Below are 71,600 nucleotides of genomic sequence, written 5' to 3'. Positions count from 1 at the left end.
AAGTGCTACCAAGATCCCTAGAGAGTGCTTAATGAACATCTGATTTGTGAAATAACTTTTTTCTTTCAGAAACCATGAAAAAACACATGAAAGCACAGAAGTAGCTGCTAAGTTTTGCTTTACTAATTCTTAGCCTGTGCAAAATTAATTCCTTTTTCTCTTCCCAAATAACAGACCAGAAAACCCAATTCCTCTTCTCACTTTTTACTTCTGCTTACAATTTCCATTTTACTTACAAACTATTAAAAAGAAACCCATTCCTCCTTCAGCTGTACAAAGAAATAATCACTTTTCTAAACTACCCATAGCTAAAATATGAACTCAGGATGACAAAGAGGAGCCAGAACTAAGATGCAAAGAGAAGAAAGAGTGTGTCCATCAAGATACCTGTGAGAATAAAGCCCAGATGGCCTGCCCCCTCTACGAGGGCTTTGCAAGGGAACAGCAAGCCCACACATAAATCACTCTTAAGCCATTGCCATGGCTGACAGGGAGTCCTGTCCTGTCCCACCCCTGACAGGAGGGGCTGCAGTGGGGTTGCTGCAGAGGGGATGTAAGGGCAGCAATGGAAAATAAGAGCAAGTACGGCTAAAGTTGAGCAAGCACAAAGAGGGGGTCCCATCCCCACGTTGAGGGCTTGTTTATTTTTCGGATGAGAGACAGAGAGGTAGAGAACAGGTAAAAGAGATTACTAAGAATGCATTTACAGAAGCATGAAAAGGATTCAACACTAATATATACACTTTGGCCAACATGATAATTTAGCAGAAACTGTGGTAGCAAGAAAATTACAAAAACTAGAGGCAATTTTTTTCCAGTATAAGTTGCCTCATAATTCATTCAACGTAACTTTTGCATTATAACATTGAAAACCAACCAGCTTAAAGATCCTTGAGTAAAGAAATAAAAAACAGTACACTGATTCTGAAACCTGCTTTGAAAAATACCCAGCTTGTAAGCAAACATCTTTCTCATAACATGTCCAAACAGCTGGTTCCATGCAAGGGTCTCTTACAAAACAGAATCTGTTTAAAAAACAAAAGGGTATCTGGCTAGCAAGGTAAATTACATTAAAAGCCTCTGGCTGATGCATCAGCTTGCCTTCAGTCAGGGTGACGCAGACCTCTTCCACAACAGTGAAACCATTTATACTTCAAGACAACAAAAAAGGAAAAAGAAACAGAAGCAAAGAGAACTGCTAGCCTGGTTTTCTTACCAAAATTTTTTTTTTTTTTTTTTTTTTTGGGAGGAACTTAAAACTTAGAGTAGCTCTTCCCCTTTAATGAGCCACTTCACCAACTTATCGTCTGTTTTTTGACCTCCCAAGACACAGAAGTATTTTGGGAAAAGCAATTAACTATACAATAACCATACTATGGAGAGCTGCAGACATGGGTTTACAAAGACTTCCACAAAAGACCACTGACAGAACATTGCAGGTTCCTAAGAAGGTGCAAGTTTCTTCAAGCAGAAAGAATATTTTTAGGCTAAAATTCACATGCAAATATCTGGTGTAATATGCACACTTTTAACACATATGGAGATGAAGACAGGAGAAGTGGAAAGACACTTTTCTACTGAAATTACACATTTCTCCTCAATGAATCTAAATGCGTTAGCTGGAAGCTGGATTTCAGATAGAGGCAACATCATCTATATTTTTCAGAAGTAAATTTATAAAACATATCTGGAAAACTCACTAGAAATCCCATGCTTTACATGGTAGTTTCTATTTCACTGAAACATCTAGTTTCATGCATGAATGAAACTTGAATTTCTCCTTGAAAAATGTCTTTCTTCTTGAATGAAGAAAACTGGATACCTTCAAGTAAAACAAGCCTGTTTTACTTTCAATTTGTATCACATCTATTTGTATCAAATATACATGCTATGGATACAATACAAGAAATAAATTGAAGCATAAAAATTAGCAAGAAACAATTTCAAATTCTACAACAGGTAGATACTGTCTCTCCTTTACAGAGGTCAACCTGTAACCAGATAGAACACAAACAGGACATCATGCACTATGAATTTGCTGAGCATTTCTTCACACACAAACAAACAAAAATATTAATCAAGGCTATTTCTATAAGGATCAGGTTCTCAAATGAACTATCAAAAGTGCACTACTCCTCATCTTTGAAGATATGGTTTCTTCCCCCACATAAAGATAAAAGACCCCATTACAATTTATCTTGTAACTAATAACTAATCTAGAAAAAGGAACATGTTTACAGTAAGTTAACTTTACACCAACTTCTACTAAACATTCCATATCTTTCAAACTAAAGAATGAAGGCTCCTTTCCTGAATCACTGTTAATCATCCACATGGGATTTCTGAAATAGTTTTAAACTTTCAAGACATGGGGCAGAGGGTGAGTAAAGCTGAACTCAAACTAGAAACTCAAACTGAAAAACTATCTGTTATTTCCATCTTTTATGACAATATTCAAGAGGCAGTCCAAGACACCCTCTACATATAGCAAAATTATTTCTACCTACCTCCACCATGTATTAAAGGCCTTGAAGGGAAATTTTTTGAGAACTACTCAAAAATGAGGTGGCCACTGGGCTGCAAGGCAGAGGGACTTGGACTGATCACTTAGGAGTCTGGGACTAATAAATTAATAAACCCCTCTAAAAAACCCCAAAAAAACCACCACCAACAACAACAAAAAAAAAACAAAAACAAAAAGACCCCCCCACCAAACCAAAAAGGGAAAAGGCCAAAGCTGCCACTGCTATTTTTTTTTTCTTTTTGGGGGAGGGATGGGGGGTGTAGAGGGAAGAGGGAGGGAAAGAAGGAAAGAAAAAAAATGAGATTTTAATCTAAGTGACAAGGACACCTGCGGTGTCACAACACTCAGCATTGTTATCCTTTCAGTTCTACTTATTTTTTAATTAAGACATCTAGTTACCACTGCCAGGATCTTTTGATTAACATGAACTCATCTATCCATTACAAACTGGGGAATAAAAGCCAATGCAGTTCAAAGAAGCAATTTCATGCAGTACCTGCAATTGGTCAGTAAGAAATTCTGATGTCACTTTTAAAATCTGGGGAGCAGCGGGTCAGATGCATAGAAGCAGCTGTTCCCACACAGCCCTGAACTTCCCAAATCAAGCATTTATACCCTCTCTACCACAATCAAAGGGGTGACAGAGAAGACACAGTCCAGCCTGCATCTGCAGCATCCTGGGGAACTCCTTTAGTCACTGTACAAACAGACTGCTGCAGAAGCTTGAAGCAGAGAGAAAACTGTCCTTCCACTTCTCCTAAGTCTACTTTGAAATAATAATAATAATAATAATAATAATAATAATTGAGATTTCCATTGTACCTGAGACCAGCTCAGCTGCACAATGTGCAGCAATGCCTGATTTAAGAGTATCTGCCAAATCTAGCCCTTCCAAGAAAACAGGCACAGGACCACCACCACACAAGGACTCAAACCAGATTGCCAAGATGCTCACTGACTCCAAAGCTGAGGTTTTTCTCGGCTGCAGGCACCTGGCACTTGCAAAGTCAAGAAACTTATGGCACCACATGGTGTCTAGGGACTGCAGCAGCTGATCTGCAGGGACATGGAGAAGAGTACTTGGTGGCTACACTCATTTGTATCACGCTAAAGTCATGTTTTAAAGTACTCATACCCTCTTTTTTTCAGTCAGACTAGGTTATTTTTGTAACACAAAACCACCAAATTGGGGTATTTACAATTACAGCCACAGACCAGCATTGCTCCAGTGCAAAACCATGAAGTGAAAAGCTTCAGTGAAATTCATGCTTGGGAACTTACTGCTGGTTGCTACATCTGCTCCACCAGAGAAAGCTGGAGGCAGAAAGAAAAATGAGCCCAGTTGTCTGAAAAAAGCTGTACTTTTACTGGAAAGGAGAAAGCTCTTCCAGGAAGTGGAAGAAGCTAACAGTACAGTTTGCTTCCCAATGGCTGCAGTTTTATAAGGAGAGTTAATAGCTGCAAGAATCACTCTAAGCTGTTTAGGCATGTGAATTGGGAGAAAAGAACAAATCAAACAATTCAGATGATCATAAAAATAAAGGTGGGGTTTTTTTAAGGACAGTGAAATTGAACCAACAGCTTCAATAAAGCAGAATTAATCTTGGCTCTTTGAGGCAGTGAAGCACTTCATATTCGGAATCCTAATTACACTTCTCCACATAGCTTCCTCCATCCCACAATGATTTGCAAACAATTAGAGTCTCAGAAGAACCAAGGTGGGCAGCAATTAGCCATGCCAGAGGAGGCAAGCAAACTGGCTGAAGGAACAGCCCACCACCAGGCAGAACACAGGGAGGGACATGTGGATGTACCCACTCCCTACCCCCTGCTCTCCAGCTGGAACAGAAAAATGCTTTTCACACCAACCAGGATAAGCTCAGCCTGACAAAAGGGCACTCCTGGGAGAGCACCAAATAGCACAAATCACTTGCCTGGCTCTGCAAGGCATCTCAGAAACTCACCCTAGGACCAATGTCCTTGCTGAGAGAGGGATGGGGAGACGATGAAGCTGATTCTCATCAGGCCTCAGCCACCCCACCACACAGGAGCCCTGACTTGTGACCACAACCCCATGGGTGGCCCAAGGCAAGACCCAGGGCTGAGATGCAATGAGGACCACTGCAGCCTCTATCCTCATCTCTTACAGCCCACCTAGAGAGTGCCAGGCTCTGGGCATTACAGGCTAAGGTGGAAGCTTTTGAGCTGCACCAAGGTAGAATACAGCCCATGGCAGTGGCCATGAAGCTACTGTTGGCCAGTGGTGGCCCCCAGCATAAATGTTTGGGGACACCTCTACATCTTTCAGATCTTCTTGATTTGATTTCTCTAAAATTTCAAAACTCAGATGTTTAGCAGCTTGTTGATTTCACCCAGGCCACCCTAAAATCCATGTTTCTGATGGATAATAACACTATAAGTTATGCAAAGCTGCTAATAACAATGGATTAATACAACCACACTGTCTTTGTTGAATTTTTGCAAAAATATATAAGGAGGTTCTGATAATACAGTACCCATTCGAAAGTATTGATTACACTTCTACCATCAGAAAAAAAAGAGCTGCAGAACTTTTTAGGGTAAGTACATAAGAAAAAGGATGCAGGGGGACTCCTCCAACGGCTGTAGGAAGGCTCTGTTTCCTTTGAAACGATAAGGGCTCACCACACTGAAAGATAAGCACAGACAACATTAGATTTCAGCACAAAGACCTAATGCTCCAAGTATTTATTCACCCAGGAAAATACCCAACATCCAAGTCCTTACATTACTTGTAGCACAGACCTTGCCAGATCAAACACTGCCACTGGGTAAATCTGTTTCTGTTGAATTGGGACTTTTTTTTCAATCTGGTATGTAGAAACAAATCGTTAACAAATTACTTAATCATTATGCCTAGGTCCCAGTGCTCTGGGGGGAAGGTAGGACAGGAGAAATGTGAGGAGTTCAGGCATTTTCCTGTGGGGGTTGCTGTCCCATGGTCCCCATGACTCCTATATCCCTGGATGTGATTCTGAGTGCTTGTGCCAGACCACCACATGCAGATGGAGACACCACACAGGAGGAAGAAGTGAGATGAATTATGTGCTGTCTCTCCTGGAGTGGTGGAAATAGCATCCCCACACTGGAGCACCGATTATTTCTCCCCAGCACTGCTTCCCTATGGCTGTTTCCCCAGGTGGGCATGCTGCCATGGCAAAGCACTCACAGCTGCTTATCTCAGTCCTCTGCCATCAGTCCAGTTCAAGCCAAGCCTATTTTTATAGCCCTGAAGGCCACAGAGCCAAATGCTTTGGTTCTCGTGTTACAAGTAAAAATACCTGAAACTGTTTTCCACCTGAAAATGGACAATAAGATGGGATATACAAGTTGCTGCTGCAGCCCTCTAAATTACTCAGACATGCACCATTACTTGGGGGAATATAAAAAAGTCTCTCTCTTTTTTTTTGCTGGGTGCTGTAAATAATGCTGAATAGACCAAACTAGTGCTATATTAACTCTGACACCACTGACATGCCCAATTATTTTATAGGGAAGATATTTTTTCCTATGAGGGTGGTGAGACACTGAAATTGTGGATGCCTCATGCTGGAAGCGTTGAAGGCCAGGCTGGATGGGGCTCTGAGCAACCTATTGGGAGCAGTCCCTGCCCATGGCAGGGGGGTTGGAACTTGATGGTCATTAAGGTCCTTCCAGCCCAAATCATTGTAGGATTTTCCTGCCTTATTCTGTGTCATTTGGCCTCCACAGCATGAAAATAAAAAGCCACTGTAGGTGTTTAGGATTAGTCTTGCACAAGGTCAGTCCCTATGCAGACACAACCCAACCCTTCTTTTCCAAGCACAGGTACTTCCTCACCTTTAATATTAACATTTCAACACAACCTGCATTTCACCTTAGCCATCTCAGCACTACAGCAGTGCTCAGGAGCAGGAAACTTACCCCAGAAATGCAGGCAGAGGGGGCCAGAGTGGCACACACAGCTCAGGGGGCTCAGAGGTCAGGAACTGGGGTTTGCAGCTTTGCAGGTAGTAGCCTGGCACCCTGCTCCCCCTGTCCTTCCTGCCAGCTCATGCCTTGGCCAAACACTCTAGCAGAGAAGCCATCCTCTTTGGAAAGCACTTGTAAGTATGCATTCTCCTTAAAAAAAATGTTACAGTAAAATAAAGAGAGAAAAAAGGAGAAAAAAAACCTGCTGATCTGAATTCCAGTTGTGGGCAAGGCTAGATAATGTTTTGACAAGAGTCCAAGCTTTCAATAAAGTATGCATATTTCTCCTTCTCCTGTGCAAGGCTTCAGAGAGATGTTTCTTAAGGAAACAAAACCATGAATACCGACAGTAACCTTTACCAATATCCTTTATTAACATCAGTATTGTGGCATCTTCTTCTCCTCAAACTGCTTAATTTAAAATGAAAGTGTTCTGTTGGATTTGAGGTTTTTTTCATTAGCACTCAGATTGAGCCTAACTTATTTTGGTATCCTGAAAATATCTTACAACAAAAAGGAATGCTTTTTTGAAAATTGTATTGGCATAGACCTTTTAATATGATTCTCTGAATATGCTACTCATTTTGCCTTTTGCCCTTCCAGGAAGTAAAAAATACTATGGGGATTCTCATTTGCATTTCCTAGTAAAAAATCTGAGTCTTCATGTATTTTGGACTCTCTTCTGCTACAATGTAATAAACAGGGGCAATCCAGATAAATTCTCCATGTGAGTTGCTGGAATCTTCATCCACTATGGTCATCTTGCTGCCTTTCCCAGAAATAGACTCCATTATGAAATTATTTACTTCAGACCTTGGGAGATGTGCAGGGCCACTAAAAGCTGTGGTATTGACAATGATTACAGGACTGCTCGGATAGTGGAGTATCAAAGAGCAGCAAAAGATCTTTTAATTTTTAATTTCCAGGAAAAATTTCCAGAGCTTATCAATAGCCATTTGTCTGTATGCCTTAAAAAAACTGACACCCAAGCAAAGGGAAAATAAGGAAGAAATGTCTTATCACACAAACTAGTCAGTTCTCCACTCACAACCAAGAGGTACTTGGAAAATGAGTTCAAAAGCTATAGTCCTGCAAGAATTTTATTTAAAGGAAAAAAATAAATCCTAAGATGGAACTTGGAAATGTATTCACCATGCCTACCATGTTTATTTTTATTAAAGCAATAATAAGGGCTTAGATTCATATATAGAAGACGCTTTTTTTCTGCCAGTCTATTATATTTAAAGTTGTGAACCATAAAGTTTTGTAAGAGCTGAAAAATAAATTAATTTCCTTTTAAAATGTTTGTCCTCTTCAAGTTTCAAATAATGCAAAACTATATCCAGCTTGGAAAGTACCCTAAGCTGAAAACGGAGGCTGGAAGAAAGGTAGGGAAAAACACCATAGCTAAATTAAAAACATGGGTAAAATGGGAACAAAACATAATCTTTTATTGATCTACTTCAAGCAAGAATTTAAAGAAGCGCTGTATCTCAACCAGACAAAAAAGCTGCTTGAAACAAGAGTTCATTTTAAGGTCTTATTTAACCTTATTTATAAAAGGAAAGATTCACAAGTGTTGCTAAGTGGGTTTTTATAAAGAGTGTATAATGTGAAGTACTGTATCAACAAAAACTGCAACACTAGCTGCTTGGGAAGAGTGAAAGACTACTCTCAGTCCAGCACTCATGATGAAATCTTTCCCAACACATCCCAGAGCAAGCAGTTTTGCTGTCAAAATGTAGAAAACAAAATCAAAGAGGAAGGTGCATGAAGGTTTCAACATTCTGTCCTAGAAATTAAAGTAGTGATTCACTTAAAGACTAAACCATCTTGCAGTCTTTACCACAAGGCATTTGACAGTGTTTTTTACTACTGTCATATCAAGCTTATTATTAATATGTAACCTCAGAACCAAAGACATCAGCAAGTATTAAATCCAACTAACTTTGATCTGCTAATCATGGCTACATCACAAGCCTTTTCTGTAGGGATCACAACAGCGCTCTCCAATTAGGCAAAGAAAACGCCAGAATCAACAGACGTTGATGAACTAAATATTTTTTTAAATCGCTAACTTTAGTTCTAATTAAGAAATTATAATTCAGATTTTTAAGGTATTTCTAAACATTTTCAATTTCCTTATTAAGTCTCTGATCCAGCAGAGCTGTCAAGTAGAGATCCAGGTAAAGTGGCAAGTTAAGCACTTACTTGAAAAAGCATACCCCTAAGAAAGACAGAAACCAGAATGAGACTGGTCAAGTAATGAAGAGTAAAATGCAACCCCCATCACTCTTTGTACCCTCTGCTTGCAAGCCCAGTGTGCATTTGGAAACTGCCCTAGGACACAAATTAAGTAACAGTAAGAAATGGAGTCTCTTACTTACAAACATCTGCTCAGCATCTGACAAAAACAAAGTACACAAAGAAACACAGATATGGGGGAAAAAAAGTGCTTTTGTGCAAGAGACCATCTTTAGTGCATTCTTCCTCAGGAATTAAATCCACATAAAATACACCCTCCAGCTGTTCTAACTTACTATTACCTAATAGTTAAAATGCCCTAGTAGGAACAAAGAAGTGTCCTAGAAGAAAGACAGGCAAATATGATAACTGGGGCATAAAACAGATGTCCTCATGCAGGTTCAGTGCAAATACCATTTGGGGCAACATGCACAAGGGCAACTCAAGCATTGCACACTTCTACCCTGCTGAAAGCAAATTACGTCACAGATGGTCAGCTGCCCCATCTACACTTGTATGAAATCTAGTATTTTGAGAGTTTTGTTCTGCTGATCCTACATGGGTTTAACACAGCCTCAGGATATGCAGCCTCCTCCTCCCCACAGGAGCTATGAGATTCTCTTCTACTGTGGCACCTGCTCTCATGTACAGAAATCTTCATGTCTTTGAAACTTCTTCCTTTTCATAAAATGTAACTGCAATTGGCCAGGGAACAAGGTATTAAAGGGGAAACATATCTGGATATTGTTCTCACTACTTAAGCTTTGCTTCCCCAGTAAAGTAAACAAAAACTTCTAACTTTTGGCTTTACCACTTGGTTGATCATACTCTGAAATATGGAAGAGCTTTAGTGCCCTTCTGCCAGTTTGGAAAAGACAGGTACTAAATAAGTGTCTCTATAGTCATGTACAGCAAGAATCAGAAAATAAGTTTTGCACTGAAAGCAAACACTTACCAGCAAAGCCTTGCTGTTTCTCAGTACCCATCTCCATTTCCTTCATTGCAAGTAAAAACTGCAAAAAAAATTACACTATCTAACCCCAGCTATATCTAATGCTCTGTAACTCTTGCATGTTGGTTTTAGGACTCAAATTTCTAAGCCCCTTCAAATACAAACGTTTACAAATGGTTTAATGAACTGTCAGAATTTACAGCTCCCTTGGAAAATGTGCAAGGCAGCAATGGCTTTCCTTTGCCAGCCAAAAGAGATCTGAGCAAGCCTGTGCACTGTAGATTCAGCAAAATGATTCACATGAAACTTAACCAGAGAGAAAAGCAGTTTGTTTGCTTTAAGCTTGTAAATTTCTGTAGTGAAAAGCTCAGGCGTAAGGCATTAACATTTGTGAAACTGAACCTCATGATTGTCCTGGACCTAAATCAAGCAGCTGTAAACGGCTATTTTTAACTCTGAAAATTAATCCACATCGTCTTTACTGTCACAAAAGAGTGGCCTGACTGCCACCCAGGCGAGCAGAACAAAATAGGAGGCTGAGCGTTTTAACTTGCTGGCAAAACTTCCATTTCATTAGTAATACATTGATAGCATGCAATCTACTAAGCCACAGTTCAGTTCTGTACATTTTATGGACAAGTAGGATAAGCTCTGATTTTACAAAAAACAAAAAATTAAAAAATAAAAGCAACAGTGCAGAAAGCAGTATTATCAAATGGAGTTCAGGAAAGAAAGCTTTAATAAGATAAATACCAAAAAAGTGGTAATGCAGCTTCTTAAACTCCATAGAAAATAGTGATTTTGAAAATACCTCACAATTCTTTCAAACATATAAGCTACCATTAAAAATCCTCACTTTATAATATTCAAAACAGCCTCTTTCGCTTTTAAGTAAGAACGACACGGTTAAACTATATTAATTCTCCAAAGCATTGTTTATTTGAACTCAGTTGCTGCTGTCTTTGAACGAAAAGTTTGGCCCAAATTCCCTACGCTACAATGTCAGCGCAGCCTAACACATCATTCTCGCTGGAGTTACTCACGGATCTACACTGCTGCGAGGGTACAGCGTGATCCTTCTCCGTGTTTATCCTTCACTACGCGAATCTGGAGTGCCACATGGATATAACGTGCCGGATCGACAGCCACCAGAACCCGTAGCGTAATTAACGCAAAAAATAAGACAGAACGCACTTTGCCACAACACTCAATTATCAACCCCCGCCCCGTAATGTCACGTATCGTGCAAAAGCCAGGAGTTCTATATGTACTTATATAGCTCTCGTTGTAGAAAGGGGAGGCGAGCCGTAGGTCGCGGACGGTACCGGGGGCTACAGGCAGCACATCCCACTGTGTGCCCCCGGCATCTGTGCACCTCTCACCGCCGGCCGCAGGGACCTCCGCCGGCTCCGGCGGGCTGCAGCCCCCGGGGGCTCTCCGCAGCTGCATCCTCCGGCCACGGGCAGCGGCTCCGCACCGCCTGAGGGGCTGCGCGCCCGCGCTTAGCCACGCTGAGAAACCCATCGGGAGGGGAGCGCGGGGAACTAACAATACAAGTGGCCTCAGCGCTGCTCGAGGCTACAGAAAAGCGAAGCTGCTCCCCAGGCAACTCGCGGGGAGCCGGGGCGGCCCGCACCGCCCGGCCGACGGCTGCCCCCGCACCGCCCGCGGCGGGGGACCCGCGGTGCCCGCGCTATCGCCGAGCCGGGCCACCCGTGCACGGCCCGAACAAAGAGGCCGCTCCCGCTCTCCGCAGTCCGACCTGCCGGCGGGTGCCCCGGCGCGGCCAAGTTCCCCTGGGGTAGACGCAGGGGGGATCTGCCCCCCGGCCCGGCCCGGCCCGGCTCGGCCTGGCCCGGCCCGCCGAACCCCCGCGCCACCAGGTACCCGTGAAGCGGCCGCCGCCGTCTCCGTGGCCCCGACGCCGCTGCAGGATGAAGTAGCCGCTGCTCTTCTGCGTGACCCACAGCTTGAGGGCGTTCTTCAGCAGCACCTCCTCGGGCTTCAGCCACATCTTCCCCCGGCTCGAAGTCCCGCTCTCTCCCCGTTCGGAGCCCGCCTGCCCCGCACGGCACCGCACCCCGGCCGCCCGGGTCACATCGCCCCCCGCGGGCTGCGCGGCGCCGGCTCCGGCTCCCTCGGTGCGGGCCCGGCCGCCGGGGAGGAGCCGAGGGAGGAGCCCCGGCACGGGCCGCCCTTCCCGCGGCGCCGGGGGCTCGGAGCGGCGGGGCCGTGCTGCTCCGCGCCCTCGGAGGGGACGGCGGGGAGCTCCGGCCGGAGGGAGGGGGAGCAGGGGGGGAGTTCTGGTTCTCCCTTTCGGGGGTTCATGGCGCCCCGAACCGCACACAGAGGCCCACTGGGGCTCCCGCGGTGCCCCGGGGTCCAGGAGGATGGGTCTGGGTCAGGTCCCCGCACCCCCGGCATGTGCCCCGCTGGTGCCCGCCGCACAGGAGTGCGGGAAGGAAAGGGTGTCCTGGGCTTGGAGAGAGGTTGGGGGGCGGGGGTGTCTCTGCTTTCCTGTTTCCTTCTAGATCTAAGCCTAAAGCGTGAACCCGCAGCTGCTTTGGTATTTAAAGGCCGGTGCTTGAAACGTTGTATCTCAAGGGAAAAGTCAGAATCTTAATTTTACAGTTCGGTTTGTTTTTTTTCATTTTAAAAAATAATCTGTCACTGCTTGCGGCTGAGCTGTTGGCAGGATCGTTTGCGAACCTGCACAAATGGTTACTGCTGCAGCACGTTATGCTGGTAATCCTGTGACACTGTATCTTACATTTTTATTAACACAGATTGTACTTAATGAGGGTGGTGAGACGCTAGAACAGGTTGCCCAGAGTAGCTGCAGATGCCTCATCCCTGTAAGTGTTCAAGGCAAGGTTGGATGGAGCTCTGATCTAATAGATGTCCCTGCCCATAGGAGGGGGGTTGGAACAAGATCATTAAGGTCCCTCGAAACACAACCCTATTATTCTGTGATAAAAACATGACCAGTGTACTTTCTTTCCATCACATTCCTTTTCCAGTTAACTGCAAATATTAAATAATTACAACAACTGAATTAGCAGGCTGCTAAACCTCACACTTCTAGATTAAAGACCTCAGTCACTGTGGTCTTTATCACACCTAAATTTAAGCAAAGATCCCTCTAAGTAATGAATTTTGATTAGGGATAAAGATCTGAGCTTCACTTTCCCAACTTCTGCCTATTGTTAAATGGGTTGTGTAGCAGCTCTTTGAAAGGTACCACTGCTGCAGTGCTACTTATCACAGCCAGCAGTAATTATTAGCTGGGAATTGGAAGGTGCCCATGTGGACTGCTTTCGAGTTCCAGTGGGATCATTTAATAGTCAAAATTCTGTACTCAGCTGCAATCTGGTAAACACTGTGTGATCTGTGTTCTTTACAATTTCTAGGTGAAGCAAAGATTCCATTTCCATACATAGAATAGCAAGCAAGCACTTTGAGCATATTATTTGTCTGACAAAAATAAAAGCTGTCAAAAGGAGAAGATGGACATCCACATAATAATGTATTAAAAATTAATGAGAACGTAAGGAGAAATTACTTTAAATGCTCTTGCAGGATAAGAATAGCTCAGAGACTTCCCCTGCCTCCAAAACTATCCTGAAGACATGTAAGTATTGAAAGTTTAAATGCTTGGTGAAGTGAGATGGTGAATATTTCTTCCCTTTGCAGATACTTGAATATTAATTTCAGGTTTTGTTTGGGGGTTTTGTTTGTTTTTTAAAGCAGCTTTTCCAACACATAGAACTGGTGGAAGATAATTAACAAAGAATCTCTGAGAAATGGCTTCAGAGAAGCAATAGGGGAATGGATGAGATTAGAGAAAACTTATTCAGGATGACAGAGGAAAACAAAGCACTTTGTAATATATTTTATAATAAAATAAATGCATCTACTGAAAGCAGGAGCACCCTTCTTTCCCAATATGGCATTGCACATGGCAGTCCCTGACATCCTGAGGCACACCTTCTACCTGACAACTAGACAGTCTTTGGCAACAGCTAAGAATAAGTTTATTTCATGAAGAAGGTCCTACAGTAATGTATTAACTATTTTCACATCTAGTATTTAAACAGGATTTGGATGATCTGAAGATCTTCTGAAGTTTCCTGTGAAGCAACAGTTTTAAAACTGGTCTCTAGAGAGGTACATAAAACCAGGGAGGATGGGAATCTAATAGATTATGAGACAAAATCCATTTCTAAAAAAAAAAATAAATCTTTTATTCTAAAATAAAAAAAAATATATTCTAAATAAAAAGCAGAGTGCTTTTTATTTATTCTCTGATAAAGTCCAGAAAAGATAGGGATATATTACTCAATTGCTTGAAGGTACTTAAGGTTACTAGACTAAAGAAAAATAGCTTTACAAAATAAAGATATATTTGAAAGGAAAGAACATAAAGAAAATGAGGTTTCTGGCCTTATACCACCCTTAGCACACACTATGAAATGACTGTGTTTATATTATTTATGATGCTATGTATCTTTCTTAAATTTCAGTACTAGTAGCACAAGGCAGGGAGTCTACCATTCAGATTATGTTGGAGCATCAGTCATAGCCAGAATAAACTGCAGAGATTCTGAGCATTCATGAAATAGAGTACAGACAGCATAGGGGAGCATCACAGGGAAAACTTTGATTTTCCTTCTTGCCTTTGTCACTGACTGCCTTCCCAGCACTAGTCATTCCCTTTAGCTTCCCACGGCTTCATATTTTTCATCCATTAAACAAATACATAATTTTTAATCTGGGTGTCACTGAGGTGCTCAAGGAAGGTGAATTCCTTCTGTGCACAAAGTGAATGATGGCAGGAAAGAGGCAGCCATGGTGCTCTGGGCCTCCTGCCTGGCAGGCCCTCTGCAGAGGGTACCAAACCCTCAGAGGGGACTGGCAACACGAACAAACTTGAGAGACTGCGTGTGCAGTACTCTAGGATAGGTTCCAGGGCTTGCAGGTACATGATTGCAGCTGATGCACATAAGGGCTGCCACAAAAACAGGCTGTCCATGCTCCCTCTCTGACCCCTGTCAGACTTTCTTTAGTGAATGGCTGTAACTAGCTAAACTAGTTGAAAACTTTCATTTATTAAAGTGGTTTTGTCACTTAGGTTAGTTCCTTAGTCATGTTGTGACTGCAGGAAAACTAGGGTAAAAGTGCATGTCCTGGACTGAGGGAAAGAAACAGGCTGATCTTTCAGGAAGGAGACTGTAGGGAGATTCAGTTGCATTTATCATGAAATGGGAGCCCAAAGTTGGAGTTTAATTTATTTATATTTTAAAAAGAAAAAAAATAAGGGCTGGAATTTAGCTATCATTCTGCAGGTGCACAGTCCGATCATTTCCGTGTTTCCAGTTTTGATTCTTTAACTTGTACCTTTATTAGTGTCTGAAAAACCCTGATCAGCAAGCTGATTCAATTCCCAAGACAGAGTTTCTGAAACTGTCCAATGATCCTGAGTTTGGACTTATTGGAGAAAGCAGTGAATGCAGAGAAAAAATGTTTAGGGTGCTAGAGAAATAATACACATTAGTGAATATGGGAAATTCAAACTGTTGGTTAATACATCTAGGAGAAAATAATTAAAACATACTTATTTAAGGGGCGAAAAAAAAAAAAGAAAAAAAAGAAAAAAAAGCACCTCACAGAGATTAATTAATAGCTGCTGTTTTCAACCCTTTATTTTCTGCAGCCCCTGAAATATTCCACTGCAGCTTCAACCTCCTGTAGACCAGTTGACAGCAGGCATCAGTACATTTGTTTTTCTTTGTGGCATCTCCCCTTGAAGCCATCTGCCAGTGCAGAGATTCACAGCCCCTGGGCTGAAAACCACTGAGCACTCTGAGAGCAGCGAAGGGATTTTGCTGAGGAAATGAAGCCACAAATCTTCAGATTCCCCATATTGATATGTGGCTGGATTTTGAGAAGACTTTTATCTCCCACCTACACCGAACCAAGGAGAGATGCAATGACACATTGGGTCAGTGCCCAGTGGCAGCCTTAAGCCCTCAGCACACTGCTCCAGGCACTGGTTCACTCTTAAATGAATGCTCAAAATCCATAATACCCCACTGCTCAGGCTGGCAGGCTTTCCATACCACGTTGGATTATATTTCCTGTGTTGTGTAGACCAGGTAGATAACAGTCCTCCTCTACAAAAGTCTGATGGGACCATTTTTGATATATCATATTAATTTCACACTACTTCAGTATTTGAAAAATGTATATCTTGTGGAGGCACATTAAGAAAAGAACAACAGGAATTATGAAGGGTTTAAATCTGACTTGTGAGTTCACACTGCAGTGGTGTGATATATGTGTAGCTCAGCTGAAACTGACAACTGAAGTGAAGCACAAAATAACTGCGTACAACAGCCTGCGTGTTAAATACAAAGATGATGATATATTTATTGCATTAAAAAAATGCATTAAAAATCAATAAACGCAGCATTAGAGGTTTGTTCGTTTGCTTTTTTTAAAAAATGGAATATTAGATTAAGTACTTAGCTTCTAAGCAAATCAGATTGATATGAAAGTTTTTTACTGTGATAGCACACTAAGAACCAGACTAGAGGCATTTTAGAAATAGTATAAGATAAATAATTTCATATATGATGGAGTTACTCTGTGATGTTAACTTTGTGATCAGAAAGATTAGGCAACCAAGCAAGATACCCTCTGCCTTTTAAACACAGGTAATGACTTTTTTCTTCACAAGAAATCCCCTACAAGAGGGGATTTTTTTAAAGATGCTTTGAAAGACTCTTCTGCAAGGTTTTTTCCTGTCAGACACCCTCCCAGATATTGTGCTGTTGGAATAGAGCCATGTTTGCTTCTCACTCACAGAAAGTCCACTTCGAGTTTGGCAGAAACAAGAGGGCCCAAAGGGAAATCACGGTAGCTCACACGCAGATCCCAAATTCTGGCAGCATGCCTCCATTGAAACAGGACTGCAAAGACCCCTCCTGCCAGACAGATCAGATCCTGGGAATCTGTAAAAGCAGTTCTTAAGCTCAGATCTTTTGAATAGATTCAAGCAGAACGTGCATTTTGGTTTGAAAGGGTCACAGAAATGTAGTAGTCAAGGTCTTCCACACAGAGAACTGCTGAGCTTCAGAAACACTGAAAACTGCCTGAGCATTCTCAGCTACATCTCCAAGTAATTTAATCTTTGTTGTCTTTCTCCTGTAATGGCAAAAGCCAGTTAATGTTTATGGGACCATATGTTTTTGTCTTCCTGCCTGTTCTAGCAAAGAACGAAACTGTTAAAACCTGTAATTAATTCCAGAGGTTTCATTTATTATCTCTGATTAAATTAATGCCTGTGCAATAAAGAAGATATAAGAAGATAAAATATACTGTCAGGAGCAAGTGTAATTAAGTTATAAGCAACACTGTAAAAACACATTAGAAGTCTTGACTCAGTTTTATGCAATAATATTTCCTGGCTTTTTCCCTGTCAATAACATTATGATGTGCATTTTTATATTTCAAGTACCAGCAATAGAACAGCAATATGCAAAATGATTATGTGGCTGATTCCACTTCTTATTTTACTTCCAACATCACTTCCTCACTTCCAGTTGCAAAACCCACTTCTGCAATTTAGCACTGTCAAAGCTCTTCTGGGAACCACACAGTTACTGTGACACTGGAAAGGTCATCACATTTCAAGGTGTTTAACAAACATTTCCTAAGAAAACAGCCTGTCTCAGGACATGGGATTAAAATAATACATACATGTGGTTTAGGGCAGTAAACACTTCACCACAGTATCATTAAACTTCCAGTTCTCCAAAACACTGGATGAAAAAAATCAATGCCTTAGCCCTTTTCTCATATATAGCAGATCCCTGCAGAGCACACAGGTGATAAAGAGGAATCCGAGGCACAGGCTTCATGGCCACCGTTTCTCCAAAGGACAGCAGGGGAGTGAAACCTTGTCTTGCCCTGTTCACTACTTGACACCCTCTCCACCAGTGCTTTATAATGTGCCTGCACCCTGCCAGAGCCGAGTCACACCTGCTTTCCTCCCCACCTTCAGTAGGTGCAGAGGACCTCTGTTCAGCACAGAGGTAATGACCCCAGGAAGCTGGGAGATGATGTAGATTACTTCCATTATGATGGAAAGAAGCAGGTATTTCTCAAGTTACTGCCCAGGATGCCCTCCCTTCCCATTCTCATTTTCATTCTCAAGACATAGCTATGGGTAGATCCCATACTCTCAGGATTTTTATATTCTACCCACTTTGACATTGAGATAAGACACTAAAATTATTCTGGTACAAAAGAAGAGGAATGGACAGCCCTATATAAGAAATTATATTCCAAGAATACAATTTATTTCTGGCTTGGCGTAAGTCACTGCAGTGTAGTGGGAATGGAAGGGCTGGCCTCCTAAAATGCATTTCTGCTCTTCTTTAGGGAGAATGAATCAAACAGATAGTGATTTTTCTACCTTTTGGTAGATACAAGACCTTGAACAATAAAGCGAATTAGCAGAGCCAGGAATGAAGGAGGCAGAATCAAAAGTAAAGGTGCAAAGGCTCCATAACTTGACAAGATGAAAAGCCCAGAGCAGAGAGGACAAAACTTCCTGAATGGAGGTTGCAACCTGCCCCTTTTCTGATTGCAGTTTTCTGTAGAGCGGTGGTGTTTCAGCAGCAATAGCAAATGACCTTGATAGGAAAAACGTATTGTTGCCGTAACATGCTACCAAAAATGTAGTTGCTGGCATTCACTTGTGCCCGACAGTCTCAAAGGAAGCCTGAGGTGGAATGGCCAGTGTTAGCTTCTGTTAGCAGCAGCTTCCTCTGGCGCTGTTTCCTGATCCAAAATTCCCATACTAATTCATCTTCCAAGATAAAAAGTCTGCAGAGTTCAGCAATACTTCAATGATTTGGAAAATAAAAAATCCCAAACCTAAACCACCTCCAGCAGTGGTTTATCTACCATAGCTGTCTTTTGCTGGATCTGGATACAATTTGACTTAGTTATGAGTATGGCTTAGGAAAAATTCCCATTTTTCTTTGCTGTGCTTGGAACCAGAGGTTCTTGTTGCTATAAAAATTTCCTTTAGGTGCTTACCCTGTTCTTCCTTTGATCCCCTAGAATATCAACTTGTGTGGACAGTAAGGCCTTTTAAAATCATTAATTAAATGTGTCTTTTTCTCAGTCAGAGATGCCTCACAAGAGTTGCATAACAGAAACACATGAAAGCATATTATGTCCCTTGAACTCATGATGGTCTCCATCCTTCCTATATGCCACAAGGTCTGACACCATACGTGTGTTCCATGGGATTTGTCATAACCCTGTGCACACAGGGACCCTAAAACCAGTTTGAAGCTACATAAAGCTCTACAGTTTTCCATTTTTTGTGAATCCTGCCCTCCTGTCTGGTGGCTGCAGACAGCTGGCACCTTCCACCACTGGGCTCAGCACCACATTATCACCCAAGCGGTGTCAGGGTGAGTGTGCTGGGACTGCCACTGCTACCGGTGCTGCCAGTGCTGGGCAAGGTGGCGCTGCAGAAGGTGTAGGGAGGAACCACCACTTCTGCTCATCTTCTGAGGATTTCAAAATACCTGTGGAGAGATTCAGCTGCAGGAGTGGCAAAATCCTGTCACAGCACAAGCCTGGTTGTTGCAGAAGTGTCAGCATTTTGAAACAAGTTTTAAAACGTGTATGTGAGTGTCTTTGAGGCATCCTTTAACATATTTTTTCAGGCAATCTTTTCCTCTTTTTTATGCACTGGGGATCTCCAGTAGAGCATTTCTGTTGTAATTCTTATGTCTTCCCACTGATCTGCTATGACACTCAAAGCTATGCTGAGCTGAGCTTGGTACATCACTTATATTTCTGGGTAGGAATCGTGCTGCACATGCCTAGGACTGGGTTTAAACTTGCTGTCTTTGATCAGCACACCATTTCTGCTCCTACCTGACTGCTATATTCTGCATAAAAGCTCTGTGATCTCCTTTTGTTTTGGCAGCTGGCTAATTTAAATATGACACCTACCATTCTAACATAATTTGGAGGCTTTTTCACCACTTATGTATTGTAGGTAGGCTAACAAGAAGTTAGTCTTTGCACGGCCACAGAACAATTAAAATTGGGAATGCAGGATTCCAAAGAAAATAACTATGACTCTCTTCCCCTCTTTTTATTACACTGCTTCCCCCTTCACCCCCTGCCCCCTTTTCTAGACTACCAAATCTGGTTTCTAATGAAGTCCTGTTGTTTCTTCACTCAGTGAAGCTGGTGACTACATACACATTCATGTTTTCTATTCCTTTCGGGGATAAAATATTCATCACATACTTACAGAAATGCACCCAAACCATCTGCCTAGTCTTTATGGGAGATGTGGAAAGATTTGAAAACATGCTCTGCTTCCTTTCCCATTTGCACAGAGGAATGGATCTCCTTGAACTCTTTTTTTAAAAAAATCTTTGTTTTACTTTGTCCTTTCTCTAAGTGTCTTAGGCCAGCAAAGTCTTTGTTTCCATTCTTGTCATGGTGCAACAGGAAAAAAATTAATGTTTTTGCATATCTATTTCTCTCACAAACCAGTTTCTCCTTACATACCTTTGGAGAATCCAAGAGGCCTACAGAGCCTGAATTTTCAAAAGATATTGCTTCCTTTTAGTGTGCATGTTTAGACCTGGCTTTGAAGAAGTGAAGAGCATATAATTGACATTGATGACAACTGTAAAATCAATCCCTTCGGAGGTTTGGTGCTGAGCATAAAGGAGGGCTCTTAAAAGTAGTTTCTGCTTTTGAAAACTTTGGACTTGAGCCAGAGCTTTCATCTCCTTATCTGCAAAAATGGAATACGGCTTAAATACCTGTCCAACAGCTCATGAAGGTTCATTAATGTTTATAAACCCCTTGGAATTGAAGAGCACTGATTATTACTGTTTATTTATTAATTCCTGTTTTCTCGCACCTTCACATTTCTTTCATGTGTCAAAGACGAGGATTTGGCAGCCAGCAAAACCAACAAAACCTGTAACAGCCTCTGCTCTCCTGCCCCTCCCTTACTGTAATAGTCTCCTGTACCCTCTCTCCATGTCCCCATGTTGCCTTTACAACTTCAGTCCCCTCTTCCTACAATGCTTCCTGTTTCCCTTCCTCACAGTGTGGTTCAGACACTCTCCCAAGCCTCCCTGCTGGGGCCAGCTGGTCTGACGCAGCTGCAAAATGGCCAAGAAGTGAGAGTAGGAAAATTGGTTAGAGTTGAGAAAGCAGGCAGCAAAAATGGGGGCAGACTCAATAGCAGAGCCCTTCCCCTCCACCAGGTCTCCAGCTGATGGAGATTTACAGCTCCATCTCTTCCAGGCCTCTATCCCTCTCTCTCCTATGGCTGAAAATAGCTACAGGTTTAAGAGTTACTGGGAAAGGGGAGGTTGGTACAAGACTGTGTAAATACAGAGTGGTTTCTTCTTTTGTTGATCAAATAGACATTTGAAATGCTCTTGATATTCAGATCATAAATAAACCATACTTAGCAAACTCAGTTTTTCCAGTTGAAATCATTTATGTAAGCACACTATTGACATTTCTCTGTGTTCTTTTTCACAAGGTTGTACTCACCTTGGTAGGTGTATGAGAGTTGCTCCATTCATGGTACAGATTAAGTCTTCTGAAGGACACAGTGGCTTGTCTGAGGTGTCTATGTTGTCCAGCAACAAGACTCAGGACCTCAACAAAACAGTGTTTTCTGAAGTATTGCCCTGCTATCAGACTATCTTAAAGTAGCTCTCAGCTCACCTGCCTTGTGCCAATGGGACATAGACTTTACTCTGACTTGGCATGACCGGTGGAAGCTGCAGCAACTGCTTCTGGCCAGATGTTGTAAACTGAGGAGCCTGCTAGGGCATATCATCTTCTAAAGATGAAAAGCATACATACAAAAATACAGGAATGTGTACATCCATACAGGTACTTTGTATACCTACAAGGCAAAACCAGTGAGCTAATGGAGAAACAAATCAAGGTAGCAGTGTTTTTGCTTTGCCCTTTTCTCACTGCAAAGCAGCCCTGGGACTTGGGAAACTTGGTGCTTTGCTTTCAGTTCTGCCACACATTTGCAGCTCTGCCAAGTTATACTTCTGCTCATTTCTTGCTGTAAGATTTGCCCTGGCTTATACATGTGGGTGTGGATATGCAGGCAAACCAAACTTGCCCAAAAGCACATATTTGATTCACAGTTCTAGGTGTAAGTCCACACGAGGAGTTCTGGGAGGGGGCTAGGAATTCAAAAGTATCACCAGCATGAAGTACTTAAGGAAATGTTTCCCTATGTTCTGTGGAAATATGTGTTTGTTTTTCTTCAGCTCCAGCTCACAGACGTTCCTGGGCCACTATTAAAGGACTAAAAATAAAATACTTCTGATTCAGCTTTTTCTCTCCTGTCCTCTCCAGCTGCTGCCCAGACATGGATCCTGCACCATTGAAAGAGCTGTTCCTGTTTTGGACTGTGATGTTATTTCAGAAGGATGCACAAGGCTCTGACCATGAAGGGCATTTTAGCAGTGGTCTTTTTTAACCCTTGCTTGACAGTGATGAGTCCTGGCAAAGAAATGATGCTGCTTACATTGCTGAATGTTGACAGCTGTTGTTTACCTCAGCCATTGCCAGCTGAGACCTCTGGTGCTGCAAGGTTGTGAAATTGCATCAAGATCTAGAGTAGGGGTGATAAGCAGCAGCTACAGAGTTATTGCATAGGGAACTCTGCCCACTTGGAGCCCTCTGAAGACCTTGCTTTAACCCAAAATGCTGTAATAAACCAGGGACAAGACACAGTGCTGGGTCACCACTGCTGACCAGGAGGTGGCTGTGCCAGGCTTAGGTAGCCATTTTTGTGTTGAGTAGACAACTTCTAATGCTGTGATAGGAAGAAGTTTGTGCTGATGCCAAACCACAGGCTCCGGTAGCTAATACATGTGAAACAGTAGCTGGCTGAGGGAGAGTGCACTTTCCCAACTACACTGACTGCATGACTGTCCTTGGTGTGATCTCTGCAAGAAATGCAGGAACAGCTGGCATTCAGGGACACAGATCTGCAGATGATGGCTGATCACAGGAAAACATTTATGGACACAAGCATGGGATGCATAGAAGATGAAACAAGGATCCTGAAGAAATCTAGGGTTTCCCCTTTAGAGAAGGGACTCATGTTTTTTCTGACAGTATATTTACAAATAGAAACCTTCTACCTGTTATTACTTTATCTGACTCATCTCATCATCTTCTTCTGTCCTGACATATAAAGTTATATGCTGAGGACAGATCACCTGATAGAAAAAGAAGGTTTAATTATATATTAAATATTTGCAAAATGGTTTCAGTTGCTGAAGGCAAAATTGCTCAGCCTTCAAACTTGTTTGGATGCCTGTGTACTCTGAGCCATTTGTGTTAACAGCACTCTGCACCCTCACACCTTCTGTGAGGGCATGAATTAAGAATGTCAGTCTTTGGAGATAGGGAGGCACAGCAAGAGAAATCAGGGATAATACAAAGATGTCACACCTCTGTATTCCCACACCTGAAATACTGCCAAGTACCTTTACCTCTGCACTGCAAGTGGCATGTTTGTGTCCACCACACACTTTGTAAATGTGAGAGAAAGATGTTCACGCTGTCGGTAGTTCTTGACTCTTCTCTTTCCCATGCATTCCAAGTCCAACTGTATATTAAAAAATTTGGACTTGTATGCTGAATCAATGAGCACCTGAAGGAGAACAGGAACCTTTAGCCTTTCTCTTTCCCTCATCTCTCTCTCCCTTCTCCAACAGATTCTTGCTTTGTCATCTTATCTAAGAAGACTAGTTTTTGGTTTTGTTTCGTGTTTTTTTTTCCTTTTTCTTTTTTCTTCTTTTGTGAAGTGGAAAGGGGAGAAGAGAATGTTCTTACTTACTTTGCTCATCAGAACAGAGTCACTGCTTTTTTAACTTCAGCTCATCTATATCCACTAACCTATCCTGAATCCCTTGCAAGACAGTAGTCTCCAGACTCAGGTACTTCAGATTTAAGCTTGAAAGAATTTTGCAAACTAGTTGCTGGGGTTTTGTGAGGAAAGTAGGACAACTGAAGTAAAGGCACGTCACTAATACTGTTTTAAATGTATTTTTAGAGTACTGACTTGCTGGAATTCCCTAACAGAAAAAGCTACTTCCCAGACCTATGACAAGAGACCTTATCTCTTTGTTTAAATGTTATCTGCTGACCAGCATGTAGTGAATAGGGAGGAACTTATGGAAGCTTAGTCTCTAAAATGATCTTACCAATTTCTCCATTAAAAAAAAAAAAATCTCAAACATCACAGTAAAGATGTTAGGAAGGTATTAGCAGATGCCTACTAAGTTAGAGAAGCTGTCTGAAAACCAAACCTGCTTTTCATGTCCCCTTCTCTAGCACCGGCTTTGCATTTCTTTTCCACCATGTTCCTTTAGCCACCACTGAGAAGCTCCCCAGAATATGACCTTAACATTCAGTCCCTTTGGAGTATAAAGAAAACCCTAAAGTGTGCTCTGCCCTCTGCATCCCACAAGTCCTACAACCCCCTTTCTTCCCTTGCCTTCTCCTTTGCCACCATATCTCTCTCTCCACCCCTGAAATATTGCTAAGTATCCAGGAGAGCCTCTCCAGAAGTACCTCTGAACTCACACCCCAGTGACTCCTTGATGGTTCTTACACCATCAAGGGACAACAGGCATCATGTGGTGGTGTTACAGCTATGCCTAAGGGGACAGCCCTTTGCTGCCCACCCACTGAATTCAGCCAGAACCGACTCCTCCCATGAGGGAACTGATAAGATCTCTCCTCTGGCCCACCCACTGATTTTCATAAAACTTATATGCATTTAACACTTTTGAAAGAATTTTTCCTGTCTTTCAGATCTGGCTGGGAGAAATTAATGGTGAGAAATTGATGGGGGGAGGAAAGGGGGGAAGGGGGACAATTTGATAGACAGACAAATAGACAATGTGATTGCATCAGCCTCATTTCCTTAGGAAACTGGGCTAAAAATAAAAGGTTTTATTTGCCCCTGGGAATAAAGAAGAATGTCTCTTACATCTTTACAAAACATTTGTTTCTATGTATACTTATAAATAGTCAGGATGAGAGAGGAAGTTTGCACTGGATTTTGAGCAAAGAATTAAAAGGAAGAGCAGGGAAGGAATTGCACAATCTGGGATCCTTTTAGGCATATGAGAGCGGAGCAATGAATGCAGGGCTTTGTACACCAATGCCACCTTACTCAAGAGTACACATCTCTGCAAACCAGCTACCCATTGGGCAATTTTTCAGAGCCCCACAGAATGAATGCAGTTTTACTGCATCAGTGATAGATGATGTACTTCAGATCAAACCCTCGGTGCACTTTATGGTCAGCAGATTCTGTCAGGTGTAAGTGAGCAACACGGAAATTGCTATATTTGTTCAGATTTATGGTCTAGAAATTCCTGTCTGATAGTGACCAAGACAAGTTACAACAGAGAAAATAATCCCCAAAAAGGTCTCACTCATCATTAAGAGATTGTGTAAGATGAAGAAGCATTTATGTGCCTTCTAAATTTCTCCTTTCCTGAATTTACTCTCGAAATTTTGTTATCTTGGACAATGTCATAGGCCTCCTTACAACCATGGCCTGCCTCTGTGACAGTCTGCAGTAGTGAATTCTTTATATGCATGCTGTATACAAAATGCTTTTTGTTTATAAGATTTGAATTTACTACCTTTCAGTTTCACTGAACTAGCAGCACTGGGGACTTGGGCTTTTATAGTCATGCTTAAGAGACAGGGAACAAAGTAGTTCCACAACCTCCAGAAACTTCTGATTCTTGCAAGTGCCAAGAAGCAGGAGCCACAGGGGACTTCCCCCAGGGCAGGTGGGCAGAAAGAAGCCGTTGCATTGTACAACCCCTTTGGTTTTGCACTACCCATTAGTTTTTGCCTCAACTGCCTCTGCACGGAAGCCCCTTCTTCCTGAGACATGCTAGAATTTCCACTACAGGGATACTGCACAGTCCCAGAAATCGCCGTACTGAAGACTGTCACTAGAGGCAGTCCTCATCCTGCAGAATTTAAGTTTAAAATATGAAAGACCAGCACAATCCGGGGAAAAGGGATGCAATACACCATTAAAAGATCAGAAAAGGCGCAAGTATCTTGCCTGCAGGTATGACTGGGGCTCTGACCAGGAGTTAAACCTTAACTTGGTGTCAAATTTGATCTTGCTTCTGCAGGAGATGGGATTGATCTCCTAACTTAGAGGTCAAAAATGAGATGTCTGAGGTCCTAATTCTACAATCCCTTCACCATCAGCCAAGAGAATTAGTTTCTTCTGGAGACTGTTCATGTGACCTATCTTAAATAAAAGGTAAGAGTAATTTCTTCTATTTTCAACTATATGCATAAGAGATTTCTTCTCTGACTGGTTTAATATCCATGCCCCACTCTACTGCTTTAGCAGAGTTACTTACTAATATCACCACCTATTCAAGGTACACTAAGATTGCTCATTTCTTTTTCTAGTTAGAAGAGTCTCTGGTATGGGCAGAAAAAGAGCTTAACTTACATTTTAACAACAAAACATGCATATGCCTGTCTTAGGTACCTTTTTTGATAAACAGTTTTGAATTTTAAGGTAACCTCTGAAAACTGGGTATCATAATTTCAGATTAAGATGCATCTTGGAAATTACTAATAATTCAAAAAGCATCTCAGACTTCAAAATCACTTACATATTCTCAGAAATTTCATTCCTGATCTTACTTGCATCATCTTCTTGAAAGAAAACCACAGGACTGAATAAACATCTGAACAAAATGATAATGAAAGCAGCTGATTTTTTTTAAAACTTGATAGCAAAACCCCTGTCTAATTATATGCAATTTCAATGAGGTCTGAGTCATGACTTGTCAGATGATCCACTTATTTGATGTGGCTACAAACCAAAAGCTATACACTGGGAAAGCAAGGAAACTGAAGACCTCACTAAATCATAGGCCTTTCTCGTTTCCCTGGTTCTTTGCTTTTCTCTTTCTTTATGTATTACCTTATGTTCAATCAACCCACAGAGCAGAAGCTGAATTTCCTAAAATCTTGACTGGTCATGCACATTTATGGTGCTGTGCAGCTGACTGATGGGCAAAGAATATGAATGATGCTGTGAAGAGACAGAAGGAGAAGGTCATGTGAACTTGACCTGTATTAATTTTTGATAAATACTCTCTGAAAGAAAACATGTCACAATACTGGAAAAATGAAGGTATTTACATATAGCACTAGGAATGCTTATATATTATAGTTAGTAGAGCCTGGCAATGCTGCTGTTAATTTTATGTCCAAGTAGCCACACACACAGGCCGGTCAGGGAAGTGTATGGCTGCTTCACATCTTGCTTGTTGATTTCTCAGAAACCTCTCCTGGAAACAAAACTCTTCATATGATTTAACTAGTGAGTTATTCATCAAAAGGGAACTGCTATCTTATGCTGATGTGTGTGTTTGCTGATGTCATTTATCTTTTTGTGTTTCTTAGTGCACCAAGTGAGCGTGAGAACTGTCTAGAGGGCATCCTTGGTCAGTTCAGAGCTAACTCATTGCATTCTCTGGCAGCACTCACTGGATGTGGAACATTAATATCTTCATTGTGATCACAGCAGATAAGCAAAGCTGTGTCTGGATACTGAAATTTTGTGGTTTTCCCTTTTATTTTCTCATAACAAGTATTATGGAATGAGAAAATATAATTATTAGTAGCATTATTACTTTTTTTAAAACACTGAAAATTATATACTTCCAATGTGAATGATTGCCAAAAAGATTGCAGGAGAGGAGGAAAGAGGGTCAGGAAATAGAGAATGTGACATTTTTAGAAGAGACGTGTTGCATTTCCCTTGTCTTTGAATCACATTAAATATACACACTGTTAAAAGGCTATTGAAATGTTCAAATGTCAGTGTTTCAAATGAAAATCAATAGCATGCTATTAGGCTCATTATATTGCTGTTATGCATCATTAAAATGTATTTAAAAGCTTTCAGCATAAACCAGGAGATGGGATGAATAACAAGACACTTTGAGGATGTGCAACATACTTCAAAGGAAATAAAGAGTCAGACAAAAGAGAAAGTTTGTAGGCACTGGGATAGAAAGCCTTTGAAAGAGCTCACTGGGTGTTAGAAACATACATGAACATGAGGAAATGAATGACATGGAACTCAGGATACAGACAAATGTGTGAAGCTGTGCCACTGAAAGTATATTACCATATGAAAGTATGCATATGAGACTAAGAGAGATTCCTTATTAAATTTCTGAATTTTGTTTCTAAAGGGAAAGACTGGAAAGAAGTGACTCTCCCAATGGCTGGGAATTTAGGTGGGCAAGAGGGACAACAGATTTCTAGTCCCTTCACAAGTGTATTTTTATGCTTTTACACCTGATTGCTGTTGTGCACATTTGCCTTGTTCCTGGAGCAGGACTATAACACGGACCACCCACCATCCTGAATATCACACTCTCATTAAATCCATCAGATCTTGCTTTTTCTCCCTTCCTCTTGTGGTGAATCTTTAATGCCTGTAAACAAAGAAAAATAACTTCAGCCAAAGGAGATAAACACTCCCCTCTATTTCTAATAGCCATAGTCTGGGCAGGAGTTTAAATCCCTGTAGGGAGATGAAGAAAACCTGAATCTCCCACTTCCTGGACAAAAGCTTTCTAATCATCTCAGAATTATTGAATATTCTTTCAGAAGCTGGATTTCAAAATTGTAGCTTAAACATAAAGCACTTCCTCCTGCAATTTTATCTGCATAGGTAAAGATTCTAATGAAATTGATTTTGGATGAAAACAGAACCATAAGGCATAAATCAAGTCATGGAGCCAGGGAACGGAAATAGTTCCATTTGCATCTGATGTGCAATTGCATAGCTCAAATTAAAAACGCTGAGTGCTCAAATTAAAGTTCACAGTGGAGTTCCCGAGCAATGCACAGACTGAATATTTCTACACAGAACATATGCTTAGATATTTTAAAATTACAAATGTATTTACAAAAAAACACACACACACAACAAAACTGTCTGAAAAAAAGAGCAAGAAAAAAAAGGACAAATGAGAATATTATTTTGCTTCAAATAGTTTTTGGAGGAAAAAGTGTTTCTGAGTGATCAGGAAAGGGTTTCCTTGTCAGAACGAGAGTCTATCCAAAGATATGTATGCGAATAGCCATACTGTATGCTGCTTTTCTGTGCCAGTATGTCCCTGTTGGAATTTCACCATAAACCTAATTGGGCCAAAGCTCTGTCTCTTCTGGTGGCATCTGAAACTCAAGGAACCTAACACTCAAGAGAGTGGACTAACATTAATTTACATTAATGTGATTATGCATGGTAGTTAAAGAATTCAGCAATGACCATGTTTATTTCTAACCCACTCAGTATACAGCACTTATGAAGCCATTCATGCAACGATATTTTTGGTGTTTCTTAAGTGCTTTTCAAGCTGTATCCAAGATCCTTTGGCGGCTTAGAGAGTTGACTAACAAGTGAAGATGTGTTCTCATACAGTTACTCAGGAAGACTTTTAGGCATTGTTAGCATGCCAATATTGTTGATTACTCCAGGAATAACAAAATCTGTTTCTGTATTGGTGGTCCTGTCTTGTATTTTGAATTGAAAAGATGAACGAGGAAGAAAGCATTCAACTGTTGCTAGAAAGATACACATGAAGACAGGTACACAAAATGCCTCTTCTTCCTTTCTCTGATATGCTGCTATTTAAAATACACTGTAGACAGGATGGATCACTTTAACTACTCTGGAAAGGAATTTGTATGCAAGAGAGAAGTCTCATGAGAATAAACAGAACAATCTGGAAGTGCTTTAATTCACCCTTTGACTTTAAGGTGTGAGTTAATTCCTTCCTACTGTGTCCTTCCTAAATGAACTGTGGGGATAAAAGATAGGCTGTTGGGAGTTGTTTCCTGAGTATTCAGCCCCTTTGCTAGAAGAAACTAAAATACTGGCTGGATAGTTCTTTAATACTTTTATTGCTCCTTCTAAATGTTGGTTTTTTCTATCCTTCACCAGGATTTTTTTTAATAGTACCTGCAATGCAGTTTGTGCATCTTATGCATCATCTAAAGCACAATAGCAAACAATAATATAATCAATTTTAAGAAGGAAAGAAAGAAAGACAACTTCTACAGTTAAATTGCACAGCCTCGCCCTTAGCTCAGGAAATCAAATCTGACTGTTCTCCTTTGGTTGTGGATCTTATTTTCCAGTAACAATTACAATTCATCAAAAGCTGACATTATTTTAAATACTAAACCAACTGCATCCTAACAGCCAAATAATTTTGTAAAGGTTTATTTGCATTTGCAAAGGGTAACCTGCCAAACTAGATTTCCTGTGTCACTTTTATTCTGGAATCTCTGTGTCTGTGCTAATATATATCAGCATTTTTGAGCCAACAGCACAGGGTTACACAAGGGGGCTAGGACTCAGAAATTTAAGTATAGTCCCAATCTCTTTATCCTCTTTAGGAATTCAAAGCATGATTTTTACTGAGGTTCTTCCATAAAGTCACACATAAAAAATGACAGGTGTATTTTATGCTTGTATTGACCATTTAATAGCTATTCCATAGGCCCATCTACAAGAAATGGAATATGCTCAGCCTGCTCCCAGAGGCATTGTTCTGCAGAGAGAAAACAGAACTCTTCCCTTTATACCGTGAGACTGTGCTGCACTGAGGCACCTCCTGCAGAATCGACCCCCTGGGCCACCAAGGTAGCTGGGGCCCCAACCTTCCTCCCTGAGTGTAATGCAATCCATTTCAGATCTGGCCAAGAACTCATTTTATTTGAGTCTGCACTAGTACCACACACTCTCACTTCTTCATTACACAAGTTTTGAGCCCAAGAATGTCCAACACACTCATGTGTACACAAAATATAGTGCCCTGTCCACTCACAGAAACACTATTTTGCTTACTACACTTCCTGTCCCAAGAACATTTTACCCTTTTTTTTTTTTTTAGATTAAGGTTTCTCCTATCCTGAAATGGTAAGTTGTTTTAAAATCTTTGTGACTTTGAAATTCCCTTCGTCAACTGCTGCTTGTGCCCATCCCACTTCCAATTAAGTATTCCATCTTCTAAACTATTAGCTTTCCTGTTCTGATGAAACCTTTTAATTTGCATAGAATGTTTCTATATAGCTTCAAAAGTGAGCACATATGAGTAATACACTTTTTTTGCTTGAGCATATATGAGTAATACAAATTTTTTGCTATCTCTGACATCAGGGAAACTTTTTATTTCTATGAAGTCCATTTCTGGAGTTCTGCATCCATTATTCCAGTAAGCACAATTTCAAAGAGTGAATTATGATTCTGAAATAGGAAAAGAAGCAGTTTTCTCTTTCTAAACATGTTTCTTCTTTTTGCTCTGCTGTCTTCAGCAGAGCTTGTTATTAGGAGCAGGCTGTACAAAAAAGACCACCTGAACAAAGGCATCAAAGGTTTGTTTGGGTGCTAATCCATCCCACACGCCATCCCTCAACTTAAGGCATAATTTTAGATGTGATCATTTCTAACCATAAACTTCATGCCAAGAATGAACAAACGCAACTTTTGTCAGCACACCAGAAACAGAAAACCTGCTGGTTGGTCTGAGGCCTGTGCTTTCCCAATTTTTCCATCTAGCTCTACCACACACATATATAGTTTACTTCCTCAGCTGTTTGCAATGCTTTCATCTTCTTCCTAAATCTTAAAGTCCAAGTCCTTGTTGCAGTTGTTTGTAAACTCTAAATTGGCCTAAACTTCCAAATAATGCTTTGTTTCCTTGAATACACTGGCCATGTCAGGGAGCTCACTGGCATCTTCTTCCATCTGCTTTACTCTTCTCTAGCAGCGTATGTTGGAAGCAGACTTCTGTGATCCAGTTCTCTGGTAACTGTTCTATCAACAACGCTTCCAGATCTTGCCTCGCCTGGCTGTAGACCTTGTTTTCCTCACAGACCCATCATTTTTTAACAGCTCTACATGTACATGAATCCTTTACACATCTGGGATCTGGGTTTCTTTCCCATCAGAAATGTGAAATAGGGAACATTCCATTATTTGGTATATATGCAGAAAACAAGCCTTCAATTTATATTACTTTAGGAACTGAATCCCATCTCTTACACTAGTATGGCTGTTTGGAAAGCCAAGATCTTTAGGGCTGGGTGACTTGGGAGGGGTACTACTACTAGAAGAATCAGTGCCCGTTCTCAGGACTTCCTAAGCTCCTCTCCTCAGCACATTTCACAGAAAGACCTTCCTCCAGGCCATGGCCTCAGCACTTCCTCAGGTTAAGCCAGTGACTTGCTGTTCCATGAGATGTACTTCCACAGGATAAGCCAATGAAACAGATCATCACACTTAGTAGGGGTGTGCTTCAATCTGTGACTCCCAGACACATGTTGCTGCTGCTCCCCACCCTCCAGCTCTGCTGAGAGCCCCACCAGCAAAGCAGATAATCTCAACTGCACTGGACCATGGAAGATATGGATGAACATCAGCCCTTCAGAATCACAGAATCAATTTGATTGGAAAGGATTTCTGAGATCATCAAGTCCAACCTGCACATCACCTTGTCAACTACAGTGAGAAACTAAGGGCCATAAGCCAGTCTTTCCTTAAACACCTCCAAGGATGGTGACTCTGCCACCTCCTTGGACAGCCCAAGGTCTAATCACCTTTGTTGTGAAGAAATCCCTAGTGTCCAACCTAAACTTCCCCTGGTGCATCTTGAGGCTGTGTCCTCTTGTCCTTGTCGTTACCTGGGAGAAGAGCCTGACTCTCACCCGGCTACAACCTCCTTTCACGTGGTTGTGGAGAGTGTTAAGATCCCAGCTGAGCCTCCTCTTCTCCAGGTTAAACAACCTCAGCACCCTCAGCTGCTCCTCACAGGACTTGTGCTCCAGCCTCTCCAATGGACCAAATCCACGATGTAGCTGTTCCACCGTTAAACGGCACGGCCACGAGGGGCTCCTCGGCCCGGAGGAAAGCCCCGGACCCACAGTGGTGCAGGGAGCGGGAGGCGGCGCTGGTGCCCGGTCCCGCTGTCCCCGCTGCGCGGCTCCCGGCGCGATGAGGACGCAGCCAGCGCCGCGCGCTGCAGGGCGCCCCCTGCCGGTCCCCGCGGGAGCGCGCGCAGCCGCCGCTCGGCCCAATGGCCCGCCCCCGTCGGGCGGCCCGGGCCAATCCCGGGCCAATCCCGGCCCACCCGGCCGCGCGCGCACCGCCCCGCAGCGCGGGCCGGAACGCCCCCGGCGCCTTTCGCGGCAGCGCCGTAAAGCGCGGCCGGCGGGGAGCGCCCGGGCCGGAGCGGCGGCGGTCGCGGTCGGATGCCCGGGGGCGGGGGCAGCCCGGCGCCCGGCACGCAGGGGGCAGCGGAGGCGGGCGAGGCGGCGGCGGGCGGCAGGATGAGCCTGTCGCCGAAGGAGCTGTCGAGCCTGCTGAGCATCGTGTCGGAGGAGGCGGGCGGCAGCACCTTCGAGGGGCTCTCCAGCGCCTTCCACCACTACTTCGGGAAGGCCGAGCACTTCCGGCTGGGCTCCGTGCTCGTCCTGCTGCTGCAGCAGCCCGACCTGCTGCCCAGCCCCGCGCAGCGCCTCACCGCGCTCTACCTTCTCTGGGAGATGTACCGCACCGAGCCCCTCGCCGCCAACCCCTTCGCCGCCGTCTTCGCCCACCTCCTCAACCCCGCGCCCGAGCGCGGCGGCGACGAGGCGGAGCGCACCCCGCTGTCAGGTGTGTCCCAGGTGTGCGGCGGGGAGCGGGGCAGGCGGGCGGAGCAGGAGCCCTCCCGGAGAAAGCGGTGGGAATCCTGCGCGGCCAGCGGCTCTGGGCTCGGTGTCGGCCAGGCCGCTAGCTTGGATCGTACAGCTCTCTGCAACTGCCTGAGGGGGCTGGGGCTGCTTAGCCTGGACAAGAGAAGGCTCGAGGGGACCTGTTCGCTCTCTACAACCGCCTGAGAGGAGGCTGTAGCCAGGTGGTGGTCGGCCTCTTCTCCCAGGCAACCAGACAGGACAAGAGGACGTAGCGTAAAGCTGAGCCACTGGAGGTTTAGCTGGGATTAGGGAGTTCTTCACAAAAAGGGTGATTAGACATTGGAATGGGCTGTCCAAGGAGGTGGCAGAGTCACCATCCTTGGAGGTGTTTAAGAAAGACTGGCTATGGCCCTTAGTTTCCCAGTATAGTTGACAAGGTGATGTGCAGTCACAGGTTGGACTCGATGATCTCAGAGGTCTTTTCCAACCTATTTGGTTCTGTAATAACACGGAATATTTTGGGAGAAAGCCATCACAAAAAGCTGGAGGTGATAGGAGGCTTCCAACAGCCTTAAAACTGAAACAAAACTGTTAGAGAGAAATACATGACAGTGAAACACTTATTTTCCTATTCAGTAAAGACACTACCAGTGTTGAGTAAATCAGTTCCTAAAAAAAATAACCTGTTGGAGAAACTACAGAGAGGGCCACCAGGTTGGTTGGAGGGCTGGAGCACTGGAACAGGCTACCCAGAGAGGCTGTGGATGCCCCATCCCTGCAAGTGTTCAAGGCCAGGCTGGATGGAGCTCAGAACGTCCCTGGTCTAGAGACAGACGTCCCTGCCCATGGCAGGGGGTGGGAACTTGATGGTGATCAAGGTCCTTGCCAACCCAGGTCATTCTCCGAGTCTGAATTGCAATGTCAGGTCGTACTAAATAGCTTGCTTCCTGTCTGGATTGGAATTTGTGTGAATGAACTACCATGAGTGACTTAGCATCAGCTGCCTGCATGTTATGATGTGTAATACTGATCACATAGTAGTGTATTTTGTATTAAAATGGTTTTGTATGTGTCACACAGACTCTCCAGCTGCACCTGCCTTGCTATAAATAACAGATCAGTTTGTCTTTGTTTTGCTTGTTATACTTGAAGAGCATGGAAACTGTTAATGCTCCTACATTAAAAACCATGGATTGTTTTTCACTGTGTCTCCACAGGCTTCTTACCTCCCATAACTCCTCCAGAAAAATTCTTTCTTTCACAACTGATGTTGGCCCCTCCTAGAGAGCTGTTCAAGAAGACTCCTCGTCAGATTGCTGCCATGGATGTGGGGAACATGGCCCAGTCAGTGGACATCAGTGGGCTGCAGCTGGCATTAGCAGGTAAGGAAGGTTTGTGGCTCTGGTGCTCTTAGGAATGGAAACTCTCATTGGAACGTGACTGTGGGTTACCTGAGAAAAACACCTGTCTGTCCTGAATATGAAAAAGTTTGAACTGTGCTTTAAGGTCTTCAGGCCTGTGTTCAAGCACTTAGAGAAACTTCAGGCAGAGATTACATCCTGATTCTTTTATTCTCCTTAACAAGTAGCTTTTTAGGCATATATGTAATTGCCCTAAATACAGGAATATTTTGCAAGTATAGGAAAATTTTTGTCTTCTAAGGCTGTGTGGGATTTTTTAGGGATGGGTTTTTTGGGGGGGGATATTTTTGGTGGATTTTTTCATTTGTTTGCTTTATTTTAATTACTTGTGTGGTTTTCTTTCTGTATTTTTATCCCTTTTCACCCTTTGCAGTGTTTCTTTTATGAGAGAACAAACATAACTGTCGCACTACTATTACATATCAGTACTTCATCTGTACCTGGAAAATTGACTATTAGAATTATATCTTTATTGTAAAGTTAGACTGTGCAGTGTTAGTTCAAGAGTTGAAAAGTGATACTAGATTGAAAAGAAAAGCAATGTGATGCTTATCCTTTGACAGGAGAACAGGAGGAGGAACATGATTGTTCATGTCACATCTGGGGCTAATATGAAATATTCTATATTGTTGGGAACAAGGAACCAGTTTAAACACAAAATTCCTTTCTCCCTAGGTATGTGCCAGTAGACCTGCTTGCTTGAAAATTGACCATCCCAGTTCTATATCTGTACAATGTCAGATTTGTCAGGCACCATTTAGACTTTCTGTGTCCTGCAGTTGTATCTTGGTATTGTCATTTTATTTTTTTTTCCTGTGGACTCTGACATTGACTGGTAAAGCTGTGATATACTGTCCCTTGTTCACAGTCTACAGATGTCTTGTGGGGGTCCTCCTTAGCTGCTATTTCCAGACTGGGAAATTGTTTGAAAATGCAAATTGAATACCCTAATGTGACATTGTGGGTGAGACAAACTTTTCTGGTCCTTCTTGTGTTCATCCTGTCTGTATTTTGTAGAATACCTTAGTGAATTCAAATTTTGTGAAGCCTCAGGTACCTTGTCATTTTTAGTGCAAGGCATATGTGATGCCTTAAGAAGCCTCAAAGTTTTTTTTAATTTGCTTTTGTTTTCCCCTATGTACTGTGTTTGCCTTCTGAATAGTTTTTTCTAATTAAAAATGAAATCACTGAATCACAGAATGGTTTGGATTGGAAAAGACCATAAAACAAGAACACCTTCCAATAGACCAGGTTGCTCAAAGCCCCATCCAGCCTGGACTTGGACATTTCCAAGGATGGGGACCCACAGCTTCTCTGGGCAACCTCAAAACTGTGGTAGGGTGAATGCGTGCTCTAGGCCACATACTTTGCTTTAAAATAGAAGATAATGATGGCTGAAAGTAGAATACAAAGTCATTAATGGTGCTTGTATAAGATTTATATCATTGTTTATATAATCCAGTAAAAGTGCACAATTGCTTACAAGCAGTTGTAGAAGTTATGTTACAAAACCAGCTGCATCTGAAAAAGCTCTGTGCTGTCTTTCTCAGACTTCTTGCTGTAGGTCCCTAGAATAACTCTCTGGTTTCTAATCAGTTTCTTAAAAGATAAATCTTTTACTTGTTTTAAAATCATGATGCTTCTGTTTGTTATGTTTTGGAATGTCTGTGATTTTTTCACCACTCTTCATTATATTTCTCCTAATGATTCAATATGCAGGATGAAGCTGGTGCAGGATAACACTAAGATGCGATGTTTGAGGTGTTTTGTTTACACCCTTTCCCCAGGATGTACAGAATGTCACAGCTGTAACACTTGTTAGCTTTTCAAAAGTATGGTCCTTGAGATGAATTCAGGGCTGTTCAGAATAGAATGATTTTGACTTGCTTTAGCACATACCTGCAAAATCAAATGAAATTATTTTGAAAGCTTTTAATTTTTTTTTCCTATCAGTTTATCTGTCCCAATCCCTTTTTGGTTAAAAAAAAAGAAAAACACTTATCCTCTGAATCTGAGCTCTCTGTGACAATTTGTTTGCAACTCTATGGTGGATTTTCTGTTTTTGATTTTCTTTTTTGTTTTTAAGGTTTACCACCACCCCCCAAAAAAAAAAAAAAAAAAAAAAAAAGTAGAATGCTGGAATCTAGCATCTTGGGCATGAGTGTTAACAGTTGTTCTGTTCTCTCTTCCCTTTGGTCTGCAGAGAGCTAATTCAGACTTTGGTACTGCCCTACAACATGTTTTTGTTCATCTGGTATGCTACCCTATCAAAAAAAGTCATTTTCTCCTAGTTGCAAGGATGGGTCTCCTCGCAAAGTGTTCTCAGTGTTTGTCTGTTAACCCTTATTTGATGGGGGAGTAATTGACCTGTATGAAAGTAATGCTTTTAATACATTGTAGAACCTTCTGTAAGAATCAAAGAAAGTTCTTTTTACGTGTAAAAATAGAATAAGAAGCTCCATAAAGGAACCTAAGGAATTGTTTTCAGTTTAATTTTGTAAAATTTAAATGTCTTAGTTGAAGATGCTACATTAGTTTCTGTTAAATCACCATGTTGTAATTCTTACTTCTGCTTATCTGAAACTGTTGATTTAGCCCTTATTCTTGAAGCAGTGAGGTTGAACTTCTGAGCTTCAATGAATATAACTGAGGGCTCAGGCAGGCTTCTCAAATCAGTGAAGTGAAATATCACTAATCATCTTATCTAACATCACTAGTAATTTCAGATTATGAGGTTACAAACAAATCCATGACTGATGATGGATTTAAGTTTTAAGTTAAATGAAAAGAAAGAAAAAGGACACCCAATGCTTCCCCCCGACTCCTGTGCTTCATTTGTTAAATCAACCCTTCTGTTCAGGGGCTAAATGAAAGTACTTACGAGATGAAGTTTGAAATAGTTGCTTAAGTAGAAGATATGTTTTATAAAACAGCTCATTTGGACTTTGCCTTTAAAATGTTGTTTGTTTTTGTTTTTTAAATAACTGAAAATATTGATAGAAATTTAATAGAAAATTAATAGAAAATTTAATAAAAAATATACCCTGCTGTGCTGCTTCAATGAGGATATATGCAAATGTTTGCATTATCTGAAACAGTTGGATAAAGTAGGACAGAAAGCCAAAAAAATTAACAGCTTTATTCTCCTTATGCTCTTGTCACTCACAGTTTTGGGCATCTCTTGCACATTTGTTTGGAGTCATATGAAATAGTTTGTACGTGGGCAGCTGGGAAGGTTCAACATGATTGCACAAAAAGGAGCTTTGTGACATGTTTGCACAAAAAGGAGCAAAGTAACACTTTGCTAAGAAGTGTTAAGGTGCACAAAATATGAACACTCACTCAATTAGCCAGGAAATGGAGTGGTGTTTAGTTTCATCTGGAACTTTTTCAAAGGATTTCTTGTGTGGTACCAGCAGTTTTGGACTTCAGATTGCTTAAGGCGTAATCTGCTGCTTAGTGTTCTCTGTTAACAGGGTGGGGAGAGGAATGTTAAGTGGTATTCTGTAGTGGGGATTTTTCTTTTTGTCCTTTGGAGTTTTCTTTGCCAAAGCAATAGAAAACAGGATCTCTCAAAATAGTACAGAGAACATAGAAGATCAGCCATTAAGTCTCCAGAAGAGCAATAGATTATTGACAGAAGGGCACATAAAAATCTTGATAGTGCAAACAAAGAGGCCTGTATTTTCCTTTTTTGCCAATTTCAAGTCTTCAGCTGTATATGTGCTAACCTTAATGTTATTTTTCTGTAACTTGTTTATGTTCTGTAATTTGGCCTCTAAAGGGATGGCTTAGCTCCTTTCAGGTTTGCTTTAATGATGATGTCTGTAGAATCATGTAACCATTAAAACTCCATTGTTTTCCACTAAATTACTGATTCTGGCTTGACAGTGAATCTACAAGGAGTTCAGGCAATGCCACAGAAATGTGTTGGGTAAATCTGAATAGCTGACTTCAGGTCTAGTATGACCATTATCATCTGCAAATGGATCAGTGTAGGTTTTTCACTTTCCTTCTCTGAGAAGTGATTACAAACCAGATACAGCCATGTGAACTCTTTGAGGAGTAGCATGCAAACCTACTAATGTGCTGCTTTTAGATGTAGATTACATCAGTTATGTGCCTTTTCTAAGGACAAGACTACTTTTCAGACTAACATCTATTTCTTCTTTATCCTTACTGCATACCCTCTGTGTCTTGCCTGTCAGCTGGCACTCAGACTGCTGACTGCCTAACTGTACTAAATTTCATGTTGATATTATCTGCTTTGTTGTTTTTTTTTTAAAGCCAGTTCTTTACTAAAGCTGATTGTTTCTCACTACTTTTAGTATTCCAGGCATCTCTGTTCCAATTATATGGTTTAATATTCTTCTTTCAGAACGTCAGTCCGAGTTGCCAACACAGAGCAAGGCCAGCTTCCCCAGCATTCTCAGTGATCCTGACCCAGATTCTTCCAACTCTGGTTTTGACAGCTCTGTTGCTTCCCAGATCACAGAAGCATTAGTGAGTGGACCAAAGCCTCCTATAGAAAGTATGTGCATTTACACATCTTTGTTTCTGTAACTCATGACATGCTGTGTTATTATACTTCAGATAAAATGTAATGGAATTCAGAAGTATTTTCAAGGCATGAAATGGAGGTTAAGTTGAAATGAAATGAAAAGTGTGAAATTTCATCAGTCTGTCTCTAGATCAGATTCTAGTCTTCACATTTACAGACTTTGAGAAATCTGGAGTTTGTCTTCAAGCCCTCACCCATGTCATCTCTCAAATAACAGATAAGAGTCCCTGCACTGAGATCTGCATTGGCTGGTAACACTTCCCAGGGAAGCAGGTAGTGTGGAAAGGAAAAAAACACAGGATCAGTAACACAGTGATCTGAATCAAGAGGAAAAAAAGGCAGCTGTAATGGTATCACTGAAAATCATAAATAAATGTTTCTCCAGGCGGCAAATAGGATTGTAATGCTGTTCTCAGTGTTGTAATAGCTTAAAGAAATAGGGGCTTTTGGGGTGTCTTCTGTTTTTTACTGATACAGAACTGAATATCCAAAGCTTAAGAAAATATTTCACATTGTTGCCATTTTAGGTCACTTTCGACCTGAGTTTATTCGACCACCGCCTCCACTCCATATATGTGAGGATGAATTGGCATGGCTAAATCCAATTGAACCAGATCACACAATTCAGTGGGATAAGTCAATGTGTGTTAAGAACAGCACTGGAGTTGAGATAAAAAGAATCATGGCAAAAGCTTTTAAAAGTCCTTTGACTTCCCCACAGCAGACACAGGTAAGGATGATGGACTTGCCTGTCTGAAATGATTCTCTAAGAAGCTATTAACTCCTGAGTTTTAGAAAACCTTGAGCACTTTGATCTGTGTTTGGATTCAGGAAACCTTTAAATTGCAAAAATCCAAGAATTTTGACTTGGGTTTGTCTGAATAGAAAGATAATGTTCATATCATTGACTGGATGTAATTACAGTTGAACAGGAGTGGCACTGACTTTTTTTGTGTGGAGGAATCTTTGTATAACTAAGTTGCTTGTGCTTCTGTGAAAGTTTTTAATAAATAATTACTTCAGAAATACCAACAACAATTTTTTTCCCTAGGTTTGATAGTATTACCCCTGATTTCAGTGGGCTTTTTTCATAATCATGCTGGCACTATAAAATCAGCTTTATTTGCACTACTCTTTCTGCCAAGTGAACTTGAAATTGAGATTTCCTTCTACTGGACAGGAAACTACAGGAGGCTGAAACTTTTCATGTGGAATTTTAACTCCCTTCTTTGCTACCCACTGATGAAAGACTCCTAAATGCATTAGTAAAGGTTTTATGGACAGACACAGTTGCCTGTACATAAAAATTTTAAAGTAGCCCTCCAATGCTTTTCAATAGAGAAGCCTGAATCTAAAGGGCTATCATTCTTCTGGATCTTAGATGTATTATAGCAGTTTTTTCAAGCAGTAACATGAACAGTTGAGGTAAAATCAACTGACAATTTTTATTTTCTTCTTCACAGCTCCTTGGAGAACTGGAAAAAGACCCCAAGCTTGTTTACCATATTGGTCTCACTCCTGCCAAATTGCCAGACCTGGTTGAAAACAATCCTTTAGTAGCTATAGAAATGTTGCTGAAACTAATGCAGTCTAGTCAAATAACAGAGTATTTTTCTGTCTTGGTCAACATGGACATGTCCTTACATTCAATGGAAGTTGTAAATCGGTGCGTATGATCTAAAATCTAATAAGGTTTCATTGAGTATGTAAAATGAGCAGTTTTGTTTTATTAGGATATCTGGAAATTTAATTTTGATCCTTCTTGAGGCATGTCTGTGTGGGAGATGGAAGACTACAGTGGGACAAAGGGCAGTTATTGAGAGAATCCTCCACAAACAGTTGACGCCATACAGCTAATCTGCTTAATTGCAGCTTGCATTCTTGATGCAGCTTAAGTGAACAAAAGGTGCTGTTGTTCAATGGCTGCCCTGCTGTACATTCATGTCCTTTCTTCATTGGGAATAATTTTTGCAGATAGGTACAACTCATTTTCTTAACAATGCTAGCCCCTTAAATGGGAAAACTTTTCAGACAGCTAATTCCCAGAAATTTACAGAAATACATCTCTTCCACTTACTTTCTTCTATTTCTTAGCAATTACTGAATGTGAGCTACTAAATAAACCTCAATCAGCAGACTTTTTGAAGCAGAGTTGAATTGCACCTTAAATATCTTCTTACTAAAGGAACATTCCTGAAATAAATGCCTCCCTACTGGTGCAGACTGACAGCAGTTACTGCCCTGAAGTGGGGCTAATGATTGCAACGTGCAGAAGGGGTGGTAAAAGAAGAGTTTATACCTGTGTCCAGGAGAGCTACACCACCAGTCAGGCATGCTGGTTCTCCCACAGCATAGCTACCACAGGAACAACTTCCATCAAGCTGCAAAGCAGCTGTCAAGCAGGGAGACAATGATTGTAAAGGGAAATAAGACAAAAAATTGAAACTGCACTTGAAACTCCAGTCTTCACTGTTTTCCCTATTGTCCCCCTTTGGCTCCTTCAGATAGGACTGATTTGAGTTTGGTCAGATTCTGTTATAACCTTGTGGCAGTTCTCCATTTAGTGCATGTTCTTATCTTAAGAGAGCTGTATTGCCCTCTTGGTTAAGAAGCAGTGGCAACTCAAATGCCAGATGTACTAGAAACCAATCTAACTTAGCTTCTGTAACATCAGAGTTTAAAAAAATATATTCTTAAGAAATTTAAATGACTAGAAATATGTCTGGAAGCTGTCTGGGAATAAACTCATATCACAGGTCTAACTGTTAGGATTTGCTTTGCTACAGAAACACTAGGTTTATGGCTTCATAAACCACTAAATATATTTTATTTGAACAGGCTTACTACTGCAGTTGATCTCCCACCTGAATTTATTCATCTTTATATCTCCAATTGTATCTCCACCTGTGAACAGATTAAAGACAAATATATGCAGGTGAGTGCTTCAATAAATTGGTTAGGGAAAGGTATCCCATATATTGCTCTGTGAAATATGTGCTATGATTTAATAAGGCTGATAGCATGAAGCCTTCTGTTTTGCTGCTTTTTTATTTCAAAGGTACTTTTTTGCCTAACACACTGTAATTCTTCACAGAGTTTAATAGACAGTTCTTCACTTTTTTAAAAAGATTTCACAGGAAATCACTGTTCCCTGTCATTCTGTAGACATCACAAGCTTCTTCCTGGCAAAACTTTGTGACTGGGGTTCTTACATTCAAAAGGTTCATCTATCACTCTGTGAGCCTTTTCTTCACCCCCGGTATTAGTTTGCATTCGGCTTAATTTTAAGCTTCAAGTTTCTCTTCTATACCAGTGTGCCAGCCACTTCCAGACCCCTGAGGTGATGTTACAAAACTCACAGGGAAGTCTCACCCTTCAGTCATGACTGATTACAGCTTGCAGATCTCATTTCTAACACCATGCTCTCTGCTTCCCAAGCCTGTCATACTTGCATGCTGGTACTGAAAAAATTGTAGCCGCTCCAAGGATCCCTGACCAGGGAGGGTCAGGGGAAACCTGAGGAGGTCTGCACACTTCTGGCATTCAGAAGGTCTACATGCTGTGAGAGGTACTTTGTTCTCTCCTAAACTGATCTGTTGGTTTCACCAGGTGCCCAGTACTTTTCTTGGGTATGTCATTGGTGAAAAACAGTTCTGTATTCAGTTTCTCCTAGGCTGTTTTTGAATCCCAAGTCCTACCTTAGCTTTTTCCTGATACTGAAGGACTAGAATGTCTTTAGTCTCTTGCAGCAAGACAACTATTCCTTTCCCTTTAAGCTTTTTTTGGTATCCTCTAGTGTCTTCTCCAGCTCTGTTGTCTCCTTAAGCTACAGAAATGAAAGTTGTGTGCAGTGCACAGGATAGGGTTGCAATGTGGTTTTAGATAGCAGCAAGCCCCCCATCTTGTTCTCAGTCCCTTTCAGATGACATTTCATGTATTATCTTTTGGTGGCTGCTGATGCTTCTCTGCTTTGTGGTTCTGCCAGACACACACACGGGTGACTTGATCTGTGACCTGCTAAGTAGCTCTGCCTATTACATTTGGTAGTGGAGTAGGAAAATAGCAGCTGATCTGGGCTGCAGCTGAGAGTTATGTCCAGAGTGGGACACTGCTCAGTGGGGCTGCTGAGACCACATAGTACCTGTGCTTCAGCACACAGGGGACAAAAAAGAGCTCTGAGGGTCAAGAAACATAGCCTGGTCACTAAGCAGCACACACAGCTTGAGATCTAACATTTTTAATGTGTATGGGGCCTCACAGCAGCTGAGACACAAGATGTTTTGTTTGAAAAGCATGGTACAGAATTACTATTGGAAATGATCCTCAGAGACTGGGAGTCAGCCAGTAATTTTGCATTTGTTCTTTTGCCTGGTTTCGTGTTCCTGGATTATTAAAACTACTCGTGTAACTAATTTGTGTTGCAGAGAAAGCATGTGATGCCTCTTGATCACTGTGAAGGAAATAAATTGTTCAGTCTCTGAATTCTCTCATTATAAGTAGCAAATTTTGCAGTAATAAGCTTAGTTCCTGGAAAAATAGCTGATACCTTGTTTTCAATGTCAAATAATCTGAAATGCTTTGGACACTTAATCTGTCACATCCCTCAATTCTGTCTGGTAAACACTGTTCATATACATAATTGCTTTTAGAGAAAGGCTTGGGTTCAACTCTTTCTCACAATGTGAAGTATGAAAGCACTTTAATGATGAAGACCTGGTTTTGTGCTTGGGAAGAATGCGCTCTGTGTTAAACAGATGGTTGATGACTGGGTCTGCCTATGACAAATTTTAAGTGCCAGTTCCTAAGCTTTCACTTCCAATTCCCATTGTGCTCTTCAAGGTGTTGCCTAAGTAGATCTTAAGAAAGAAGAACACTTTTAAGATCCTGTCTTTTCACTGGATCAGGCAGGAAATGAGCCATGAGTTCTTGGATTAGGTGTCCCTGGAATTGTTTTTCTTCTAATACAGAGCAAAATACGGGTTGTCTGTTGATTCAGCAGTAGAGCACATTCCATGAAGGAAGTTTGGAATCAGTTCAGTTGATGTCACTTCCTATCTGGGGTTCCTTGATGAAGTGGTGATAAGAAATTTTGAAATGTGAAACTTGTTCTATTTTCTTTATGGTGTTACTGTAGTAAGACTAAGCAAGACTGACATGTTGACATAATCTTTAGCTATTATCTTTTCTCTGCCTTTATTCAGAGATTACATAATAAATTTTAAGAACAGTGGATAGGTAGATCTGGTGCTTCATTTGTGGATGGGATTAATCCTGAGAAGGCTCCTGCATCCAGAAGCATAAGAACTATAAAGCAGTCAATTTTTTAAATATAATAGTGGTATGGGAAATGGAGAGAAGGGGCAGCATGTACAAAGCTTAGGAACACACCTCACTTGTACTGCTGAGGGCCAACAGTCCTTTAACTGATTTGGTTGCAAACATTTGTTTGGATTATTAAACCATCTTTCTTATGTTTCAGAACCGCCTGGTCCGTCTTGTTTGTGTCTTTCTTCAGTCTTTAATCAGAAACAAAATTATTAATGTACAGGACTTGTTTATAGAAGTGCAAGCATTCTGCATTGAGTTCAGTCGGATACGAGAAGCAGCTGGCCTTTTCAGATTGCTGAAGACACTGGACACTGGGGAAAATCCATCAGAAACAAAAATGTCAAAATAAAGTGACTGTCAGTGGCAAAAAAAACCTCCTACGAGTGTTCTATACCACTTATTTGTACATTTTAAACTTCAATCCCTGGATTAATTATGTATTATGTTAATTACATTATAAATAGCATTTTGGACAATAAATAAGGCTTTTTCTGATACACATTTGAGTTTGTAAAATGTGTTAGGCCTTACACTATTTTTCACTGTGGTTAAAATTTGTATGTCATATGCATATCCTGAAAGTCAGGCTCTAGTGCGAGAGAGAATATAAATCAAACTTAGCATTCACAGCAAATTTAAGTATTAATCTGGCACTCAGTGACTTTGGGTCCAAAATTGTCTGTGTATAACTAAAGTCAACTTGTTCCAAGGTAAGTATGTTCCCAGTTTTACCTTTTGTTCACCGTGTATGATCTTCTAGGAGCTGGATATAGAGCTCCTAACAATGTATTCTGGTTTTGGTGAGAAGGGGAGTCTGTCTTGATGTCTAGAAACAGCTAAAGGCCTGTCTTTACAAGGCAGGAAATGAAGTTGCGTGCTGTAGGCTCAGAGCAATACTCTCCCCTACCAAGACCACTGACTTTTCAGAATCATGCCAGCAGCAGATGAAATACCACACCTTACATGCTTGTAAAAATGTTTCACTGAGGAAAGAGGGTCACATTTTTTCCATTAAAATTGAAAAAAATTCAATCTCTTTCACTTCTGAATTTGCATGGGCAGTTGCTATGTATATTCTAAACTAAAGAGCCTCTTCCTTCTATAGCACAGAGGCAGAGTAGCTTTCATGTTAGATGCCAAGTATTGGGGAAGCTGGGGATGGAGTCTGCTAAACTATAATTTTAAGCTGATACTAGAGTAGCTGCTGTTATATTTAAACCCTGTGACTGAAGAGGAAACTAACTTGGAAAGTTAACAAATTCTAATTTAATGTTGCTTGCTAAATGAAAGCTGTTTTAAATCTGCATCTGCTTCTCAAAGTTTTAGGAAGCAGAAGATCAATAATGCAAAGTAAAGATAGTTTTTTGGCTTTTTTTTTTTTCCCAAGTAATTTAAGATGTGAAAGTGCTTGGATTGAAAATCCCATCAATCTCTTGTCTCATTTAGTATAATCTTTAAGTAAAAAGTCCTGGAAGAAGTGTTCTGTAGTCATTAGGGGTTAGACTAGTGCAGTTTCCAGTTAAAATGTATTAGGTCAACTAAAGTAACACTTATTTAAGGTCTGTTCTAATTGTAGACATTGCTTCCAAACCAAATACATTTGCTATCAGGCATTTTTTGTGGCAACTACAAGCTAGTTTAAAATCATACTTTAATGTTTTCTATTTACTAAAGCTGATTTGATAAATTTGACTCTATTCTGTGTTGTAGTAGCCCTCTTTAAAAATATACATATATTGGAACATAAGTTGCAGTACTATGATGAAGTAACAGGCTCCAATATAATTATGATTACTACTGGTTAAAGTCATTGCTATCTACTTTATAATTTACAGAATTAGTTAAAAACGATTTAAGCTTCCCCCCCCAAAGGTTGCTACTGTGATACTACAGCCAAAGTTGAGCTGTTATGCATCTATTTTTTTTTTTGAGTTGTACTGATACAGGTAATTTTTATAGTTCTGTGACAAATCCAAGGATGAGGGATTTATCAAAAAATAAAAAAAAAAGCTTTTATCATATTATCATTTATGTCAGACATTAATTTGAACCCTATGCTACTGGGGAAATGCAGGGTGTCCTTTGTGAGAAGAGGCCAAGGCTGCCCTGTTCCAGACCCATGCACGACAAGCTGGCACGGCAGAGCCCCCTCAGGCAGGCTTGTGGCAGCTCAGGGATAACCCTGGAGTGGTCTGTACCTGATGGAAATAATCCACACTGAAGCAGTTCTTAAAGAACTGCAGCTCCTTGGAAGGAGGTCAGGATGGAGGAGGGAAAGCAGAGAGCACTTGTTACAGGCTCACCCCCTGCTTCCCTATCCTACCACCATGGAAGGGAGAAGTGTCAGCTTAGAGAGGGGTTGTCTTAATCCTCTACCACCCTACTCTAAAACTTATTTATTGCCACTTCAAAGTAAGCTTTGTGAAGTCATGGCTTTTTGTGTCTGTGATGGGAATTGATAACTGTTTCTTATCTTGCCCCACAAGTTCTTCCATCGATCTTCCCCCTCCTCACTAAGCAGCCAGCCAAGGTTAACCCAGCCCACCCAGGTATTGATGACATGGGGAAAGCACCACCTGCTGAAAGGCTCTCCCCTGTAGCTACCCAGACTGAAGTTGGCTTGTTTTGTGCTGTGCTAGTGCTGAGTGTCTCAGATCCACTTCCTAAGTGTACCAAAGAAAACAAAACTCTCCAGCTTCCTCAGACATTGCTTTTTAAAAGGTCCATATAATTTATTATGGAATTTGAACTTTTACTCATTAAGTTACAACAACAATGCATAACTTGACATTCTTACAACTGTACATACACAATGGAAAAGACACAAGTGCTTAATCCAAACAATGCAACTGAATTAGTTCAAGGTTACAATAAAAGACAGTTGTTTGTGAATAATTTTTGACAGACTAGCAAATTCAAATAGTTCTCTCCAAGTATATGTTTATAGTGGAAGTGGCTTCAAAGTTTTGGACTTAAGCTTTAGACTAACAAAATTATGGAAACTTACTTTGCTCTTCTGAATTAGGATATGCTCATTTTAAAATGTAGTAACATTACCATGTTTCAGATGGTGAAAAGAAGCTTCAGGTCCAGTGGAAGTATAATGGACAGTCCCAGGCAATGCACTCATCACACAAATACATGCAATTATAAAGGCATTCTATTTTAAAAACTTTCTTAAATCAAGTTTTGCAATACAGCAGGATATCTGAGGAGAGATCAGGACCCATACTGAACAAAACCAAAAGCCTTCAGCTTGATTTGTGCATATTTAAGCAATTCCAATTCTCAAATCTTCATGTATCACCTGTAAGAGAAAAGAACACATCCAGTAAAGACTAGTCTCAAACACATGTTACTATTTTTCACAGGCATTCCAGTTGAAAAAAAAAATTATGCTGACATATTCCATTTCAGGAACTGTAATTCACCATGGCCCTATTATAAAATTGCATCTCTTTAACTTACCCAGGGGAACAGTCTTGCTGTACTCTGCCCAACTACAACTGGCTTGCTGTAGAGGAAACTTGTAGGATGGGCAAAAAACCTAAATGACCATTCCCAAATCAATAGGTAATTAAAAAAAAAAAAAACAGCTTTGCATACTTGACAAAGGTGTTGCAATGGTGTTTCTCTGTACCAGTTAGAACCTGAACAGGACCAGAATTCCCAACAGGCCAGCTTTGGCAGGGACATGCGCTTCAAGCAGAAGATATGCACTTTAAGTCAGGATGAATTAAAGGCATTTCCACTGTAGGTAAACTATCCTGCAACTCCTCCAGTAGGCCTCCAAAATCTAGCCCAAATTACTGTCAACAGGCTACTGGACTATATTCACATATGCAATATGGGAGATAAGGGGCAGGGGAAAGGAGTTAGTGCTATCCTATCAATCTTATCTAGTACATGCCAAGAATCTCCTCCAAGCATTGCTTAGAGTCAAAGAAGAATCCAGTCTAGCATTCAGTAGTAAAAAAATCCAGACTTTCCAGTTAAATTGGTACTGCAAGTAATTAAAGACCATTAACATGCTTTTAGATCAGAAATGTCTACGGTTCATTTTTGCTTGCTATCAAGTCTGAAAGACAGTTTAGACAATTATTTACTACCAAGTTTTTTCCAGTTTGTTATTTGTAGACTATTACTAATAAACTAAAATTTCTGAACAAAGAGGGGCCTCCAGTTTTTCCTTTAAGACAGCAGTTCATTTTGACATGTTAATGTCTAATATTTTTTAAAAAAAAAAAATATTAAAAATCACTTCACAAAATTTCTCCCTAACAGCAACAGTAGCAATAGCAAAGCCATACCAATTAACACTAATAAAACTTATGCCACAAAAACCAGCATCCCCTAGTCCTGCTAGGGATTTTTCCCAAATGATTTATTCAGTATCACCACTGAGGGGCTTCAGACTTCACATGGGCTCTGCAATGTAGCTTTTTGTACAATACCACAGGAATGCCTCCAATAAGAAGTTTGCCTGATTACAGCAAAATCTAACAAAGGGACAGAGGTGCCCAAGGCAAGCTCCTGCATGTTTCATGAAAACTGTGAAGCTAGGAAGAGAAAAGTGATGAGGGCAGGGGGAGGCAGCAGGAACCCACAACACACACAGCTGCAGCTCCCACACCAAGCAGGACATGGCTGAAGCAGCAGAGGCAGATTATAGCTTCCCCAAATGGAAGGGGACTCAGGAGGCACCTACCCTACAAAAAGGATTCATGGAGGGGGTGAGAAAAATCACTCATTAGTTTTGACCTTCATACAAGCTTTTGACAGGTGAAGTGTTAGAAACTAGGAGTACCAGTTTGATCCAACTTAGTGGAGATCCAGGTCAGCAAAGTCTGTGCACCTGTATTTACCTATTGCAGCTTGTACCAGTTTACTCAATGTAATAAGATGAGCTGGAACAGCAGGTCCTATGCTTCTTGTTTCTAAGCTTCTCTTGCTACTGTTTTAAGCTCCCTAGATTGTCTTTTCCCTGCCCTGTACTTTCCACCCTACCTCTCTTTTTACTAATGTCAGCTTTTTGACTGAGGTCAGACTAGTGATTCGCTTCGGATGATTTTTGTCATTGTGCTTCCAAGGAGAGCAAACTGCTTGCTGGAGGCACTGCAATTCGGCCTTTTATTGTCATCACTCCTCAGCAGCACAGCTGACCTCAGAAGACCTAACTATATCAGAGATCAAATATGTGCAAACCTATCTGACTGAAACAACTCTGTTTTTCTGAATGTTTTTCTGAAACAGGTGCAGTGCCAGCATGAGAAACAGACTTCACACTCAGTTATTTTTCTAAGTCAGCACACACCAGATTTTAGTATACTTTTCAGTTTACAGGCTCCTTAGCTTTTGTTCCAGCTTTCTGCCAGATCTCAGATTTAATTCTTAAGAAAAGCTTCTGGTTTTATAGGTATTACATAAAAGCTCAAGTACTTACCACAGTTCTCCTCTCCAGAATGAATACTGTGCTGTAGGTATCAGCAAGACACAATCCACAGACTGACAACACTTCTCTTGATAACTTCTCTTTTGGTTCCTCCTTGAGCTAGAGTTTAAACCCTCTCAACATTCACTGCATCAATGTTCAGTTTTGTGTTAAAGAAGAGGGAGAAGACTTAATTTTTAATATTGAAGAGACAAGTTAAAAAGGCAGTTCTGGAAATGTTGATGAGCTTCTTTTGGAGACATAAGTGTCCCTACACATTGTCTGGTTTAGTTGCGGGTTGTTTATTTATTTGTTCAGTTTTGGAGATGGTCGGTCAGTCATATTCCATTCTCATGTGCTTCTTGTAAGATAAAGGCATCACAAAAACTTGCACCTGCTGGTGACATCAGAACTACAACCTGACAGTTTTCCAGTAAAGGTAAAAGTTATACTCCTACAGGGAAGAGGCAGATTTTTTTTTTTTTTAAAGTAGGCATTAACAAGAATTTTTTTGAAGGAAATTTAGGGTGAAACATCTGCTCTGCAAAGTAGAAGTTCTGATTATATTTACCCCTCTGTCACTTCTGGAACATTCATTTCAAAATTAAAAAAAGTTATTGCTTCTACTGAAGCTCAATATAAGTTAGAAAAAGAATTGCATATTTTCTTAAAACCATTCCAAATATACATTTTAAAAACAAAATGCACTCTAAAACAAATGTCTAGTGAAAGACACTGTTTTAAGCAATCTGTAGCAACAGCTTTACAAAAGAAAATTAAGGAATGTAGCATATTATTTGTAACATGACAATGCTAAAATCCTAAACAATTCACTTAACACTTTTAAGTAGTGTTTTAAATACACATATTTCTTTACAAAACAGTTTAGCAATTCCTTATACCACTTACAGTATATAAATATTTGAATAAGAGGTCATAATAGGAGATGCCAGGGTTTATTTACTCTCAGATGCTTCAGATTTCTTAAGTGTTTTACTATAAGGCACAATACTGCTAATCTAAAAGAAAGGAATAAAAGCTAATGGCAAACCCAGTCAAAACTCCTAATGTGGAATATCCAAGAGAATTCCAATATCTCTATGCAAAGGAAAAGAAAAAGCAAAACAAACCTAAAGTTTGTATTTCTTAAGAAATGGTTTCAATTTATACATAAAGTGGGTCAGGATGGGAACAGGAGCAAGAAGAAATTATGTAAATTCTTATAAATAGACTAATAAATATATTTTAGCCATAATTAGCCCTTTACCTCTGTTCTACTGAGTTTAAGATTGAAAGAGGTAACCAGTGTGCATATACTAAATGTCTACATGCTCAGCACGTGAAGACCACCTAGCACAACCTATTACTGCCAAATTCAGTATAAAAAGCTAGCAAGATGGAGGTTTCCTTTTCTCAGCATCCACTCCAAGCAGAACACATTACAAGACAAAGTATTTGTTACATGTTGCAACCAGCAATTTTTCCATCACAAGAAAAGGATACATAACATATCCATTAAGTTTTTTGAGTCCTTGAAGGTTAATGTCTTTTCTAAGAATATTCCTCTCCAATTACAACAGATCAGAACTTTCAGAACATTTTAATAGTCACAGCTTGTAAGTGTTCTCCATGTATACATACTGAATGTAAATAGTGCATCCTAAATATTTAACTGTTACCCATTCTAAATTATTTTCACTGCCTAGTCTTCATCTTTGTTACAGCCCTCTGGAACACAATGACATTGCAACAATGCTTACAGAAAAAAGGGTTATTGCATTTTTTTTTAGGATGAGACATCCAGAGGAAATTTTATAAAATCCTCCTGTGTACAAAATTCTTAGTTATTAGCCCTTTTGGAACACCAGCTAGAAAAGTTTGAAAGGTAAAATAATTTACATTGTTATTTTTTCTGTTCACTAGACAAAAGTCCATACTAATTAAATAAAAAATAATAGTTCTTCAACAGTCTATTCAAGATATCGTCCATGAAGCAGTTCAGTGGGAATTTCCATTAGATAGATGTTCTCCATGCCGGTTATTACTAGCATCCACATCTAGAAATCAGGAATTAAAAGAAAAATTGTTTGTTGTTTCACCATTTTAATATGCTTTATCTGTTACATTAATCCACTCTGGCAACAAACTTCATACTCATATATATCTAAGATTCTCAAGATTCTCTGGGTAATCCTTTTAAGACACTGCTTACATCTTTCTTTCCCAAGTCCAGTTATTTCCAGCTTGATAGAGTTCTTTGAAAATCTGCTTGTATTTTTTGAAGACCAGTAGTAAGTGACACCACTCAGTCCACCCTGCATTGCAGTACTAACGGCTCTCACCAGCTAGAGAAAGGCTTCTACTAATGCAATGTCTAGTGCTAAGGTTTGTCCAGTGAAACACTAAACTACTTACCAAGCAATGCTGTGGTTTCCCCAGCATCCTCTTTTAAGCTGGTACACTGCAATACAGATTCATTAGTGGAGGAAGCCGACAATTCGCTCACTTCGTTTCTGTCATCATCTTGCAAAGCAATACTCAGACTTCCGACTGAAACGCTGCCACTTATGGATTCGGGTATTGGAACTTCAAGTACATCTTCAGGGTCCCCCTTCAAAATTAAACATAATTAACTGCCACTTTTGTCTACCATCAGACATCAACATTCCTCCACGTCACCTTTTGTAACCTCACCTTATTGGAAAAAAAGAGCATTTTTTTAGCTATTACGTGTGCACTCCTGGGAATAGTTGATATTGTCAACTTTCAAGGTTACTGTATGACTGCAAAGAAAGAAAGCCAACCAAAAGCCATTTTTCCAAAGCCACCCCAAAGCCAAGAGAAGCAACAGGAAGAGTCCACCCAGTCAGCCTTTTGGATGGGTAATTTCAACACTGTAGCAACAGTATTCCTGAAGGTTAGGAGCAAGCTCAGCATATACCAAGTCCTCACTGAGGAAATCTATTGATCCTTTGAGTTTGCAGAAGTCTCCAGGTCCTGGTTTTTCCTGATAGTAGTTGACCAAGTTTTTTGTTTTTTAATAGGGTGAACAAACTTCTGCATCAAAACCAAATTCTCTCCTCCTCTATCTCCAGCCTAACTTTAAATCTGTTCCAAAAACACAAACATGCTGGCTTGTCACTTTGCAGGAATGCAACATCTGCATCACAGGCAAAGGGATCTATTTTACCTATTGCACAGCATGAGCTATACAACTGTGGATTAATTTTCAGAATGGATCAAAGTCCTATATGTACAGTTCTCTTTCTACAAATAAACAAACTATCTTCATTGCCATAGACATACTGATGTTACTTATACATAAGCAAATACATTGCAATTTAAGTGACTACTCTTTTTTGTTTACTAGAAAGTATTTTTCCCTTCCTCGAGCAACTAGCAAAGGCCCATCTTAAAATTTAAGAAATTCTAGGCTGATTCTTTCTTTAGTATCAAATCAGCATAATTTAAAATGTACTGAATTTTAATGAGCAATAGACATGCTACAATTGAACACAACACAAATGTGATACTTATGTTTGCAGGTGGGAGGGGGCATTAATGATTTTGGTTTCCAAAATTTAAATGAGTTAAATAAGCACTGAAACTACAAAATTCAGTAATGCTCTACAAAATCAGTCTGAACTGCAGTTCTTTCTCTCATAAAAAATAGTATAATGAATAACTAGAACACAAAAGTCTTCTCTTTACAAAAGCCACGTCATAGGACCTAGTGCCTTTTTTCTACTTCAAGCCTTTAAAAACGTAAAAGCACTTGGAGTATTTGTTGTCCTTAACTGAATTGAGCCTTGAGCCTCTCTGCAGAAGGTTTAGTATATTTCTGTAATAAGGCTGCACATTCCTTTCTGCAGGTTCAGAGTGCAGTGCTGAGAGAAGCTGCCTTGCTCTTTGCACTGCTTTTCTTCACATGAGTAAAAAAAAATTCAGGCAATCACTTCACAGACTAGATCGGGCAACCTGGATCAAACTGAAAACTAAGCTAGAAAAAAATTCCTGAATGGTTTCCCACATTATTAGCTTCAGTGAGACTTGAACAGTTGATGCATAAACAGAATCCATTTGCCTCATTTCATTAGAAAAATGAGCTGGGTTTCTCTATTTAATATAATCCCACTCAATCTGCTTTCCAAAAGTCATTTTAGCCAACAAGCAGAAGAGTTATTACTCCTTCTTGTTGGGCTTAGTACCAGTATCCCCTGCAACAGCACAAATTATGGGAATATAATTATTATGAAGGTTCCAGTATTTCAGTTTCCAGCCTGTATCCAAAAAGATAAGTCCTTCTGCATATAACACAAGATACATCAACCCCAAGAATTGAATGTGAACAGAAACCAAGCTGCTAATATAACAATATTAAAGTAGCAATAGCTATTCCAGATAACAATGAGTTTGCAACTGCTAGCTCAAGTCTGACTTAATACACAGAAGCATCAAAATCTGGTATAAACATATTACATAGCAAGAGTATTGTCTCCTGTGACAAAACAAAACAATTCATAACACTCTTCCACAGATCTGGTAAGTCTCTGCAATAAGAGAAAAGGTAGTCAAAACACAGACCTAGTCTATGAAAGGAAAGTCCCTGAAACCAAAAAACATCCCTATTTTCTAGAGATCTCTGTAGATAGGTAGGAGGTAAGAGAGGTACATTCTTGCCTATAGCATTTTAGTGGAACTCAAGACTATTTATCAACATTGACTGAGTAACCTACCGCATGTGTCTTCATCTCTCTTTTCTGGTGCTGTCAGAAAGAAATGAGAGCACATCATTTTCTCTACTTAACCAATTTCTGGTGAATGTCTTTAGGAAGGTTTTAAGTACCAGCTCATTTACAGGGATAAATCACGGGGCATATGTGGAACACAAACATTCTATGTAGAAAATCTATAATTTGTTCCTCTGAATCACAGTTCTCAACAACATCAAATATATATTCTAGATTTATTTAATTCAATTATATTTTTGCAGCCTGAGCAAACAGTCTCACCTCTACTTCAAATTCTTTAATATCATCAGCTGGAGATAGAAAAAAATGGTTATCAAAGGAGATTCATAAGCTGCTTGATATATTTAAGTTTTTACCCATAAAATTCCCTTATTTTTCTGGTGCTCATTCAATTACTCATTGCACCTTTGCCCAGCTTCTTGACTCTTGTCAAATAACATCAGCTCTCATTCTGACCAGTTACATAAGTCTTGCCTCCTAGACCATACTTCTACTTTGAAGATTAAAGTAGTGTGCAACATACCCAGTATCCCAGAGCTTTGATAACATCTAGTTTACACATTGGACAAGTTCGGTGGTCCAAAAGCCAAGGATCAATGCATGTTCTATGGAAGATGTGCCTAAAGAAAATAAATGCTCTTTAGAACTTATCAATGAAAGCCACATGCCCCTCCTTCAAACACTGTGCAAGTTAGCACATTAAAAATAAAACTTTCCTTCATAATCTCGACAATTAGCTGCTGCTCAATTTACTAGTACAGACATGGTTCTGGAAACCTTTTGGTTCATGCCAGTTTTCCGAAGAGGAGATGCTGATAAGCACAAAGACACCACACAGTTACCAGTTCAACAGTGTACAGTTCTAATTTAAGCAAGCTCTACTTCACCCCTACAGTTCTCCCAATTGCTCCCACCTACATATGAAGTGTTATGTGGTCTCTCAGTGCCCTTCAACATGTAATAGGCCATACAAATGGCAGCTGCAGCTCTGCCACCAGAGGTTCAGAAGAATTTATAGGAAATTCATCCCATTTCTTCAGAAAAACATGCTAAAGAGTAAAGAATAATTATGACAACTTACTTGCATGGCAGAATTCGGACAGTGTCCTTCAGTTTGTAGTTCTCAATGCACACAGCACAGTTTTCTACATCAACATCTAAACCCTAAATATGACAACACATTTAAGTGCATTACATTCATACTTCATTACAGAACAAGCTTTGTGTAACAGCTAACTTCAAAGAATGCAAAATATGTTAAATGGTAAAGCAAATAAAAAAATCTATTTCATTTAATTTGAAATTCTATCAAGAGGTGATTTGATCAAGTTATCAAATACTAAAAGCAGCCAAACCCAGATCTTCTAATTTAAATAGGCATAGCATCCTAAGTGATTCATTAAGTCTCACACATTGGCTTTGTTCATGGGAGCACAGGAATGTTTTAGCTGAAAGTAGCTATAAAATGAAAACATTTTAAAAGAGGTCAGCACAAATCAAAGTGATTTGTGATTATGAACGACCATACATTCATAATTCTGAATGTATGGTCCCAAAGTTTTCCAAGAGCAGGAAGAGATTTTTTTGAAGTTGAATACTGCAACTCTTCTTCACCTTTTTCTTTTTTTCTACCACATCCTAGCAGATATTCCCCTTCATAGCCAGAAGAGAACACAAGCATGCAATTTGAGTTTAAAACTTTTCTCCAAGTTCACACTAGACAGAATATCATTTCCCCACTTCTATTTTTATCTAATGGTTAAATATCTTTTCTAACAGGTTTTAATGTCTTCTTGAAGTCATGCTTAAAGTTGCAGTGCAAATATGATGGATAGCTCAAAATACAATAAAAATAATCCAACAATAATTGGGCTGTATAAAATCTAAGTATTAGAAGAAAAGACAGTGGGAAACTTCTCTGCTTTCATCCCCAAAAACACAGTATTTTTGATTTACAACTTACTGAAGAGCTTCAGTTTCAATACAAACATTCAAACTAATTAGTTCTGCAAGGAAACTTTCAAGTTCAAGGCCAGTATTTCCCTTCTTTGCATGCTATCAATTTACAGAATTAATGCCTTAAATTCCCAAGTAAATCACATTGACTGGTTTTTTTTACGTAAGCAAAATTAAGACAAGTGTTTATTCTATAACAAGTTATTTTTTACTCTGTACAAGAGGCAAAATCCAAGCACACCATATGTACATACTCAAATGAGTGTCTATTTTACAATAATCCTGTAAGCTTCTCAGGAAAAATCTACATAATAGCAAATACACTTTTAATATATGACCTATTTTTAGTTAAAAATCTCAACCTCAAGTGGGGGATAATGAAAGACTATACTGTGTCGTAACAAAATAAATACACTCTTTTTAAATGGCTGAAATATTTAAAGAAAAAATGTACATTTACATAGTAGACAGGACAAATGTCCAGAAAAATTTATATTAGTTCATGAAAATACCTCTGCATCAGTAGGTTACATAAATTTTCTGATAGCAGGTTGATTCAAATCACATTAATGAGATTTACCACAGAGAAAAGCTATTTTAATGGAGAGATTCTAACCATATCTCATTTTACTCTTCTTAATGAACATGGCAATCATAGGAATAACCAGCATACTGTCAAACAACAAATTTCCCTATTTTATTTACTTTAGAGTCAAGGGTCTCTATTGGAAGGAACTCCCTGTATACTGCAAAAATCACACAATACAAAATCTATATGGAGGATTTTACTGAACATCTATTTTAAAAGCTGATAAAATCTTCTGTGGCGTTTTTAACATAGACTTAAACATGAGACCCTTCCATGTCCCTTTCTTCCTATGCTGACATTATGCTCTGACAGTGCTTTACACTATCTAAAGTTTGGGCTCAATTCCTTCTTTCTTGAACTCTGATGTCACCATGGTATGTATGACTATCCCTCTGTTCACAACTTCAAATATATGCTAAGCTCCATCAAAAAGTAATCTAAAGGTAAGAAATATTCATAGAACACTATTTAAGCATGCTGAAAGCATAGAAGGAAAAGGCAAGTAAGTTCAAAGACACTTTTGGGATTTTTTTAAGATTCAAAACTGATTTACTAAATGAAGGACATATTCTCTGTAGCACGTGACCTGAGCAGAATTGTTTCTGCTGGACCACAGCTTTTAAAGTTTTTACATATCAATGTCTGCTCTCATTTCAATTTTATTAACAGACTTAAAAATAACTTAATCTCTGTTTTTCATCTCCAAGTAAATCAGTTCTTAAATAAAAACTCATCAAGACAAGGGTTGGGGGGGAAAAATGCCTATGTAGCAGCCGAAATTTAGTCAGAAGTTAATTTTGCATCTAGGATCAGCACTCCCAAAACTTCAACTAAAATATTTTCTTTCAAAATGTTGGCTTTTTCTACTTCAGTTATTCTAATACAGCTGAGTTTAGGCTGTATGTTGTCAAAGCCAACTTCCTGAAAGGTGCTTTAATTTTTACATTAGCTTTATTTCATAACATAGAAATTTACTTTAAAATCTTTATGCTTCAGGTTAAGCCTACACAGCTCCTTAATGTATTATATGTCAAAACATTAAACAAGTGTTTTATTTTTCAAAGGTTTTTATATTTTTAAGGCCTTCTGATCAGTAAGAAGATGAATGTTCTTTTATGAAAACAGAACATTACATCAGCTGTAAGAACTGTGCAGAAGTATTTTGCAATCCATTTGTTGATGTTTTCAAGTGCTGAAAAGATAGCAATGTTTCCTCATCTTTACAATACCAGCCCCCTATACATTCTGTGTAACCAGATATTTGCAACAAAGTAGCCTTAATTTCATAAGTAGCTCAAATTTGACTCTTTAATTTTAAATTCTTCCTTTTAAACAAAGACCATAACATAAGCCTAAAACTGTGTCACACTGCAATAATGTAGTGGTAATTTTAGTTTAAATTCTTTGAAGATTTTACAACCATTTTTAAAACGTACAGCAATAACCAGAGACACTGAATTAATTACCTTTTCTCCACGTTTCACTGTATGCAGCTGAAGCTGGCTGATAGCTCTCTTGGTTTCTTTCCTATGTCCCTTGAAATAAGATTTTAAGTGTTAGTATAGACAGTAGTTTCAGGAATACATTTCAAAGTTTTTTAATACTTTCCTTGTGGATTACTAAGTCATCTGAATGTGTCTAAAAAACGTAACTCGATCTCTGGGCAATGAATTTGCTTGTAAAGTATTTGCAGCCAGCAGATGTTCAGTGAGTTGTGTGCTCCTGAGGCTGTGTAAGTGCCCTGCTCGCAGGAGGCCCAGCCTTGCAGGGGCGAGCCCAGCACACGGCAGCCGCAGTCCCACATCCTGACTGCTGGCATTAAGGCCCTTCCCACACAGGAAAGCTGAAACCCATGTAGGCTTTAGAGGCAAGCAGAGCTGTAGCAACAGCCATATAACCAGACCTTCCAGTTAGGCGAGCCCATGAGCAAGCACACCATACGTTTTGCACCAGCCTAGGAGAAGGTGGAATCCTGCCAGGCAGCCTACTGCTGGCCACCAGGTCAAAAAGCTGCTTGTAGCTATTAATACTTCCCCTCAGTTAAACACTGTCTCCTGCACTGGACAAAGCTTTGCACTGAAAGAACACATTATGCAAAGGAGATGACAAAAAAGGCTTTACAGACAAGATGCACCATACTAGACTTCTATGCAGCATAATTATGCTTAGAGGGGAAGCGAGAAAAGAAAGCAGTACTGTAGTCCAAGACAAAGTACTAGCTACTGCAAGAAACTGAGAAACTAAACACTCCCAGATGACAGATGCTGACCTGTCTAGCAGCAACCCTCAGTAAAGAAATACCATAATGGAATAAAAAAACCCCAAACCCATAATGGCAGCTTTTCTCTGTAATAATTGTGATGACATATATAATTTTACAAATGGATAGTACTGAAAACTGTGAGTTTTTACTTTTTATTGTGTTAAAGATAAGTAATCTGAAATGTCTCCCAGAAATGAACAAAACCAGCAGCAGAAGCCTATTCCACCTTCTCCACGTTTTCTGCACAGTCCTGTTTTCATCTTTCGTAGTAAGGGGATCTATAGTTTTACTGCTAAACTGATATTAGAATAAATCTTAAATTACTCATCTTCATTTAGCAGTTACATTGAAGCTTGCATTAAAGCATAACATATTTAACTCACAAGTTTTAATTTTAATTGAGTCTGTAAGCCAAGCAAAACAAGATTTTGTTCAGAAAGTGGCTTTTTGTTTCCAAAATTTCTTTAAGACTCTTAATAATACATCCCAAATAATATTGTCAAAACATTTTCCAACCTTGCATCATTTTTAAAGAAAGAATTGGTAAAATGGCATAACCTTCTAATCCTAGACAGTTTCATTTATTTAAGAAGCATTTGGATGACAAGCACTGGCAAAATCTACTGACACTTGGATGACAATTGCAAAATCCTATTAAGAGTCTGTGGCATGTATTTCTAAGAAACATCACATTCACATCCCTAAAACTCAAGTACATGATACAATGCTTCATGAAACATGTGAACTTTCCACTGTGTGAACTATCTAAAAGGCAACAGGAAGAAGCAACTTTCTTCACCAAACTGTTACAACACAGAAATACAACCCTTTTCCTATAAATACTTCTCAAAAATTTTTTTTCCCAAAAGCATTTTCAGAAAGTAAATGCTAAGATTTAAAGCTTCGTAAAAAAGACTCTAGGAAACCAAATCTTCAGGGAGACCACAAGCTTAACCAATACCGAAGTCCTGTGTGTTATACTCAGTTACTGAAAATTAAGTATTTTCCTAGAAGAGTCCTGTAAGTCCTAAACAGAGTTCAGACTTGGAAAGCAACCAAAAATTTCTTCCCTCCTCCCCCAAAACTAGAATCTACATCATCAAGGCAAAGGTAGGCGAAGTCCACATGCTAATATTTTTTTCTGAACTGAGAATAAAAAAATAAAAAATAAAAAAAAAATAAAATAAGAACCTGAAAATGGTAGAGCTGCTGATGATCATGGAAGAAACATAACCTATCTGCAGTAGCTGAAAAGCAGAGGTAACTTCCATTCTAAGGTATTTTCAAAACTCAGATGGACTTACATCCTCAACAACTCCATATAAGTTGCTCTCTTGATTGCAGGAGTCCAGAGGTCCCTTCCAGCCTAAACTGTTCTATGATGAAGTACTTTCCTCAGGGGAAAAAAGTAAAGCTGACTTTTTTTTTCTTTTAAGTACAGAAATGTTAAAAGGGCAAATAAGGAGCAAAATTACTCCTTCCAAATCTCCTCAGTACTCTCACTGTTCTCAGTACCTGAAATAGCCCAAGAGAGCTGAATCTCACCACACATGCACCTTAATGTCTGCTGTAATTCTACAGTGGACCTGTAGAATTACAAGTAGCAAAAGTAGTTTTTATAAGGCTTTAGAACTAAAAATTCTGCCCTGAAGAACTTTTGGTTTTTATAAGAAAATAAAAAACCCCCAAACATACCATGGTCACTTCCCATTAAGAAAGTCTGTTTAGTGAAGTTAACACTTTCAAAATGAAAATTACTGAAGAACTAAAATAACTTTTCATGTCAAAAGGAAGGAAGTTTAGTTAGGTGACAGATCACATAAGAAGCTGCCCTTACTTTGTTGTTGACAAGTGGCTAAATGTATTTCTCATTACTTCATATGAGGATCTAATAATTATAACTAGTCAAACCTGCGATGCCAATTAGCATAGTGCTTATTAGCCTCACTGACTGTTGCTGAGCAGCATTCACAGTTAGCAAAATAGGAAGAAGGCACAGATCTTCAAGAATGCTTCAATAAACAATCAAAGTTAGGCAACTGATTTGACATGAGAAGGAGGTAAGTACTCTTAAGTGCCATTAGCTCCATTTACCTGGTTTCCAAACTGTGATCCCGTATACAGGAAACGCTGTATATAGTAAAATATGAGCCAAGCAAGCGATATAATCATCATGGTGATGAAGGCGATGGCTACAAACACAACTGATTGACCACTAATGTATTCTTGCACATGTCGTGTGCCAACAACAATACTCATTGTTACTGGAATCCCTCTTCGTACTGGCTCCAATATCTCTATTCCTTTTGGGTAGCCAACCATTATCACCACTGTATTTCCTGTTCCTGTTGGAGGGAATAAAAAAAGAAAAAAGTCAGTAGTCACAGTAAAAATGTAGGTCATTCTTGCTTGAGGGTAATTTGGCCTCTTCAGTTAAGATCAGCAAGCAAAGTTACAGGAAAGCCTCCAGTACTTTTTTTCAGGCATAACAGAATTGATAGAAAGTAAAGAATTCTTTATTTACTTTCAAAAACTCTCAAACATGAGATCAAGTTCAACAGACACACCTTTACTGTTCTAGGCCTATAGTCATCATTCCACAGCGAGGTAAGATGTGGATCCATGCAAAAAAGCCAGACAAGTCATACACAACTCATGTCAAAGAAGTTTAAGTTCTAGCTTGTAGCTGGGTCTTTTGTTTGTCAGCATGGGAATTTTAGTTACAGATGGAGACAGTATGTGAACATCAAAGAAAGACACTTCAATTTACTTTGAATGTGAATCTATAGTCCAATTACACTGGATATATAAACAAAGGAGAAAAAGATTCAGATATTTAATAACTAAATAATTATTTTAAACATTAAAATACTTACAGGTTCTTCACTACTAAATATTCAAAATGTAATGAGATTTCATGACAAGGGCTTGTCAAGAAATACTTTGTGACTCTTTTGGGAGCAGTGAACAAAAGGATTTTTCTAATATATTAGAAGTCTAGAGGTCTCAATCCATATGAAAGAAACCTAATTAAAAAAAAAACCCGAAACCTTTAGGCAACATATTGCCACCAAAACCAGTAAGATACTATCAAGACCAGCTAGCAATTTCCAAAGACCTCTGTGACTAGTGTTTTGCTCCATTTTTTTTCTGGAAGACTATCCAGTATTCTCAGAAATACCTAAGCCAAGTATTACAAAATAAATTACAAACAAATGTACCTATTAAAAATATTGCATTTTCACTGTTCTATGCTATTTCTATTTGAATAGTTCTTACTTTGTGTGTACCAACACTGCTGCCACCTTGGTAAGTCACAGCTTCATCGTTTACTTTGCTCTCCTACCTCTGAGAAAAAGTGAAACTAGCCTTGATTCAGAGAGGAAGGAAGGAAAAGAGAGGGGTTTTCCTAGCTGAAAATCTAAAGATATAATGTTACAGCTACTTTTCTTAGATTCACAAAAGACTACCTACCTACCACAAGACCTCCCCCAGAAGGCTTAAAGCCTTTTTTTCCTTCTGGCTGTGTAAGATTCCTTATGGGGAAGCAATGTCAGAAGAAATTGCTTTCTTATTTATAATATCACATCAAATGGGGATTTTCAAAATTCAAAGCTGTATTCTGGCCTCAGCCACCTCTACATCCTAAGACAGAGTTATTTGCCTGAACTATTTAAACCGAATTCCTTTAGTTGAGACAATTTTGGCTGTGACAGCTTTTCAATCCGGCCACTCTGCTACCAAGCCAAGGGGAATTTGCAGAAGTTTCACTTTTGTACACAGAACTCCTCCCTCCATAAGGCACAGGTAGTTTACTCTGGATGAAACTAAAGGTTCCAGGCATTAGCTGAATAAATCTCCCTTCTCAACTTCACCTTAACACAACCATCCTACCTCTGGTCACCTACTCAAAGAACCATTACACCTGTATTGCCAGATCCAAACCCAGAAAAAAAGCGTGTTTTCCTAAAAGGGTTACACTAACTTGTGCCTCCCTTCAGGCACCCCACCATGCTCATAAGGAACAGCCATCCCACCTATGTTGCCTTGCTTGGTGGGTGTTTGGAGACACAAAGCAGTGAAGCTGAAAACAGACAACAAGCATCCAGGCTCCACTAATTAGCTCTGCTCACCAACAATGTGTTGATCTACATGATACACCAAGTCCAAGCATACTATAAATTGGTTAATTAATATGTTCTTCTCTCTGAAACAACACAAAAGCACTACCAGAGAGCCTCATAAAACTCAGAGAAGAGTGTTAAACACTCTCTGCTCTCGGACCCTGCACAACTCTACAGAGAGTTAGCAAGAAAAAGATATAGTAAGAAAAAGAAAGTAGGAATTTATCTTACATAGCTAAAAACTGCTATCCCCATACCTAAATCAGGAATTAGGTCCTGTGTCCTTAATCAGTTGTAAGAGTTACAAATAACAAGAGGAGTGCCTAAGGATGGCCAGGGAATGGTACAAATGTGTTGGAAAGATTTATGTGGTTTCATCCAAGCTTAAGGAAGAAAAGGAAGTTTCAAGATTAGAGGCCGCCTGGATTATTCAATCAGTAAATTTCCACCTCGGTCCTGAAATCTTAAATCAATTTAATCCTGCTATCTGATTCTCTGCACTATTTCTAATAATGAAGTATTTAAAAACCCCCATAACAGTAAGTACTGTCCTTCTCTGCTTTGTCACCAACATGCCCAACTATCAGACAGTTATTTCCTTGAAATTAGGCTGCTAGACAGTGTGACACCTTCCACTTTTAGAAATAACATAAGCATACCATATGTATGTTTTAAATAAATACACATTAAAAACATTTTAACAGTTTTAAAGATTTTGCAATGAACTTCCCATAAAAAATACAGACAACTAAACAGTGTGGCCTTGAAGGTCATGAGACAGAAGGGGGAGAAGAGAAGAATAATTGCAATCCATGATTACAAAAGGAACAAGAGCAGTCTCAGAGAAGCAGTTGCCCTGAGCAGCCTGTAACACTAAGAGTTTTAACTCATTCCTTGCTAATTTTAGCCTGCTGTTCTGAAACTCATTATTCAAAGACTGAAATGATGATGAGTCATTCCATCAGCTTTTTCAACTGCCACACAACTCAGACACCTCAAATCACATTTATAAAGAAAACTCCGAGTGTCACATATATGCATCTACTGAAAGCATGTTGTATTGGCTTTGCCTTTCTATAACCTTCTAGTTTTACAATAAATAATCACATTTTTACTCTGCTAGAGTGAAAAAAAAAAATTCTAGGTTTGATTGGTGTTTCAGTGAAATCTGGTCCACTTAAAATTAGGTCTGTGCTTTTTAATGTTATCAGGGCTGGCAGATCCTTAGGATACTGGCAAAAAAGGGCAAACTTGGAACTCTGAAAACGAAGGTATGTTTCCTGCCAATGCAGATAGTTTTACAGCTACCAGTATTTTCTTGCAAAAGGAAATCAGCACTCTACTGATGAGGAAAAAGTAGGACAGGTACCGATCTTGGCTCCAGGCACAGCAAACTACAACATTTATTCCCATTCATGCTTAGAGATGAAGAAGATATTTTTCTGTCAACCGGAAACTGATCACAGACACACTCTAGTTTTTGTCTTCCTGAGAAATGTCAGAAAGCTCCTAGAGTTCAACCATCATCATAAAAATGTTTAAGGTCAGTCAATTGGTTTATTTAAACATAGGCACCCTACCAATATTGCCACAACTAACAGGAAATATTCTTTTTAGCTCCTGTTCCAAACAAATGTTAACAGTACGCTAACAATCCCATAACAAGCTTTGTCTTAACCGTCTACCTCAACCTCATCTCACCTAATCCCTGGTGCATGTTGTATTTTCATCTGCCTCAAGGAGAATATATAACCACTGGTACACATACTCTCTCCACCTGAGTTCCAATACATATGCACTTTTATCCATAAGGCAGATAAATGCAGTTACTCCTGCTTCTTCAGAGCAGCATTACCAGCTCAACATCATACAGTCATGTCTTACTTAAGCAAGACACTGTCCTGTCAGCAGTTACAGTACCAGAAACTTTCAGTAGAAAACAACAGTAATACAGAAATTATGCACCATTTGAGAATCCTGAGTAGTACTGCAAGCAATGTAGCAAAGAGCTGAACTATATGCCAAAATAACTATAACTCTTCTGCTTTGGAGATTGCAAGAACTTATAGAATCATGAGCACAAAGTAATTTGCATCTGTTTTGTTCAATACACGTGCATTAAAAAAATATGACAATGGAGGAAAGAACAAGTTGGATGTATGTTGGCAAATCAAAGACCATTTTCATTATGCAGCCAAAGTCATACACTCAAATTAAGTCCCAAGCTTCCCTTAAATCCACAAGCCATGAATTAAAGCCCTAATCCAGACCTACCTCAAACTATTACAGTCACTGCCTCTCAGCTCTGCATGTCAAGCACAACCGCATTTCATTCCATAGTCTACAACAAGACAACTTATGCTCTGATCAGGATCACCAAATCCTAGCTTGAGGGGGGGGGGTGGTTACAGAGATGGTTGGGTGCCCAGCATAAAGTATATAACAGGAAATCTTTAGAACCAGAAGACCCTGTTTTCTTTCTACTGCAATGTACCTCTGCCTCCCGATAACTTCTGAACCAGAATTGAGCCTCTGACTCTCCTTAGTCTGGTCTGCACAACACTCTAGACTTTGCCTCTCCAGATTCTTCTCCAACCCACTCCCACCTAATATTTACATGCAATATTCATTCTGGTTTTGGAAAGTAATTTGAGGCTTCTGTATTGTATTAAGTTCACCATCACCACCAAAAAAGAACAGAGTTAGGACTGCCTGCCAAGTCTGTAAAACTGAAGCCTGAATTTATGTCGTTCAGACTGAGTAAATGAAGTACAGCTCCCCAAGTCATTTGGGTAAAGAGAGTTTTCCAATGGAAAAATCTTCTCAGTCACACATGAAGCTGTGTCACTACTGCTTTCCTTGAGAAGTCATCCAGCATTTTGAACAATGTAATTTGGACAGAGAGCAAAGGCTTGAAATGAGACGTATCAGTAGAGCCACATTTGCAGAACCTTCTTTTGGAAGAGGGGACAGGATTTCAAGGCTACACACTGAAATTCTTGACTCTCTCGCTCCAAAACTTTAGTTAAAATCCCTATTCACTGCACTCATGAAGCTTACAAGTTGAAAAATACATATTATTTAGAACATTCGTCCTTTTTTAAATGCTTTGACACCAGCTATAACAAATAATTGCTTCAACTAATCAAGAACTTCTCTTTTTACTTAGACTTAAACATACCTTAAAAACACCAAAAGACCACAAACAAAAATAGCACACATGTATCACATACATCCCAGAAAATTAAAGGGCTAGGTTTTCCAACAGGAGAATGAAAAGATGGCACTGAGATCACAGAAGCTATCACCTTCACAAAATTTGGGCATCTTCACCAGCCATAACCACTGCTCCATCTCACATCATTTTCAGTGCCACTAATTGCAAACGCATTAAGCGGATTTTACTTATGCATATAACTCCACTCCTTAGTTACTGCACTGCAGATTTCCCAGAGTATTTATCCTCAGCACTCCTCCCAGAGGGAAACCTTGCTTCCTTATGTGCCAGTTCACAAATCCCTCCACAGAAATGAAAATGTAGATCCTTTAAACTATAGCTTTCCCTCCCATATTCTTCCTTGCCAGTCTTCCATTGACCTTTCTATCATGTCCCTTCAAAAAGCCCAAGATTTAAAACACTAACAATACCTCTTCCCTTTATTCCCAAAGTGCACTGAAACATCTGAACATTTACATGTCTGAAAGTGTCAACCGAGAAGCAAACATTTATGACTACATCAGCGCTTGTAATTATATTGTGATATATTATTATAATTCCATTCAAACAATTGTAAGGTCAAACTTGCATTTATGTAGTCGGTATAAATACAAATGTATTACTGTATATATGCACTAAATCACAGTCTCTACATTGGTGGAACTTTTGTCAGCAACATTCTGCCAGTTCAAGGAAAAAAAACCCAACAAGCAGTCAGAGAGCACTTCTCTTTAGGCCACTGGCAGATATAACTATACTAGTGAAGTCCAAAACTGAGTATTAAGCCCAAAAAGGTCTTCTATAGCACAAAGATGACAGCAGAAAAGAGATTTTTTTTTTAAAAATATGTAAAATAAGCAAGATGAGAGAAGTAGAATAAGAATCAAAAGAGCAAATAATACTTATGAGAGGTTACAATGGGTAATGGAGAAGAATGTGGAAAAAAAACTGTAGTGATTGGCCAATACAGGGTGAAAGCAAGAAAAAAACTATTTCAGATGAAAGCAGTATTTCACAACAAAGTATCTTAATCACTACCTAGGATCAAAACCAAAGGTTCATTTTATCTAGCATCTCACCTCCGCTTTCACAGTGAACTAAGAATACGAAATGGGCCAGGCTGATCTCAAGCAAGCAGCAGGCTAGGAACAGTAATCATGATTCCAATCCCTCAATTGGTGCCACTGGGCATTCCAAGAGGAGAGATGAATTTTCCAAGAGATAAATAACATGCACAATAGAGCAACAGCTCCCTAGCTAAGACTTTCAGCTCACTACACTAAGGAAATGAGTTTGTTTCCTTTAGAAACACATTATGGTTTTACTTCATCCAAGTCCCTGGTCCTTTCCCTCCTCACAATCAGAAATGAGAGCCCAGGCACTAATAAACTCGTAGCAAAACCATGTGAAGCACACATCTACAGAATTTTTTACTTAGTTTGCCTTATCTTCACATCCTCCTCTGAGGACCTTCCAGTTTCTCAAAAATCTACAAAAACAAACAGATTTTACTGCCAAGTTTTGAAGTGTTTTTTGCCTCTTTGATTTAAACATTTAGTACTGTCATAACCATAAAAATTCACCAAGTCTTTTGTGTCATAGCTCAAGCGGGGACTGTGGTGACAGAACTCTTCTGCAGGCTACACAGGAGCAGCAGTACGCTGAGACAAGCCAACATCCTTCTCCAGGATTCAGTTTTCTTACTGCATTTGCAAGCGTTTAAGGATTACCTGATGGTTACACCTCTCTCTCAACAGACCTGCGCAGGAGAGGACGATGAAGCTATTACAACAAAGCCTGTACCAAAAGCTATCTTCAAATAGCTACAGCTGTACGTTCAAAAGCACCTAAAGGCATCTTCGAGATACCTGGTGCGTTTCCACACGGCTTGCAGAAAGCGGCCTACCTGTGACCGCTGTAGCCATTCTGCCAGAGGGTACCAGGCAAAAAGGTGTCCCTAAAGGAAATCCTAGCCTCCCATCCCAGCCTGCCACATGGCTGCCGGTCCCCATAGCTGTGCCACATTTCCTACCTGACGCCCGGCCCCTAACTTGGGAGACAGAAGACGGTCCCGGCTTTTGCCCTAGCGTGGCTTACAGGAAGAGAAAACAAAATCCCGGTTTCTGTACCATTTTTACAGGAATTTCTGCCTCCCCCCATCCCCATTCCTCACCGCGCAGAGCCGCATCCCCGATGCGGGCCGGCGTTAGACAAAGTCATCCCCCGAAAGCATCCCCCCGACCCCTCGGCGAGCGCGGGGAGCTCACCCACGTGGGACATGGAGACGGTGCTGTTGCCGAAGCGGGCCTCGTTGTAGATGACCACAGCGGCCGCCCGCTTCCGCGCCGCGTTAGTGACCTTGTCCTTGAAGGTGCAGCCGCCGCGGGCCACCAGGGCGATCCAGGTCGGTGGGTCGCCCTCGGGGGACCCGCGGCCACCGGGAGGCAGCGGCACGTCGTAGTCGGTGTCGGCGGCGCAGCCCTCCATGTGGCGGGGCGAGGCGCCGCGGGGAATGCCCACATGGCCCTCAGCGCTCTCCTTGGGCGAGCTGTCCCCGTAGCGGCCGCTCTCCGTGTTGCCGCTCACCGTGCGGTTACTGAGCGGCTCCACGTAGGCCGTGCTCACCCACGCCGTGTACCACTCCAGAGCCCGGGCGCCCGCGCACGGCGGCGGCGGCGCCCCCAGCGCCACCAGCGCCGCCGCCACCAGCGCCAGCCGGGCGCGACGCACCATGGCCCGGCCGCCCCCGCCGCAGTCAGGAGAAGGGTGCGGAGGTTGCTCGGCCGCCACCACCGCCGGCGCGCTCTGCCCCGCGGCCGCTCCGCGCCGCGCAGGTACCCGCGGTGCCGCCCGGGGCGGAGCCCGCCCGCCGCGGCTGAGGGCGAGCAGGGGGCCGGGCCGGGCCGCCCCGCCCCACGGCATGCCGGGAGAGGGGGGGCCGGCGCACAAGGTAGGCGGGCGGGGCGAATGGCGGCGCTGGGCTGTTCTGGTGTCTGTGCGGAACGGGGCGCGGTAGCTGCAGGGCCTCAAAATCAGTTCGGTTGGAAAAGATCTCCGAGATCATTGAATCCAAGGTGTGATCAAACACCGCCATGTCATCTAGAGCATGGCACTCAGTCCCACGTCTAGTCTTTCCTTAAACACTCCTAGACCCGGTGACTCTGCCGCCTTACTGGGCAGCTCATTTCAACGTCTTAGGCCCTTTTTGTGAAGAAATTCCTCCTAGTATCCAACCTGAGCCCACCCTGGCGCAGCTTGAGGCTGTGTCATCCTGTCGCTGTTTGCCTGGGAGAAGAGGCCGACCTTCACCTGGCTATAACCTCCCTTCAGGTGGTTGTAGAGTGGAAAGGTCTGCCCTGAGCCTCCTTTTCTCCAGGCTAAACAAACACAGCTCCCTCAGCCGCCTCTCACAGGACTTGAGCTCCATCCCCTTCACCAGCTCCACTGCCCTTCTCTGGACTGATTCCAGCACCTGCATGTCCTTGAAACGAGGGGCCCAGAACTGGACACAGCACTCAAGGTGTGGGGTCACCAGTGCCGTGTACAAGAGAATTACTTCCCTAGTCCTGCCGGCCACTCTTATTTCTAATTCAGGCCGGGATGCCATTGTCCCCGCTCTGCTGGGGCTGTTTAAGGAGCACAGCTCAGCTCCGGCCACCCCCACGCAACTGATGCCCATGGGGATTCAACCTGAAGCGCCTCCTGCACAGAGCGGCCACTGCCCCTGCCTGACCCCCGCCTTCCCCAACGAGCCCCCAGCGGGCCCTCGGGGGCTGCTCGGCCTTGGGCCCTGCCATGGGGGCGGTCACCAGCCTGTACCGCAGCCCCGGCAGTGACACACTCCTCAAATTAAATGAGTCACCACCGCACCCTCCCGGGCACACCTCGCCTTCATTCGAGGGTGCGGCATGGTTCCCTGAGGAGTGGAGAGAGGCTGGAGCACCACCAGAAGCAAGGCAAAGAACAGAACACGCAGGGGAAAGGGAACGGAGCTACACGCGGTCAGATACACGCGGTGCCTGTGCTGTTGTGCTGAGGGGAGCTCATTCCTGAAGGATGAAAAATGGTGACAGGGTCTGTACCGTATCTGGAGGGAAAAGTATATAAGTACAAGATTAAGGTACTGAGTAAATATGATCATTCTACAGACTTGTTTTCCATTATATAGTAGTATTTGACATACAACTCTTCTTGAATAAACAGTCTTCCCTATTTTTTTTTGGTGGAGCACATCTGTACCTTTGCCCGGCTTTTAAAATTAACCACTTGTTTTCATCAGCTGCCAGCCTTTTTGAATGGTTGTTTTCCTTCACAAGACAACAGTTGCATGTTCCTGCACTGTTACCTATGTTGTCAAACAACATTGTCAAACTTTGTCGAT

General features: G+C 40.7%; 3 protein-coding genes and 1 non-coding gene across 7 annotated transcripts in view; 1 reads left to right on the top strand and 3 right to left on the bottom strand.

Moving 5' to 3' along the window:
* The window catches only part of TBC1D8 (TBC1 domain family member 8), a 49,145-nt gene extending 37,306 nt beyond the window's left edge, over window positions 1-11,839 (bottom strand). For all 3 annotated transcript variants that reach the window (XM_015626818.3, XM_015626832.3, XM_015626828.3), the window contains exon 1: window positions 11,598-11,839. In XM_015626818.3, the coding sequence (XP_015482304.1) occupies window positions 11,598-11,724 (127 nt within the window). In that variant the 5' untranslated portion in view covers window positions 11,725-11,839. The remainder of the gene's footprint in view (window positions 1-11,597) is intronic.
* A 21,251-nt stretch (window positions 11,840-33,090) lies between these two features.
* Window positions 33,091-45,261, top strand: CNOT11 (CCR4-NOT transcription complex subunit 11). 2 transcript variants are annotated; one of them, XR_004496835.1, is made up of 8 exons: window positions 33,091-33,558; window positions 34,796-34,960; window positions 39,378-39,530; window positions 40,088-40,290; window positions 41,024-41,226; window positions 42,399-42,495; window positions 42,999-43,128; window positions 45,040-45,151. XR_004496835.1 is itself a non-coding variant. In XM_015632279.1 (7 exons), exons 1-7 carry the CDS (start codon window positions 33,153-33,155, stop codon window positions 45,235-45,237), a joined length of 1,425 nt encoding a protein of 474 aa, XP_015487765.1. In that variant the 5' UTR covers window positions 33,091-33,152; the 3' UTR covers window positions 45,238-45,261. The 2 variants fall into 2 exon arrangements, 1 of the variants encoding a protein (XP_015487765.1); XM_015632279.1 differs by lacking the exon at window positions 42,999-43,128 and having other exon boundaries at window positions 45,040-45,261.
* A 2,334-nt stretch (window positions 45,262-47,595) lies between these two features.
* RNF149 (ring finger protein 149) lies at window positions 47,596-70,006 on the bottom strand. The gene is made up of 8 exons (XM_015632298.3): window positions 69,487-70,006; window positions 61,973-62,223; window positions 59,082-59,150; window positions 56,152-56,234; window positions 55,594-55,690; window positions 52,735-52,930; window positions 50,332-52,376; window positions 47,596-48,195 (listed from the first exon to the last, which is right to left on the bottom strand). The coding sequence occupies exons 1-7, from the start codon at window positions 69,950-69,952 to the stop codon at window positions 52,318-52,320; spliced, it is 1,221 nt and encodes a 406-aa protein (XP_015487784.1). The 5' UTR covers window positions 69,953-70,006; the 3' UTR covers window positions 47,596-48,195; window positions 50,332-52,317.
* Window positions 49,924-50,039, bottom strand: LOC117245361. The gene has a single exon (XR_004499994.1). It is a non-coding gene; the product is annotated as a small nucleolar RNA SNORD89 (small nucleolar RNA).
* Window positions 70,007-71,600: the final 1,594 nt, after the last annotated feature.

This window comes from Parus major, chromosome 1 (assembly GCF_001522545.3).
Source record: "Parus major isolate Abel chromosome 1, Parus_major1.1, whole genome shotgun sequence".
In the NCBI taxonomy this organism is placed as follows: domain Eukaryota; kingdom Metazoa; phylum Chordata; class Aves; order Passeriformes; family Paridae; genus Parus; species Parus major.
Note: the sequence above shows the minus strand (reverse complement) of the source record. Positions and strands in the feature narration are given on the sequence as shown.

Coding starts and splice junctions, on each gene's coding strand:
- RNF149 (XM_015632298.3), bottom strand. CDS start 69,952: ATGGTGCGTCGCGCCCGGCTGGCGCTGGTGGCGGCGGCGCTGGTGGCG. Junction 62,224..69,486: donor CGTCTCCATGTCCCACGTGG/GTGAGCTCCCCG, acceptor TCCCTCCAACAG/GAACAGGAAATACAGTGGTG. Junction 52,377..52,734: donor GGAAACCACAGCATTGCTTG/GTAAGTAGTTTA, acceptor CCTGATTTCTAG/ATGTGGATGCTAGTAATAAC.
- CNOT11 (XM_015632279.1), top strand. CDS start 33,153: ATGCCCGGGGGCGGGGGCAGCCCGGCGCCCGGCACGCAGGGGGCAGCG. Junction 39,531..40,087: donor ACCAAAGCCTCCTATAGAAA/GTATGTGCATTT, acceptor TTGCCATTTTAG/GTCACTTTCGACCTGAGTTT. Junction 42,496..45,039: donor TTAAAGACAAATATATGCAG/GTGAGTGCTTCA, acceptor CTTATGTTTCAG/AACCGCCTGGTCCGTCTTGT.